The sequence below is a fragment of the Nelumbo lutea genome, chromosome 2 (assembly GCF_056320005.1).
Source record: "Nelumbo lutea isolate HS-2025 chromosome 2, American lotus-T2T, whole genome shotgun sequence".
Taxonomy (NCBI): Eukaryota; Viridiplantae; Streptophyta; class Magnoliopsida; order Proteales; family Nelumbonaceae; genus Nelumbo; species Nelumbo lutea.
In genome coordinates, this window is record NC_142685.1 from 34065105 (window position 1) to 34137193 (window position 72089).

General features: G+C 38.2%; 1 protein-coding gene across 4 annotated transcripts; it reads right to left on the reverse strand.

The window, feature by feature from the left end:
* Nucleotides 1-14369: 14369 nt before the first annotated feature.
* On the reverse strand, nucleotides 14370-60115 carry LOC148869759 (AUGMIN subunit 8-like). 4 transcript variants are annotated; one of them, XM_088972272.1, is made up of 7 exons: nucleotides 59488-60115; nucleotides 56527-57941; nucleotides 52137-52256; nucleotides 50890-51006; nucleotides 50676-50765; nucleotides 21425-21532; nucleotides 14370-14707 (listed from the first exon to the last, which is right to left on the reverse strand). In XM_088972272.1, exons 2-7 carry the CDS (start codon nucleotides 57814-57816, stop codon nucleotides 14624-14626), a joined length of 1809 nt encoding a protein of 602 aa, XP_088828398.1. In that variant the 5' UTR covers nucleotides 57817-57941; nucleotides 59488-60115; the 3' UTR covers nucleotides 14370-14623. The 4 variants fall into 4 exon arrangements, with proteins under 4 accessions (XP_088828398.1, XP_088828400.1, XP_088828399.1 ...); XM_088972274.1 differs by having other exon boundaries at nucleotides 56527-57851; nucleotides 59488-60056; XM_088972273.1 differs by lacking the exon at nucleotides 59488-60115 and adding an exon at nucleotides 58100-58708.
* Nucleotides 60116-72089: the final 11974 nt, after the last annotated feature.

The window sequence follows — 72089 nt, forward strand, 5'->3', positions numbered from 1 at the left end:
CCTAAATCTCTCTCTCCTAAAATACATTCCTCTCCTAAATTATTAACTATATATCATTTTACCCCTACTTGATTCTGTATTTTTTACCCACAAGGCACTACAAATTTTATATTGGGAATATCTCATGCATGATAAGTACAAAAATGTTTCTGATTATGTCATGTAGGTAGGTGCCGGCAGCAAGCACTAAAAGCTCTCTGTGTCTCCTAAATTAGAACCCACCTCTTATCCAAAAATACTCTTAATTTAACATCCACTTCCCAACTCTCCGCCCCCCCCCCCCTTTCTCCCTACCCCTCACCTCTCTTTCTCTTTCTCCCACGCTCTCTCCCTCTATTCTATTAATTATATTTTAATAAATATATGTACCAATCTGATCGGATCAAATTCAAATCAGGGTATATCTAAATCTAATCCAATAATACATATTCAAGATCCAATCAGATTTTATAAATTGTGATTTGAATTTGAATCCATTAAGGATGTCAGGTATTTGAATATGATTGGATCCGATTTGAGTTATGAAAATTTTAATAAATTATTAAAAGAAAAAAATTAAGAGTTAATATAAAGAAAAAAACAAAAAATATAAGTCTTTTTTCAACTATTTTCATCATATATATTAATAAATACATGTTTTTTTATAAAAAAATTACAAAAAATGTAATTTAAACATATTTATATTAAATATATTAATATATACATGTCTTTTTATAAGTAAATATGCTTATAAATATATACATATATATATATAGGTCAGATTAGGTGTGATCCTAGTTTGGGTGGGCCTTTTTTTCTAAACATAACCAATAGTATCGGTTTTTTGAAAACAAGTAACCGAAACCAAATTGAAGACAATCGATTAATCGTTAGTTTTTTGTTTTTTTTTTATTTTCATAATATTATATATAATAAATATAAAATAATCTATTGTAAATAATAAATTATATATTATATTATATATACACATTTATAATATATAATGCAGATATATGTTCATTTGTAATATATAAATAATATAAATTTATATGAAAACTATATAAAATTACATATATATAATATATATAAATATATGTATACCGGTTGGTTTGGTTAATTGCTGGTTTTTTATATTGGTTAACCAAAATTGAATTGATACCTTTGGTTTTTTGAAAATATCGAACTGATTGATTCAGTTAACTGGAATTTTTGGTTCGGTCTCTTCAGTTCAGTTTGGTTTTTCATGATCACCCCTAGATAAAACCGGATAGGATAGGGGGTGATCCGAATTCGAACCAATTTTCAAGCAGATCCAATTATTCAATTTGATCCAAAAATCCAACAGAGGTTTATTCGAATCCGACAAAAATAGAATCGGACCAGATCATATCATGATCCATTTGCATCCCTAATCACATCAATCTATTCCCTCTCTCTCTCTCTCCCTTTCTCTCTTATATTAATTATTATTAATAATTAAGTGTATTGTATCCAAAAATAATTATTGTGTTAAGCAAACCTAATTTACTTAACATAATTTAAATTAGGGCATATTTGAATCAGATCCAATAACACATATCCAAGATCCTATCAGATTTCACAAATGGTGATTTGAATTTGAATCCATTAAGGATGTCAGATATTTGAATATGATTGGATCCAGTTTTAGTTATGAAAATTTTAATAAATTATTAAAAGGAAAATATAAGAGTTTATATAAAGAAAAACAAAAAATATAAGTATTTGTTCAACTATTTGCATCTTATATATTAATAAATACATGTATTTTTATAAAAAAAAATTATAAAAAATGCAATATAAACATATCTATATTAAATATATTAATATATACATGTCTTTTTATAAGTAAATATGTTTGTAAATATATATGTATATATAGGTCAGATTAGGTGTGATCACACTTCGGGTGGGCCTTTTTTTCTAAACAGAACTGGTAGTATCATTTTTTTGAAAACAAGTAACCAAAACCAAACCGAAGATATCACTTAATCGTCAATTTGTTTATTTTCATAATATTATATATAATAAATATAACATATTTTATTATAAATAACAAATAATATATTTATATTATATATATACATTTATAATATGTAATGCATATATATTCATTTGTAGTATATACATAATATAAAATATATATGAAAACTATATATAATATACATATATATAATATATATAAATATATGTATACCGGTTGGTTTGGTTAATTGCCTGTTTTTTATATTGGTTAACCGAAACTGAACTGTTACCTTTGTTTTTTTTTGAAAATACCGAACTGATTGATTCAGTTAACTAGAATTTTTTGTTCGTTCTTTTCAGTCTGGTTTGGTTTTTCATGATCACCCCTAGGTCAAATTGGATCGAATAAGGGGTGATCTGAATCCGACCTGATTATTCGATCTAATCCAAAAATCCAATAGAGGGTTATTCGAATCCGAATCCTTCCCCCTTGTGGTATATTTGTGGCACAACAGAAAAGAGATAGGGTAACCCCAACACTTGATGGTTGCCATATATAATTGAAAACAAAAACTGACCTCCTTAAATGATACACCATTTAACTTTATGCTCTTCTTTTGTACTTCCACCATAATTTTTTTCTAAATAGCAAAGAGAACATCAACTCCATTCATGCGTCTACTTTAACCCATTAAATGAGTCTCAACTTCCTATCTGTTCTTGAGTTTTTTTTTTTTTTCTATTTTCTGAATTATTTGTTTATCTTTGGATAATTGAATGTCTTACTAATGCAGCATGGAGTAGGGGTCCTCCAAATTCCAGATCTGGTGGTAGCGGTGGGATCTGTGGGGGTGAAAGGGGCTCTGGATGATCTAGGATGAAAAATAAGGGTACAAAAACAAATAGATAACTTGCTATTTTCCAAGGAATGATAAAGTAGAAAGAGAGGAAAAATCTTGTTGTTAGGGTAAATACAAAATTTTTATAAGAAGGAATAGGTGATAGAGAGGGGAAAAAAGATTAAAAAAAAATCCTGACAAGAATCAAAATTCACCAAACCAAACTTTATTTGTTAAAGTTATCTCTCCTTTAACTCTAACTATAATGATTATGCGGCTGTTTGGCATCGTTGTCGTTTCCTATAACAATGGTGCCACATCAGCGTCATGTAGAAAAAATGGTGCTCCGAGAAACAACCATCTATTTGGAACCGTTTTTTCCATAGAAAACGGTGCTCCAAGCCACACCTTGGAAATCGGGAAGGCATGGCTTGGAGCAACACCAAATTTGGCATTTCCTAGAGCTACAACTCGTTGCTGCCAACAAGGCAGTGATGTGGCATTGGATAATGGGTAGAAGTGCAGAAAACGTTTCTTGGAGCATTGGTATTGATGAGGGTGGATTCGGCCCTCCAATGATAGTGACAGATGGCCCAGGCACGACCTGGCGGCCTGGCCCAGGCGTGACCTGGCAGCCTGGCCCAGGCGTGACCTGGCAGCCTAGCCCAGGCGTGGCTTGGTGGCCTAGCTCTGGCGTGACCTGGCACAAGTGCTGACCTAGTGACCTGCGAGACGTGATCGCCGACAAATTCGGCATGCATATCCTAACACTCCCACGATCCTTGGAAGTTGGCCCACATACCGAACGATCCTGAGGGTGGTCAACGTGCATGGCGATTGCCTCCGGGAATCTCAAACCACTTAGGCGACCTCTTAGAAATCTAAGATATGGTGCGTGAAGCCCATGCCAAACAATGCCTATATAAAGGCACCAACCCCAATGGCATGATTGGGGCAAGTAAGCATGTTCTAGCTCTCATACTTTGTGATTTTTAGCTCGCAGTTTACTATGAGAGTACTGACTTAAGCATCGGAGTGACTTCGCCAGGTTAGCCACCCCGAGTCCTTTGACATTGATTCCTTGCAGGTCTCTAAAGAACTATGAAGCTCAACAATCAATCCAGCTTGCCACCAGGTAGATTGGCAACTAATAGACAGTTAGGCCCTCTAGTCAGCTCGGCAACTAATAGGCAGCACGACTCTCTGGTCAGCTCGGCACCTAATAGGTAGCTCGACACTCTAGTCAGCTCATCACCTAACCTGCCTAGCTCGGCCTAGTCAGTTCGGCACCTAATCTGCCCCCAGCTCGGCATCCAGGTCCTCATCTAGCAAAAGTTCACTTCGGCCTCTAAGTCATTGGCCACTTGGAAGTAGACCAAATGACAAGGTACTTAGCACAAAAAATTGATACATCACCAAAAATTGATTCATCAATTGGCGCCATCTGTGGGAAACATTACAAAAAGCTAAGTTCTCATCCTCCGAAAGGCTAAGTCCTCTTCTTCTAGAAATCTAAGTTCTCACCTTTTAGAAACTAAACTAAAAGCTCTCACTTTCTAGTTTCCATTTTTTATGAACTCAAAGACTATGCAGGAAGTTGATGGCCAACAAACTAAGCAGCTCTAGCAACTTTATTTCAACTCGGATAAAGCCTCATCAGTCCTCTTCGTGAGGTACCCTATACAAAGATGGGCTCTTCGTGGCTTTCGCGAGAGTAGGCGACCAACGGACTGCATGGACGTCCCTTCCGATCGAGCCTTCCAAGGCTCCCGTGTGAGCTGGTGACCTAAAGTCAGTAGTGTTGCCCCCATAGGTTGAGCTCCTAGTAGCTTCTTGTAGGAGTGGGTAACCGACGTCACTAATGAGGTTGATGCAGTGCAGCCATATCTCTAAGGTGTCGAGTTGATAAAAGACCTCAGCACCACATAAGACCTAGTCGCCTCTTCGACATGGGCAAAATCAAAGATCAATGAGAGTAGACTACGAGTCGCTCCCAGAGCCTAAGGGCTAACGTGCCGAACTGGCAAATACTTCGGCACCACATAAGACCCAGTCACCTCTTCGGCATGGGCAAAATGAAAGGTAAGGAGAGTGAATTGTGAGTCGCTCCTAGAGCCTAAGGAATTGAATCAACGCTTACGAGCTCATTGAATTAGTCATTTCATGCCAAAAGGAGCAATCTACTCCCTTTGCCAAGTTACTTTCAGCTCGGGAGTGGGGGGCAAATGATGAGGGTGGATTTGGCCCTCCAATGATAGTGACACATGGCCTAGGTGCGACCTAGCGCGACCTGGAGGCCTGGCCCAGGCGCAAACTGGTGGCCTGGCCCTGGCACGACCTGGTAGCCTGGCCCTGGCATGACCTGGCGGCCTGGCCCAGGCGTCGAACTGGCGGCCTAGCACAGGCACAAACCGGTAGCCTGGCCCAGGTGCGACCTAGCGGCCTGGCACAAATTTGACATGCATATCCTAACACTTCCACGATCCTTGGAAGTTGGCCTATGTACCAAACGATCAGGAGGGTGGTCAACATGCATGGCGGTTGCCTCCAAGAATCTTGGACCACTTAGGCGACCTCTCGGAAATATCGGATATGGTGCATGAAACCCACACCAAACAATGCTTATATAAAGGCACCAACCCCAATGGCATGAGAGTACTGACTTAAGCATCGGAGCGACATCGCCGGGTTAGCCACCCCGAGTCCTCTGACATTGATTCCTTACAGGTCTCTAAAGAACTACGAAACTCAACAATCAATCCAGCTTGCCACCAGGCAGCTCGGCCCTCTGATCAGCTCGGCAACTAATAGGCAGCTAGGCCCTCTGGTCAGCTCGACAACAAATAGGCAGCTCAGCTCTCTGGTCAGCTTGACACTATAGTCAGCTAGTCGCCTAACCTACCTAGCTCGGCCCAGTCAATTCGGCACCTAATCTGCCCCCAGCTCGGCTTGGTCAGCTCGACATTCAGGTCCTCATCCAGCAAAAGTTCACTTCGGTCTGAGTCATCGGCCACTTGGAAGCAGACCAAATGACGAGGCACTTAGCACAAAAAATTGATTCATCAGGTACCAAACAGAAAAAGTTGCTGTTGCTCTAGGAAACGTCCTACCTGGTAGTAACGATTCCAAACAAAAAAAAAAGGCACCATTTTATGAGAAAACAATGCTACAACTACAACACCTATGCCAAACATATACTATATATATAGACCCAACCTATGAGATCATATGTCCCTTTACGAACTCTAGCTTGGAATAGGAAATTGATCCAATTAAATCAACTTCTAATTGCTTTAAGCCATGTTTGGGAGTGCTTAATAATGAGTGCTTATTTGGGCCATTAACCACTTATTGGTATTTGAGAAATAATCCCAAAATAAGTGCTTATTTTAAAAATAAGGGCTTATTTTTTGAGCCCAAAATTTCAGCTTTTTTTAAGTGCTTATACAGTAAGCACTTATTCAATTTTTTCTTCCAAAATTATCCTAATTTGAATTTTAAAATACCACTTATAAAATTATCCCTAGTTGAATTTTATAAAAGTAATTTTATGAAAGCACTTTTGTAAAAGTAGTTTTATGAAATCACTTTTATAAAAATACTTTTACGAAAGCACTTTTATGAAAGTACTTTTATGAAAGTGTTTTTACAAAAGTACTTTTATGAAATCACTTTTACGGAAGTACTTTTATGAAAGCACTTTATGAAAATACTTTTATGGAAGTACTTTTATGAAAGCACTTTTATAAAAGTATTTTTATGAAATCACTTGTAAAAAAAGCACATTCATAAAAAATACTTTCGTAAAAGTGATTTTGTAAAAATGCTTTCATAGAAATACTTTCTTAAAAGTGCTTTTGTAAAAGTACTTTTATAAAAGTGCTTTTGTAAAAACACTTTCATAAAAGTGCTTTCGTAAAAGTGCTTTCAAAGGATATATTTTGAAAATTTAAATGAAAGTGAAGGACAAAATAGTCACAAATGCTTATTTAAGTGCTTATTAGAGAAAAACACTACCAAATGCCCAATATAAAATAAGTTCTTATTTTAAAAAATATGCACTTGAAAAGGTTGGGTGCCAAATGCAAATAAGTGCTTATTTGAATAACACTTATTTTTAACTTAAGCACTCCCAAATATGGCCTTAAAAGTAAGACAATGACACCTAAGGACTTTTAACTCCTAACTACGCTACTGATATTTTCCTAATCCCACTAAAACTAACCTAATTTAAAGACACAAAAAATTACTAAAACAAGTAATTATAATTAAGGGTGTTAATGGACCAGTTTTGGATTGGACCCGTCCAATCCAAAATCAATTTGGATGGATTGGATGGACCAACAAGACATATTCAATTGGACTAGTCAAGTCCAGGCTTAATGGTCCAAAGTGCATTACCATTAAATTAATGCCAAAATAATCACAAATAGTGCATAAATACATAGGAAATGTATATTTTTATGGTATATATGAAGAAATACATTACAATTATTATATTATGATGCATAAATATCATACAACTTTATTGATAATACATTAATCAAGAGTCCAAGACATATTATATAGCTTTTTACAAATTAATACATATACAACCATTCTTATTTAATTTTTTACTAAAGTCCAAGGCAAACGAAAAAAAAAAAACATATGCAACTTTTAAATTTGAATCATTATGTATTAATTAATTTTTTTTAATTTTTAACATTAACAAAAAATATAAACTAAAAACTTAATTCTCAAATGTTTGGTAAATAATATTTTTATTTTTGTAAACAATAAATATGCCATTATAAAATTTAAATTAAAATATCAATTAATAATTTAAAAAGTATATAATCTTAAAATATATCAAATCTATTAAAACTTCAAAGATAAGTATCATATGTAAATTCATAATTTTTAATTACTAAAATAATTATTCCATTATTAATGTTTTTATTTTTTTATATTATCATTTTTATATAAATGTAGATTCATTTATAGTATATTCTCAAATAATTTGTAATTAATAAATAAATTATTATTTAGTACAAATTAAAATATTAATTAATAATTTATTAAACTTTTAAGATACATATTATGTACAAATTTATAAATTTTAAGTAATGAAATAATTATTTTATAATATTTTATTTTATAAATTTCTTAAGGTTAAAAATCATTTTTTGATATAAATTTGGATTTCATAGATTATTTGTTCTATTAGTTAATAAAATATTAACCTTAAATATTATTCTTTTTAAATTTTGGTTGGGGTTGTTGAATATAATATATGTTATTTATTTGAATTGGTTATGGACATTTAATTGAATAAATGTTAATGTATTTCACTTATTATCATAGAATGAATGTCGGGTTAGTGGTTAATGGTGTGTTTAATTACTATGTGTGGGAGTCTTGGGTTTGAATCACGCCACCCTTTAGTTTTTATAGCACATTTAATTATAGGGCCTCAATACGCCTCCGTATCGTTGAGTATTAGACCAATAATGTGGATACTATACAATATGCCCTGTGGGCATACCTTAATCCTTGATTGTATTTGGTCCATTTGTAATGGACTCACACTGGACTAGATTGGATTGGACCCAAGGTTTAAAGTATCGGTACGTATCAGCCCGTATCGACCGATACATATCGTGTTGGTGGCTTCACCATATGCCCCTCTAGGGGTTGTATTAGGTCAGATACTGGTTCAGAGGGTAAAAATAAATAAATAAAACCTAAAAAAAGTACCAATACAAGCTGATACGCCCTACCAGCATATCGGCCTATACTTTGAACCTTGATTGGACCAAATCCATTCCACTTGGCACCCCTATATATATATATATATATATGTTACCTATAAAAGTGTGAATAAGTTATTGGGCTTTTGGAATTTTTCTACCCTTTCACTTGAATTTGGTTCACCTTCATTGTAATGGCAAAAAATGTAATTAAAATAATACTATTAAATACATTCAATTACCTCTCATTAAGTCTCACATTTAAGTCATTAAATAAATCACATCCTCTCTCATTGAATCCAACATTAATACTTTTGTTTCTCACTATTAAATTCTACTAATAAATCTATACACAATAATTATTAATACAACCAAATTTGATATTTTTAAAATAAACCAAGAAATGAAATCGTATTTTTCCATCTAGGTGGTGGGTAAGTAGTTCAACCATATGAGTCAAATGGATAATTCCATGATGTCATAAATAAATAATAAAAATTTAGAAATACAAAAAATATAAAAATATAGAAAATAAAGAAATTTTGAAAAAAATTGGACACAATTATATTATTATATATTTGTCATACTAAAAAAATAAGTATGATAGGATAGACATAATTTGATTAATTATTGACACTGAATATACAACTTAAAACCAATGGGAAATGAAACAATTTTCCTATCTAGGAGGTAGGTTAGTGGTTCCACCTTTCATCTCAAATGGGTTAACCCGTGATGTATAATTAAAAATAAAATTTTTAAAATACAATAATACACAAAATACAAAAAAAAAAAAACAAAAATTGGGCACATTAATTATAGGGGTGAGCATAATTCGGTTAAAACTGATTTGAAAATTTTGGTTTGTTTTATTTAGGGTTTTGGTTAATTCGGTTTTTAGAATTAGAAATTTGGTTTATCGAATAAACCAAACTTTTGTATATCATATACAATATATAATTTATAATATTTAATACATAATATTATTTACATACTAATGTATAATATAATGAAATTTGCTTCCATAATATATATTATATGTTATATGTTAATAATGTATATAATTTATTAAATTTTGGTTTTAATCAAAATAACTAAAAGTCAAATAAAAAATTTTGGTTATTCAATTATTTGATTTTGATTTGTTTTTTATTTTTTAATTTGGTTTTAAAAAGTTTCAATTTATTTGGTTCGATTTTTAACTGAATAAACCGAATGCTCACCCCTACATCTATAATATTATATCTTAATCATATAAGAAAAAAATAAGTATGATGAACAATAATTTAAGTCATCAAATTAATCATATTCTCTCTCTCTCTCTCTCTCTCTCTCATCCAATCCAACATTTATACCTTTGTTTTCTCATCATTAAATTCCACTAATAAATCAATACATAATAGTTATTAATATAATGAAAATTTATATTTTTAAAATAAACCTAAAAATGAAATCATATTTTTCCATCTAGGTGGTAAGTAAGTAGTTCAACCATTTTGGTCAAATGGATAATTCCATGATGTCATAAGTAAATAATAAAAATATAAAATATAAAAATATAAAAAAATAAAAAACAAAAAATAAAGAATTTTTGAAAGTTTTGGACACATTTCTATTATTATATATTTTTCATTTTTAAAAAATAAGTATGATAAAATAGACATAATTTTATTAATGATGGACACGGAATATAGAACTTAAAACCGATGGGAAATGAAACAATTTTCCAATTAGGAGGTGGATTAGTGGTTCAACCTTTCAGATCAAATGGGTTAACTCATGATGTATAATTAAAAATAAAAATTTTAAAATAGAATAATACAAAAAATACGAAACAACTTTGGGCACATCTATAATATTATATATTAATCATATAAATAAACAATAAGTATGATGAATAATAATTATTTTATTAGTGATATAAATTAAACGCAAAATTTAAAACCAATATAAAAATGAAAGCAATTTCATATTTAGATGGTAGGTTAACAATCTAATCTTCTAGGTCAAATGGGTCAATCTATGATGTCATAGCTAAGAAATAAATATTAAAAAAATATATAGAAACTCAAGGAAAAATATAAGCTTTGTATAAAGCATTTTGATACAATTCTAATGTTATATATTCATAATATTAAATAAAAATAAATATGAAAATAAAAATTACTTTTATTAATGATGAAAATGGAATAAAAGATTTAAAATCAACCAAAAAAGAAAATTGGTTTTTTCCATCCAAGTGGTGGATTAGTGGTTCAATTGTCCATATCAAATGGATCAACACATGATGTTATAATTAAATAATAAAATACACAAAATTATAAAAAAATGTAGATAAATTTGGGTACATTCTATGATATTATATATTCATCATATAAAAAAAGTGTGATAAATGAGAATTATTTTCATTAATGATGGAAATGGGATAAAAATTAGGAAAAATAAAGCATTAATGTTTAGCACATGACTCCACTAACCATGTCAAATAGTTCCATTACTTAATTACCTAGGTCACCGTAGGCAAGTGGCTTAGTGGCAAATGAACCTACAATCTTGAATTGGCTGGTCAGCTAATCAATCTAATAAATTGATTTGATCCCAATATTAAAATCCAATATCAAATAATATATTGAAAGTGCATTTTCTCTTGTTAAATAAATAATTTTTATTATGTCATAAATTAAATAATAAAAAATAAAACTATAGATTTTTTTATAAATTTTATGGAAAATTTTGAACATGTATTAATATTATATATTGTTTATATTAAATAAAAATATATTTGAAAAAAAGAAAATTATTGTTAGTAAAAATAGAAATAGCCAAAATACAAAAAAAAAACAAATTAATGTATTAACCATAGCCCAATTTCCTGGTTAAATAGGTTAGTGGTTCTATTAGTAAGGACCTCATTTGGTTCTTGACCAAGTCAATGGTTTTGTTTTCTTTTTCTGCAATAAACTAATTTAGGTTAAAACATACTAAAAAAATGTGTCCAATTGGCAAACCAATAAATCCAACTCTATGGTTCAAATGCATGTTGAAAATTTTAGTAGAAACTATAAGAACATTTGAAGTTAGGTCTTTAAGTTGAACGACAATATATACACTGCCACGTGCAACATACATGCACTTTTACTAGTTATAATAAATGTTTAAATCTCATACTTGCACGACACTACAACTGCATATCAAATAGTAACTTCTAAACACTAATAAATTTCTAAAAACTTAAAACCCTATTCTTAAGACACATCCATGCTAAAAAATAAAATAAAAGACTGAAGCAATTCTATCATTAATAGCTTATTCACCGAGTCAGGGGCTCAGGATTCCACGCCCCATTGGGGATACTATAATGTGGCCCAGGGTTTAGAAACGTTAATTAACTGGTATGAGCTTGCTAGTCTAGTCATGTAGGCTGCCATTGTTTATCTGTAAAATGAATGTAAAATTTTTCCGACCGAAATATTTTCTCTTACTTTTATCTTCTTACACAGAAAACTTTGTTGTTATCCTTTCTAATTCATTTTGAGGCAAATAATAAAGAAAGCTAAGCTTCTACTGTAAAAGGGGCAACAAATATAGCTCAAATATTTCAGTGCCTGAACAATAAATTCAACAATTATATATTGAAACAAATAGTGCCTTTGAGAATAAGGATCTGAAATGAAAACCTTCCATGTGGTGACTGGTGAATCTAGTGAGCTTGGGGCTAAAAAGCGTCTTAGAGCTTTTCCTATCTAGTCTCACTCTCTATTTTGGGATCTAAATAAGTTGGAAGTTTTCAATGGGGACCAATGGTTTGGGACCTAAAAATCGTGTGTCTCCTCATCCTCTGTCCATGCTTAGTTTCAGCCCAATATAAGCCTTGGCTTTATTTATTTATTTATTTATTTTTGTGGGATGGGCCCAAGCCAAGCAAGCCCAAAAATGTATGTATATGTGCATGTATGTGCTATAATATATTACCATATACATAATAACTTTTTAGATGTATTTTTTTTTTTGCAAACTTGATTATAAAAGGGTCATTTACTAGAACACCCCTTATACTTTGCAACCTATTTACTTAATCGATCTTTCATTAAAAACTATTTGTTTTGCCTTCTTAAAATAGTAAGATGATCACCTAAACTAAGTCAAAAATGTTCAAGGGCATAGACCCATGGTTGTTTATTTCAAAAAGTACCCTAAACTGAGTGGAAAAGGTTCAAGGGCATGAATCCATGATTTTTATTCCAAAATTACCCTTAACACATTTTTGTATAAAGAATAAAATTGACTAAATAGAGAAAAATAGAATGATTGTCTATATTTTACTAGGGGCAAAAATGAAATTTTTGTTTTTAAATTCTTTCGAGTAAATTTATTTAAATGGATGTTAGGGTTAAGACTGCCATTTTCCACTTTCATCTAATAGAAGGCTGATTAAGTGAATCGATTGCAATCTATAAGAGATGTTTTAGAAAAACAAAAATTATAGGGTAGGTTTAAATAAATCTGCAAAACTATAAGGAGTATTCTAGTAAATGACCCATTATAAAATAAAATTAAAATTTTATTTTTTAAAATACATAAATTTAAATATTATTAATTCATATGGGCCAGCCCATGACCAAGCCCAATGTTGGGGCCAGGCCGGGCCTAGGCAGACCTCAAGGACATTAGTGCCCCATAAAAACCCAACCCGGCCCATGATCATCCCAGCACCCTGAACTCTCACCACCCCCGACTCCCTACAGACTAGAAAAATTATTAAGACTGCATTTGTCATTCTTTATTTTAAATACACTTATGAACACTGAACCGTCTGTTACGTATGCAATTGTCGATAGCCCGAGAGGTGATGGCCATGATGCATCTGAGTCGGTTGTCGGTTGACTTAAAATTCTTAAATGCTGGTTTTGTCCTCGAATGTCTGCCTCATCATCATTTATAAGGAACAGAGTAAAGACAAAAACGACAGTTGATCCATTCACAGAAGATGCCAAGAGCTCAAGATCACAAGACGAAAAGAAGTATTTTCTGGGACTACGGGCTAGTCGTTGGAGGTGGAGGACCATAACTTCGCCATGTGCGCTGCCGATGGAGGAAAGGAAGAAGCCAAGGTTCCGTCATGACCCTTTTAAACCTGGACAAAATTAGCTTCGAGTATGACTTCAACTGCTGTAAAATACATTTGGACACGGTACAATGCCAGCTTGGAGACACCCTCGTAGGAAATTTCTTGGATGTTTCTCAACATAACGCCAGAGTAAATTCAGTAAAAACCAATTTGTAAATCAATGATCTGTGGAAATGAAATGAAGTTGTCCACTTCTCCCAATTCCCAAGGCAGAATATCCCCTGATTTTGAAACCAACTGTTGATCAAGCCTATTGGTAATGCAATATCTGGGTTCTGGCCTTCTGGGACCTGATTGAAATCTGAAAATATGAGAAATTGTTCACTCAGAAAAAAAAATTGTAGTGATTACTTTAATGGAAAATTGGAAATTAATCAAATTATTGAAATCAAACTCACTGAGAACCGGACTCCTGGGAATTTCTCAAAATTTTCTCTCTTAAACCAAAGCTTTTCACCGGTTAAAGAGTTAGAAAAAAGGAAGAAAATGTAATGTTAAAAGCAGATGGCAAAATTGCAATGGAAGCAGGAAGCATTGCTCCACGTGCAATGTACCAGAAGACACGGTCTCTTGCCCAAACTTCAATTGTTTTCTACATGCAACAGCGTGGCCTGCTAGCATTTTTCACTATTAAAATACCACAAAATGTGATGGGGCATAATGCTACCCAGAGCTGGACGAACACAGATTTTGTACTTGGCTACTGCATTAGTTTTGTATTTTTTGCTTCATTTTGCATTTCCTTTTCATTTGAGTGATACAAAAATTACACGTGAAGAGAAGAGCACTTACAGCCCTTGGTTGAAGAAGAAAAAATTGAAATGGAATAAAAATAAAAATAAAAATATAAAATTTTCATGACAGTAAAAGATCAATTTACACTCATCTGGAACCAAGTGGGCACATCTCTCTCTCTTCCCAGTACAAGGGGAACCAGAAGTTTTCTTAACCATCCGGAGAGATCACTCATGTTTCCATTCACAAGATTTCCTCCTTGAAGCTTGCCGCAGTTGTATGAGGTGGGTTCTGAGGCTATTCTCCTCTATCTGCTTCAAGCAAAACACGAGTCTGGTTAAAGATTAATTCAAGGCATGATTTTTGTATTGGATTGCATACATATGCATCTACTGAGGTGAAACCTTACCACCAGAGGACAAATGAGAAGAATGAAACAAACTATTTTCTATTGTAACTTTATAGGGCTTATTATTTCAGAACATTCACCAGCTTGCTGATATGATCATTAAGAGTATACCACAATAAAAATATTGAGAAACCAAAACCTCAGGATTGCATTAAAAAGGTAGTCCAATGAGCTGCAAATTTACTACCATGTACCTTCTCTTTTCACTAGCAATGGCAGAACACTTTATTAAGAAAACTGTAGATGTTCAAGACTGCTATCAGTCTTGAGCACTAATAAATTTCAGGTTTGGAGAGGAGAGAAAGTATAGAGGGAAGAGGAGAAAGTGTAGTGAAAGAGCAGTAGAACACAAACTTTGGAAGGAAGGACAGAATCTGAATCATTCTGCCGCCGCCACTTCTATTTAATATTTATAGATTATGCTAGTTACATGAAAGGACACATCTGCCCTTGGTATTTACATAACACATAATAATGTAAAACTGAAAAATAAGTAACTAGAATAATAGCAGCAACTAGAAAGACTAGGTACATTCTACCCTACGGACAGAGTGGGACCACAGCTGTGGGGCCCACATCAGTGTTCTCTACACTCCCCCTCAAGTTGGGAGTAAATGTTTATCATTCCCAACTTGGATAGATCCTCCTCTAGCTTCTTTCTTGATACGGCTTTAGTGAGGATATCTGCTAGTTGCATACTAGATGTGATGTATGGGAGGCAAACTTCTTGAGATGAGACTCTCTCTCGTACAAAATGTTGGTCAACCTCAATGTGTTTGGTTCTATCACGCTGCACTGGATTATGTGCTATGTTAATAGCTGCTTGATTATCACAATACAACATCAAGGGCTTCTCATACTCAATGCCCAACTCCTCAAGTAGAGATCTTAGCCATAGGATTTCAGCCACTCCGTTAGCCATGGACCTGTATTCTGCTTCAGCACTAGACCGAGAGACAACACTTTGTTTCTTCTCCAGGAGATAAGGTTACCTTCCACAAGGGCATAATATCCTGAGGTAGACCTTCTGTCATCAACACTCCCAGCCCAATCAGCATTCGTATAGACCTCCACCTTCATGTGGCTATTGTTCTTGAACAGTATACCCCTACCCGGGCATCTCTTCAAGTAGGCTAAAATTCTTTCTGCCGCAAGAATATGTGTGGTTCTAGGAGAAAGCATGTACTGGCTGACAACACTAACAACATAAGTAATATCTGGCCGAGTGAGGTAGAGATATAGGAGCTTTCCTACCAATCGCTGGAATATAACCTTGTCTTCAAAGAGCTCCCCACTCTCAGCACTAATCCTGTGGTTCTGTTCAATGGGTGTATCTGCAGGCTTGACACCTAACTTTCCAGTTTCTGCCAACAGGTCTAGGACATATTTCCTCTGAGAGATAAAGATCCCCTGTTTGGATCTAGCAACCTCAATACCCAAAAAATACCGGAGTACACCAAGGTCTTTCACCTCAAATTCTTGATGAATGAGCTGTTTAAGGGACTCAATCTCATGGCTATCATTCCCTGTCACCACAATATCATCAACATATACTGCTAGTAGTGTCAAGGAGGACTCTACCCTCTTGATGAATAGAGTATGATCTGACTGGGCCTGTACGTAACCAAACTTCACAAGGGCTAGTCTGAATCTATCGAACCAAACCCTAGGTGACTGCTTCAAACCATACAAAGCCTTGTTGAGCTGGCATACATTCTTACCTATTTCTTTATCATAGAATCCAGGAAGCAAACACATGTAAACCTCTTCCTGCAGGTCTCCATTCAAAAAAGCATTTTTCACGTCCATTTGGTATAAAGGCCAAGTGTGACTTGCTGCAAGGGATAATAGGACCCGAATGGTAGTCATCTTGGCCACCGGAGCAAAGGTCTCCAAATAATCTATGCCATAAGTCTGTGTGAACCCTTTTGCAACTAACCGAGCCTTATACCTCTCAATGGATCCATTTGCATTATGCTTCACCGTAAATACCCATCTGCATCCAACTGGTTTCTTTCCTTTGGGCAGATCAACTACCTCCCAGGTGTTATTTTTCAACAGGGCATCCATCTCAACCTGCATTGCATCTTTCCATTTCGGGACAGATAGGGCTTCTTACACTGTTCTTGGAGTAGAGACATTGGAAATGGAACGAAGGTAGGACCTGTAGGTAGGAGATAGGCAATCATAGGATAAAAACCGGGAGATACTGTGGGCTGTAGATGTGGTACAATGTCGTTTCCCTTTACGGACGGCAATCAGAAGGTCAAGGTCATCTGTAGGAGGTGAAATGGCAACAATAGAGGAAGTCTCTGTGGGCCCTGGGACTGTGATACCTGGACTTGGAGCTGCAGATGAGATTGGAGCTGGCCTGGACTGCTGATGATCGGGATCAACCTGCCTACACCACCTATGATAGACCCTCAACTCCTGATCCCCCTGACCACCCTCACCATTGCAACTTTCCCTCAACTCCTGATCCCTCTGACCGCCCTCACCATTGCAGCTCTCATCACCCAATGGAATAGGTAAAGGAACTGCCCCACTCTCACTGCTCTCCCCCTAAAGACAAGGACTCAAATCCCCACTCTCACTGCTCTCCCCCTAAGGAGAAACCCGAGGATAATAGGGTGTCTCCTCAAAGAAAGTGACATCCATGGAGACAAACTTCCTCCCTGAGACAGGATCATAGCAGCAATAACCCTTTTGATTTAGTGCATAACCAAGGAAGATGCATTTGGAGGCCTTGGGTTCGAACTTGGAGTGATGGGGTCCGAGAAGCTGAACAAAGCAAGTACAACCGAATGTTTTAAGGGGAATAGAAAACTCCTCCTCACTTGGGTATAGAAGGGAAAAAGAAGATCTCATATCAAGGACCCGAGAAGGGACCCGATTAATAAGATATACTGTCGTGAGGATAGCATCACCCGAGAAGCGAATAGGAACATTGGAAATAAACATGAGACTTCTAGCCACTTCCAAAATGTGTCTATTCTTCCTTTCTGCAACTCCATTCTGCTGAGGTGTATGAGGGAAAGAGCTCTGGTGGATAACCCCATGGTTGAGAAGATAAGATGTCAATGGTTTAGCAAAGTATTCCTATGCGTTATCAGATCTGAGAACTTTGATCTTGGCATCAAATTGGGTTAGGATCATTTGGTGAAAGTTTTGGGTCAAGGCAGGTACCTCATCTCGTGAACGCATGAGATAAACCCAAGAAAAACGGGTATGGTCATCAACAAATAACAAGAAATATCTATACCCACCCATGGAAGGAATGTGATAAGGCCCCCAAACATCAGTATGCACAATATAAAAAATATTATTACTCCTTTTATTGTTCAATAAATAAGGCTTTCTATAATGCTTAGCAAACTCACAACTTTCACACTACAACTGAGACAACTCAATAGACTCAAATAAAGCCGGAAACAGACTCTTTAGAGATCGAAAAGACAAATGACCTAATCGGTTATGCCAAAGCATAACCGGACTCACACTCTAAGAAACAAAAGACATCTTCTCTACTGACTCTTCTTGATGGAACCTCTCCCCGAGCAGATAAATCCCATTCGTCTCACGGCTAGTCCCAATCACCTTCTTCGTCTCCAAGTTCTGAAAAACACACCGGTCAGGGAAGAAGGTTACTGAGCAATTCATATGCTTGGTAATACTACTGACTGAAAGAATGTTAGTGTCAAGCTTAGGAACATGCAAAACAGATGACAGGGAGATAGTATCTGATAACTTGATGTCACCCTTCCCAGAAATAGGAACCAGGGAGCCATCAACAATAGATACTTTATCCCTACCAAAAGACAAATGGTAAGTGGTAAACAGTGAAGGCAAGCTAGTCATATGGTCGGATGCACTTGAATCTATTACCCAACAAGGTTCAGTAGTACCTGGAGCTGAGGCATGGTAGGCTGAGGCTCGAGTACCTGAATGTGCGAAGGCAGATGTGGCAGGAGCTGATGGTGAATGTGGTGGCTGAGCTGAATTTTCAACTTCCTTTTCTAACTGTATTAGGGCAGCCCAAACTGCAACTATAGTCTCTAAAGGTGTTCCTCTTGTGCCAAATGAGGATGTTGAATCAGTGTTCACGGCCACACGAGCAGTGCCCTTCTTTCTTCTCAACTTCACAGGAACCAAGTGAGGATGCAGTTTCCAACATGTTTCTTTTGTATGATTGGGTTTCTTACAATGTTCACATACCACATCCTTCTTGTCTTCCTTCCTCCTGTCCTTCTCTGAATCACCTCCTGATTTGGGTGCGACCGCTACAAAGGCTGGTGTGGGGGGCTGAGGTTGCATCATAACTTTCCTTCTGGTCTCTTCACTGTGTACGAATGAGTATGCATGAGAGAGAGTCACACTGTCTCTAGTCAAAATCTGTTGCCGCACAATATCATACTCTAAATTTAGGCCCGCCAGAAACTCAAACACCCGGTTTGTCTCGACTTGCTTTCTATATATCTGTGCATCTTTGGGACTCTCCTACTCAAGAGTCTCTAAGTGATCAATTTCACGCCACAGGGACTGCAAGGTAGAGAAATATACTGAAACCAGTTTCTCTCATTGTTTAAGATTTTTCACTTCACATTTCAATTCATATGCTCTGGCAACATTAAGGGGTTGGGAATAGGTTTCTTTCATCACATCCCATATCTCCTTAGTTGTCTTTGCCCACAAGTAATTGCGGCTAATATGAGGCTGCACAGAATTACACAGCCATGTCATAACCAAGTAGTTTTCTTGGATCCACTTGGTATACATAGGGTCTCCCTTGGGGGGTTCTTTCACATCTCCCAAGAGGTACCCTAATTTACCTCTTCCCCCAGTAGCCATCACGGCTGATTGGGCCCATTCCAAATAGTTTGACCCATCAAACTTTACGGTTGTAATCTGACCACCCGTCTCAGAAACACCACCATAACCGATGTTCCCAAAGCTGCCTTCTGCCTAATTTTTTAACTCCATCTTGGTCAAGTCTCAAAAACAGCACTTGGACTACCAATCACAATAAAAAACAGTGCAGAACCGATCTGTATTCACAGTGTATGTGCACAAAACTAGGATAACTCTGATATGAAACCAACTAGCAAGCACAACAGCAGCTGTCCGTAGGGTTCCCACCCCTTAAGAGAGTTCGAAAACCCCAAAAGACTCTGAAAAAAGCTTGGAAGTAAGTCTGATATGCTTGGCAGAATTAGGGTTTTAACCAGTCCTTAAAGTGCACAGTTCAGTTGCACAATCCAATCAGTACCGTATAGATAGACTTGCAGTAGGGTTAATATGAAACCCTAGAATCTGATCAATGCTAACAACAAACTTGGGGACAGCTCCAGGTAGATCGCAAGGTTCACTTTCTAACCCTAGAGCAGAGAGAAACAAAGCTAAGGCAGTTCGACCCAACAGTAGGGTTTGCTGTAAAACCCTAGAGAATCGAAGGGAGAAAACCCTAGAATGGTTCGACCGCCCTCTCCAGATAGGTCCAATCTATCTTCTCTGATAGAACTTCTCTTAGAAAATAAAGAACTTACAAGGAAAAAGTGTTCGTTGCCTTCCAAGGTTACCCGAACCCTAGTCTTCTCTGATCCTTCCTGACCACCAACACTCTGCAACCATGACAAGCCTTCAATAGCTGCTAGCCCTTCTGGTGATCTCCAAGAATCAGTCTGCGAACTCCACCTTTTTCAGCTTCCAGTCCTAGGAGATTCTCATGTGGTCGGCTGGTACTAGACTCACATGAGAAACCCTAACTTGGCTCTGATACCATGTAGATGTTCAAGACTGCTATTAGTCTTGAGCACTAATAAATTTCAGGTTTGGAGAGGAGAGAAGTATAGAGGGAAGAGGAGAAAGAGTAGTGAGAGAGCAGTAGAACACAAACTTTGGAAGGAAGGACAGAATCTGAATCATTCTGCCGCCGCCACTTCTATTTAATATGTATAGATTATGCTAATTACATGAAAGGATACATCTGCCCTGGGTATTTACATAACACATAATAATGTAAAACTGAAAAATAAGTAAAAACTAGAATAACAGCAGCAACTGGAAAGACTAGGTACATTCTACCCTACGGACAGAGTGGGACCACAGCTGTGGGGCCCACATCAGTGTTCTCTACAAAAACAAAGACTGGAGGTTCAGGTGAAGAAGAGGATTCAAAAGGGAAAAAAACAGTTAATTGTAATACCAGACTTTTCCTCAACAACCATTCTCCCTGCTATTAACAAATCCCCAAAGAAGGTGCATGAGATATTCATGTTTGACAAAAAGGACACCTCCCCAACTAATCTTCAAAAGCTTCTTTTCAGATAAGACATAATCCTTGTATATTTATTCCTATTATAAGTGAGGGTACTTTTTATATATTCATGAGGGGATCTGCCTGGTACATAAGAAATGGGATGTGCCCAATTCAGCGGCAAAGAACAAGTTAATAGCAACAATACTAACTCTTAGCTTCATGCCCAGACAGTCATTCCAAAATTTCAGTTAATTTATTTTCCTCTCTGCATTTTATTTATCTCTCTTCTTGAACGTGCAAATGTGCCACTCGATAGTATATCAATTTTTTGTGTGCGCTGTGCAAGCATATTTCCTTATTTACCTGCATTGCTGCGGTTGAAGCTAATAAATCTTCACACTCATCAAGCACAGCTCTTTCCTGTGCTGCTATATCAGCAAGTTCAGAAACAAAATGGTTTATCCCCTCCACCTATACATAAAAAGAGAATGTTCAATTTTCACTCTCCAGAATAATAATTCATTAAATTGAAGTCTACTTACTAAATACCAATATTCAAAACCCCATAAACACATCTATAAATTTTAAAAGCACTGTTTTATATTGGTATCATTTAAAAAAGAAGTAAATAAATGCCAATTTATTGTAGTTCTTATGAGTGCATGTGAATATGGGAGAAGCACAAGGACCACCAACTAGAGGTGAAGAGAAAAATAAACCTTAAGAAATTTCCGGCCTGACCAAAGAAAGGGACATAACATGCATAACCTTCCTGCCTCACTCATACCCTTTAAAGTAACTACAATATCACAAGAAACAAAGTGGACTAGAAACACCATCATGAGAGAATATTCAGTAGATATTAGTAGCAAATTTTCCTTGTTTTGTAAGTATGGATTCTACTAAATGGACCACGTCTATGGTGGACAACTTGGTAGATTATGATACTGCACGATTCTTGAGGGATGCTTCTACTGATTATTTTCAATTTTTTTCTCCTTGACATATAGTATACATAACTGTAATATAGTTATTTTTCACCTACCAGCTTGCAGAACCCCCAAAATTTTCTCCCTAACCCTTAGAATGCAAGACATCTACATAAGAATAATTAATTCCATCTTTTCCTATGAAATCTCCTTCCATAGCAAAAATGAACTTCTACATGTGTTTTGTGCTCCTTTTTGTGTCTATGATGTTATAATTCATAATATATTGGAATTTTAATAGTCAATACATTTTTTAGACATGCCCTTACTTTCAATGTTTTCTTACATTTCAAAAAATCTACAATAAAATTCTGGTTCAAATCTTTGCAAATGAGAGAGATCAGGTTCAGTTTCAGTTGCTGCATTGGTATAGCTAGAGTAGCAGCAGCCCAGCAGTAATAGGTTCATTCTTTAATGCAGTTGCTTACCTATAAGGATGTAACACCAAATATTCAGCAGCAGAGAAAAATTCTAGAGAGCTATAGCCTCTCCTTTTGCCCATTCCTTTCAGACAGAAAACATGCAGTAGCATGTCTTGAAACTAAAAACCATTGCCACAGTTCTTAGCATGACTTTGGTTTTGTCTATTGATAATTTTCTAGATTCCACCAAGGTAATAAAACTTTGAGAGTGAACATTTTATAAGCAAAAACAACCCTGGTATTATGATACTGGATTTGAGAATAATGGAAGTATTCTTCTCATGCATTCCTATGTCAAAGTTGTTTCCTTCTTGGAAGGTATGGGAATGCTATTGAGTGAATGGAAAAGGAGGCAACAGGCAACCTGTTGGTTTGATGGTTTCCATGCTGAGATGGGTTGGAGGGGTTGATGGAAATGATGGAGCACAGTATTTAAAATATATGTATTATGATGATTTGGTGAAAAATATGGAAAAACCTGGTCTCTATGGTGAGAATTCCTGAGGGGAGAAAGGTCAGCATTGTAGTTGATGATGACACCAATAAAAATATCTTTTTTGTGACCTTGGAGAGAATTGAGTTCGTTGATCCGAGTTAGTCTCTGTTTTTAGATGAGAGCCATGGGTTGCTAGTTTTGGAGATATATTCTCATCTAGAGATTATGTACATGATAGAGATGGGCTTCATAATGGTTGTGGTGATGTGGAGAAAGTGAATCAGAGACTGACAGGGAGGTGGAAGGCTATATGGATTATGGAGAAGGTTATATGGATTATGGAATGGGATAATTCCACCTCTCAAGGTAGATGATTTGAAAAGTGAAATATGGGATCTTTGTTTGCTTGAGGTTGCATTGAATTCAGGTAAGTGTTCAAGATGAGGATATGCTCATAGGTTGGATGCTTCTGATAAGAATGTTACTGCTGGAAGATGTATTTTGGAGAACTGTTATTAAGGATTAGTTTGGGAGGAGTACAAATATAAATATGTACAGTGCAAATACATACAAAATACAAGGTTTTGTACTCTACATATTTGTATTTGTACTCCTTCGAAACTGAGCCTAAGGGTCCATTAGGTTCACAGCCAGAATCGGAATCAGAACCGGAATGGTCTATTCCCATAGTCTATTTGGTTCAGACAGGAATGGGAATGGAAATTGGAATAAGCTGGAATGAGATTTCATTCCCAAGGGAGGGGGAGGGAATGGTAATTCCCTCAAATGGGGGAATGCCATTCCACCAGGAATGGGAATGGGATTCTGATTCTGCCCAACCAAACAGTTGGGTCCATTCCGATTCCGATTCCAGACCCCTATTCCTGTGAACCAAACGGGCCCTAAGTTTCTATAGGAAGGCTGGGGGTTGATTTGGGCTGTAGAAGAAATGTTGGTGAAGGGATTTGTAACAATATTGACATGCTAGGGATAGCTCCTGAGAATGATAGTGTTAAGATGCAAGGGTGTGCTTTAGAAGAATCAATTGGTATTGATAAAGAGAAGTGGCTGACATCCACAGTAAGGTGGTTTAAGGAAGGGGACAACAACTCTAGCTTCTTCCATAGTTATGCCACAGGGAGGTGAAGGAAATATATCATTACTAAATTGAAGGTAGGACAAAGAGAAGTGGTTGACAAGGAAGAAGTATCTGATGCTGTCCTGAGTTATTCTAAAGAGTTGTACTCAGATGGAAGTAGGAGGCTGATATTAAATAGCTAGGAGAGTTCAGTTCTATCAGAAGACAAGAAAGACTGGTTTGAAAGAGAGTTTGAAGAGCAAGAAATCAGGGATGCTGTGTTTAATATGGATGGGGATAGATCTCCTGAGCCAGATGGATTCCCCATGTTCTTTTATCAGCTATGTTGGGACACCATAAAACAATATCTTCTGGAGGTGTTCAAGGGTTACTTTCAATTGGCCATTGTGAACAAAAGTAACAATTCGACCTTCATTAGCCTAATCCCCAAGAAAGAAGGAACCTTAGATTTCAAGGACTTCTGACACATTAGCTTGATAGGGAGTATCTATAAAATTCTGGTGAAAGTCTTGGCAGGAAGATTGAAGAAAGTGGTGGGACTGATTATATCCTCCAACCAATAAGATTTTATTAAGGGAAGGCAAATAATTGATAGCATCTTGATAGCCAATGGAGTATGTTGAATAAAGAAGACAACCAGGAAAGTTGGGTGTGGTAATCAAACTTGACCTGAAAAAAGCTTAAAACATAATTGATTGGGGATGCCTCATGCAAATTTTGGAATCAAAAGGTTTTGGGAGAAGGTGGATGAAATGGATAAAAGGGTGCATTGGCTCTACTTGGTTCTCAGTGAGAGACAAAAGATTACTTTAGTGCAGGTCGAGGACTTAGATAAGGTTGTCCTCTTTCCCCTCTACTATTCACTTTGGTGGTAGATATTCTTAGTCATCTGATTGAGAAAGCAAAGATGTTGAATTTGGTAAAAGATTTTAAAGTGGGGAGGGATGTAATCAACATTTCACATTTACTATCCGCAGATGATATTATCTTGTTCATGGAAGCAGATTTGGAAAATATTTTAATTTTGAAGTGGGTGATTAATTGCTTTGAATTGGTTTCAGTCCTTCAAGTAAATTTCTCCAAAAAGTAGCTTTGTGGGTATAAACATAACTAACTTGATTCTTGGAAAACTTCAAGGAGATCTTGGACTGCAAAGAGGACAAATTCCCTATTTCTTATTTGGAGATGCCTCTTGGTGGGAACCCAAGGAACTCAAGTGTTTGGGACCCAATTGTGGAAAAATGTGAAAAAATGTTGGCCATGTGGAAGAAAAACTATCTAAGGGGGGCAGGCTCACTCTAATTAAAGCTTCTCTTGCTAATTTGCCTATTTACTTCATCTCGGTTTTCCAAATCCCGGTCAAAATAAAAAGCTAAATTGAAAATCTGTAGAGAAACTTTTGTGGGATGGTGGAGGGGAGAAAGGCAGTCATTTAGTAAGTTGGGATCAGTGTGTAAACCAAAGGAAACATGTAGACCTGGACTTGAGCATATTAAGGAAAGGAATATTTCCATCCTTGGAAATGGTTGTGGAGATTTCCTATTGAAAACAGTGCTACACTGCTACTTGGACACCCATCATTAAAAACAAGTACGGAAAGGATGCAAATGGTTGGCATAGCAAGCTCCACTTGAATAGGGTCAAAGCCACCAGTACTTGGAAAGGTATCATATCTACCTACAACTTCATTCCTTTTATTGGATATAGAATGGGTAATGGAAATAGAATCAAATTTTGGACATACACTGGTGGGGTGAGCAAACCTTGGCAACCTCTTTTCCTAAAATTTTCAGCCTTTCCCAATCCCAAGATGTCACCACCATTTCTTCTTGTCTTCCTACCTCCCCCTTGAAACAAACTGGAACCTTGACCTTAGAACCTCTGAGAGATGTGGAACTAGGTGAAATTGTTGATCTTCTGCATAGCCTTAGAGAGGTTTATATTTCCCCTCTCTTCCTTGACCACATCTAGAAACTTACCTTGTCAGTATGTTCTCTACAAAATCCTTCTCCCGGGCTCTTATCTCAGGTCACCTCAGCTCTAGATTCCCCTTTGAAAAGATCTGGTACCCTCTATCCCTCCCAGATTCTCTTTCTTTGTGTGGAAGTGTGCCTAAAGAGAATTAATACTTGTAATCTCCTTTAGAAAAAACATAGATGCAGACTACATATTTCCCTTCATGTGTGTGCTCTTTGCCTCTGGGAAAGTGAATTTGCTGATCATCTTCTCTTGCATTGTAAAATAACAAGAAGAATTTGGAGTCATTTTCTGGTTCTGGCAGGTTACAGTTGAGTTACCGGTTACCCCTGAACATATTCTAGAGTTTTTGTGGCAATGGCATGGCAAAGGACTTGGTAGGAGGGGCAAAATTTACTGGATAAAAGTAGCACATGCTGTAATGTGGGGAGTTTGGGAAGAAAGAAATAACTGCATCATTGTAAACAAATATAAATCCTATGAAGGGCTCATCTCTTGTATTACCCACCTTTGTAAGTTGTAACTTGTGGGCTGTTAAACTCTGAGGTGTTCAGGGGTTTCTCTGTTAATGATCCATACAGAAATGTGACAGAGATTTTACACTTTTCTCCAAGGACTTTACTTCCTTTCCATTCCAGAGATTTCAACCCTATTACTTTAGTGACCAGCATTTACAAAAATCATTACAAAAGTTGTCACAGAGAATTAAGAAGGTCCTTCCCTCTATTATCTCCCAGCTCCAAGTGGCCTTTGTTCATTAGAGGCAAATTATAGATCAGATCCTTATAGCAAATGAATGTGTGGAGCAGAGAAGAAAGGGGACGAAAATGTTGTGATTAAGTTGGACTTAGAGAAGGCTTATGACCTTGTAGATTGGGAGTTCTTGATTGAAGTTATGAAGAAAAGTGGTTTTGGGGAGAGATGGTCCAAATGGTTCAGAGGTTGTTTACAAAGTTGTCATTATTCAATGATTGTGAATGGAACTGTTGAGGATTTCTTTGGAGTCAAAAGGGGTTTGAGGCAAGGTGACCCATTATCCCCTTTTCTTTTTACTCTCATGGCAGATGTGTTGAACAGGCTTATTTTAAGAGTAGAAAGATTACAGTTATTTGAGGGGTGGAGTGTGGGTAGAGATAGAATGACAGTAACCCGCTTGCAGTTTTTTTTTTTTTTTGATAATTATAACCCACTTGCAGTTTGCAAATGACATCATTATCTTTTGTGATGGTAAGAACAAACAATGGTTCGAGAACCTAAGATTGGTGGTGAAATTATTTGAAAACCTCTTTAATCTGAAGGTCAATTGGGGGAAGAGCATGGTTGCAAGGCTTAATTTAGAGGAGTTGAGGGTGTGTGTATAGTGATTGGCCATTTAAGTACTTAGGGCTCCCCTAAGGTGTTAACCCTAAAACCAATAGGTTTTGGAACCCTGCTTTGGATAAAGTAGAGAAGAGGTTGGCAACTTTGAAAAGAAATTACATCTCTCTTGGGGGTAGGCTGACATGATAAAGTCCACATTAGCCAATCATCCTGTGTTTTACATATCTGTTTTTAGAATGCCACAAGCAATTGTTAGGAGAATTGAGAAGATGATGAGGGATTTCCTTTGGGAACTTGGAGAGGGAAAGAAGGATCGTTTGATTAGATAGGAGTCAGTGAGTAGAAGGAAAGTGGATGGGGGATTGGGAATTGGCACTATTGGTAAGAAAAACTTAGCCTTGTTTGGGAGTATTCATGGGCTCTCTGAGAATGGATGGGATGCTAGTATTCTGCACAGAGCTACTCTTGCTTCTCCATGGAAGACTATCCATAGTATTCTCTCTTTGTTTCTGTCTCATGTCAGGTTTGACCTTTCCTTGGGTAATAAGATTAAATTTTGGGAAGATCTCTGGCTTGGAGAGCCCCCTTTAAAGATGCGTTTCCTACTGTCTATGCTCTCTATGATCGAAAAAATAAGCCCATATCTGAGTTTGTTACTCGTTCAACTTCCCTCCGGTTTGATTGGAACTTGGGTTTTAGGAGAAACCTAAGAGAATTTGAGTTTCTTCCTGCTTCTAGTCTTCTGAGTTTGCTGGAAGGGGTGGCTCTTGATAATCTATTGGGAATAAACATCTTTGGATTCCCAACTCTACTGGAAGCTTTTCTTGTGATTGCTTTTTTTTATGTGTTGCTTAGGGATTCTCCCCTTTGGGGTCCTTTCCGGTGAAGGAAGTATGGGGTGCTCCTATTCCTCCCAAAGTTAGTGCTTTCTGTTGGGAAGTCTTTTGTGGTAGCACTAACATTTGTGACTTGTTGAAAAAAAGAGACCCAACTGGTTTTGTTTTGGAATGGTAGAATACTGATATGTTTCATTCTATTGCCAATGGGCATATTTATACAGTAAGTTGCTGCAATAAATAGAAAGAAAGAAAAATAAAAAGAAAAGAAAATAGAAAGAAGAAAAAATAGAAAGAAGAGAAAATAGAAAGTACAAAAATAGAAAGAAAGAAATAGAAAGAAAAAAACTTTCTAAATCAATCCTTCCACAATCCTAGGAATATATACAATTCTATTTTCAGATCTGAACCAGTAACCCCACGTTTTCCAACACTCCCCCTCAAGCTGGTGAATAGAGATCCTCCATTCCCAGTTTGGCTATAATTCTCCGAAAGCCTATACTATTGAACCCTTTAGTAAGTACATCGGCCAGTTGTCCTGTTGTGGACACATAGGGAGTGCAAATCAACTTGCTGTCCAGTTTCTCTTTTATAAAGTGTCGGTCAATTTCGATGTGCTTCGTCCTATCATGTTGAACAGGATTGTGAGCAATATTGATGGCTGACTTGTTATCACAATATAGTTTCATAGGCTCTTCTCGTGGAATCTTCATGTCTTCTAAAATTATCTTCAACCAGAGTAATTCACACTCCTTGTGCCATAGCCCTGAATTCTGCCTCTGCACTTGACCGAGCCACTACATTTTGCTTCTTACTCCTCCAAGTGACTAAGTTTCCTCCTAAGAAGGTACAGTAACCGGAAGTGGATCGTCTATCTATTGGAGATCCTGCATAATCGGCATCTGTATATACTTCAAGAGTCAGTCCTCCATTTCTTCTGAATAAAATTCCTTTTCCTGGATTGGCTTTCAAATAGTGCAGAATTCGATGAGCAGCCTGCAGATGAACTTCTTTAGGATTATGCATAAACTGACTTATTACACTTACAGCATATGCAATATCCGGTCGTGTATGTGCAAGATAAATGAGTTTTCCAACTAGTCTTTGGAACATCTCCTTGTCTACACTTGCATTCTCGTTGGCTTCTCCAAGTTTATGATTGGGATCTATAGGTGTGGAAGCTAGTTTACATGCCATATTTCCTGTTTCTCTCAAAAGATCAATAGCATACTTTTGTTGAGAGATAAATATGCCTTGTTTAGAATGTGCAACTTCAATTCCGAGAAAATACTTTAGTCTTCCCAAGTCTTTTATCTCAAATTCTCTGGCAAGGCAGTTTTTCAATGCTTCCTTCTCCTTTTTATCATTCCCAGTAACGATTATATCATCCACATAGACTAATAGTGCAGTAACTCTCCCTGAGGTTGTGTGTTTGATAAACAATGTGTGGTCACATTGACTTTGCTTGTAACCTATACTCAGCATTACCTTCGTAAACCTTCCAAACTATGCTCTCGAAGATTGTTTGAGACTGTATAGTGCTTTCTTCAACTGACAAACTTTGTTCCCTTTAATGCCTTCTCCAAAACCCGGTGGAATGTCCATGTATATCTCTTCTTCTAGATCACCATGGAGAAACGCATTTTTTACATCAAACTGTTGCAAATCCCAATTATAGTTAGCAGCCAACGACAGTAACACCCTTACTGTATTCATTTTAGCTACTGGGGCAAAAGTCTCCTGATAATCTACCCCATAAGTCTGTGTATATCCCTTGGCTACCAGGCGTGCTTTGTACCTTTCTAATGACCCATCAGATTTGTACTTAATTGTGAACACCCATTTATAACCTACCGTCTTCTTGTTTCTTGGTAGATCCACAACTTCCCATGTGTTGTTTTTTTCTAATGCCTCCATTTCCACTCTCATGGCTTTTCTCCACTCCTTATTAGAAAGTGCATCGGCTAGAGTATTAGGAATTGGAATGGTGTTAAGGCTGGCTAGAAAACTTTTATGGGATTTAGAGAATCTTTGGAATGATACATATTTGGCTAAAGGGTACAATGGGCGTTTGGTACATTCTCTGGTTCCTTTTCACAGTGCAATAGGTAGGTCATACTCATACTCAGACTGTGAAGGTGTAGGTTCAGGTTCTGAGCATCCCTCAATTCTAGGATTAGGAGTTGAATCTTGGACTTGCACAGGTTGAGGATCTGGATTTTTCCTCCTAGAGTAAGCCTGCATATATCTCACATTATCATGCACATCATTAGTGGGGTTAACAGTGTCCGAATTTGGTACAATAGTCGGGTTGTTTGACTCTTGTTGAGACCCGGGAATGTGGGGCTCAGAGGAATGTGACTTAGAGGGATGTGATTCTTGACGATTGATTGTTTGTGAAGAGGGTAATACATCTAGGGAGAGTAGATCCGTGGCCTTATCTTCCATTAATGAGGGCTCCCCCTGAAGATAAGATTGAGTGAAAAAAGATTTTCCTTCCTCAAATGTGACATCGATGGAGGTGTAGAATTTTCTGGTGGCTGGATGATAACATTTATAACCTTTCTGAGTTGGGGAATATCCCAAGAAGACACACATGATTGCTCGTGGGTTTAATTTTCCCTTATTATGGACATGAACAAAGGCAGTGCAGCCAAAAATTCTTGGTGTGAGATTATTTGAGGCTTGAATATTAGGGTAAAATTGAGAAAGGACTTGTATTGGGCTTCGGTTGTCAAGAACTTTAGATGGTAATCTATTTATGGTGTAGGCAGCAATAAGGACAACTTTCCCCCAATATTGTTTTTGCACCTAATTTTGAAAGAGAAAGGCTCGGGTGGTTTGCAAAAGATGGCCATTTTATCTCTCAGCTACCCCATTCTGTTGGGGAGTGTTAACACAGGAGGATTCATGCACAATGCCTTCTTTCTGAAAAAATGGGGACAATTTCTGATTAAAATAATCTGTAGCATTATCAGATCGAAACCTTTTAATTCTCACACCAAACCGAGTTTGGACCATGCCATGAAAGTTGGGAAGAATCGTACCCACATCAGATTTAGACTTAAGAAGAAAAATCCATGTGACCCTAGTGCAATCATCAATAAAGGTGACGAACCATCTGGAACCAGTAATGTTGGGAATTTGAGAAGGGCCCCATATATCCGAATGAATCAAATAAAAAGGAGTTGAAGATCTTTTATTGCTGATTGGGAAAGAAACCCTTTTGTGCTTAGCAAGTTCACAAACATCACAATGAAAGGTTTCAACATCAATTCCTTTAAACAAGGAAGGAAGCATTGTTTTTAAAATAGGAAATGAAGGATGACCAAAACGGAAATGATGACGCCAAATTAAATCTTTATTGGAGGTAGATAAGAATGACTCATGTGTGACATGCATAACAGTGTGAGATGATTTGCTGGTTGCTTCAAGGCAGTAGAGTCCATCTCTTTCCTTAGCAAGTCCAATCTTCTTACCCGAAACTTGGTCCTGAAATACACAGTAAGAAGGGAAGAACACAACATTGCAGTTCACATCCTGGGTGAGTTTATGTATAGAGATAAGGCTAGTGGACAACTTAGGAACATGAAGCACATTTTTAAGTAATAGGGATGGAGTAATTTGAATATTCCCAATCCCTGTCACTGTGGTGAAAGAACCATCAGCAACAGAATTTTTTCTATTACTAGGATAGGTGAGAAAATGTAGTGAAGAGGGTGTCATGTGGTCAATAGCTCCAGAATCAAGAATCCATGGAAAAACACTAGCCGAGGCATGTAATCCTAGAGATAAAGACTCACCTGAGAGAGCAAGAGAGGTAGAACCACTTCCTGGTTTCAAGGATTTCAGGAAGCACCTTAGCCTTTCAAATTCTTCATCATTAAATGGTTCCTGACTTGAGTGTTCTTCTTGCAGGGTTGTGGAGACATTATGGGCCTATTGAACTCCTTTTGAAACTCCTCAATTTCCCCATTCCTTGCTGGATGTGGGAGGTTTCCCATGAAGTTTCCAGCACCAATCTTTCATGTGTCTGGGCTTCTTGCAATAGGTGCACAGAGGTTATCGTTAAAGTCACAGATGGTTGCGTCACGAGCCAAGTTGTGATTGTTCTCACCCTTTGAACCACTGTAACTTCCTCCCCTTGCCACTATGGCTGAGCCTTCGGGATCTTTAGGCTCAAGCATGATTTCACGAAGGCTTTCCTCAGCTCTAACAAGGGCTATGACTTCATTCAATGGAGGCACTTCTTCTTTGCCAAGAATTTGTATTCGGACCTGATCAAATTCAGCATTCAGTCTGACCAAAAAATCATACACCCTATCTCTTTGAATAAAATTCTTCAAGATCACAGCATCATCTGCGCACTTTGTCTCAAGAACCCGATAATGATCAAGCTCATGCCATAAATTTTGCAGCAGATTTGCATACTCTGTAACACTTCTGCTCCCTTGTTTGGCCGCCACAGTCTTCACTTTGACCTCATAGACACGAGCAGCGTCATGGGCTTTGGAACAGGTTTGTCGTACAACATCCCAAATAGCCTTTGCAGAGGGAAGAAACATACAAGTATTATTGATCTCGGGTGTCATTGAACTCCACAACCATGACATAATCATGGAGTCCTCTTCATCCCAAGCATCAAAATTTGGCTCGCCCAACCTTGGTCCTGTTCCAAGGAGGTGACTAGTTTTCCTTTTCCCTTCAAATAGGTACGCACTAGTTGTGACCACTTCAAGTAATTCTATCCATTCAGTCTATATGTTGCCTGAATATTCTGCAAATCACCAGTGTGAGGATGAGAATTTGTTGCTCCTTCATCGGTTTGGACGGGACCACTTGTTGCAGTCATGTCGGACATTGTTAATGGAGGAAAAATAAGGCCAGCAGGAAAGGTGAATAAAGGAACACTTCTGGTTACAGATCAGCATTGAAGGCCAGAAGAGAAAAACACAAAAAACTGGCAATGAAGGCCGAAAAAATCTCAAGGTTGACAAACCTAGAGCTCTGATACCATGTTTTGGAATGGTAGAATACTGATATGTTTCATTCTATTGCCAATGGGCATATTCATACAGTAAGTTGCTGCAATAAATAGAAAGAAAGAAAAATAGAAAAAAAAAAGAAAATGGAAAGAAGAAAAAATAGAAAATAGAAAGTACAAAAATGGAAAGAAAAAACTTTCTAAATCAATCATTCCACAATCCTAGGAATATATACAATTCTATTTTCAGATCTGAACCAGTAACCCCACGTTTTCCAACAGGTTTTTATCTCCTAATTGATGCATCATGTGCAAATTGAATGGTGGGACTGCATTCTACCTATTAACCTCTTGTCCTTTGGCTTCTTGTATTTGGAATTGGTTCCTTGCTCTTTTTGGTTGCAGGTGGGATCCTCCTGCCAGCTTGGATAGATTGTTTGATATTTAGTGGTTTGATGCCCAAAGAAAAGAGATAAAATAAAGTGGAAATGCACAAGAGCTGCAATAATATGGACACTGTAGGAGGAAAGAAATGCAAGAATATTCAAGGAGAAAGAAAGAAGTAAGGAGGCCTGTTTTTCTGGAAGTATCTCCTTGGAGGAAGCAGCTAAAAAAGATGTAGAGATAGGCAAAAGCTTGGGTTTGTTTTTCTGGGGTGGTGAGGAAGTTGCTAGGAAAGCCTTTGAAGAGTTTGAGAGGAAGAAAAGGGAAGAAACTCTTAAGAAAAAGGAAAACAGAGGTGGGATGAAGATGTCGATGGTCAAGAGGAGGTGTTTGAAGGGGAAGATTAGGGCCTTGGTTCTGCTAGGTTTGCTGATTCTAGTGTTGCAGTCGTATCAGTTGTGAAGCTGTCTGGTGTTTTGATCCTAGAGGTGTGTTCATGACTTCATTCCTTTGTGTCTTCAAGTCTTGTAGTTGGTGGAGGTTCTAAGTCAGTAGTCATGTTTTCTCTTAGGAGGTGATTATCACCTTCCTTGTGTATTCTTCTTTTTTTATTAATGAAAATTTTATTTTACTTTTCAAAAAAAGGAGGCCTAATTGAAACTATTACTCTAAGAGTTTCACACCGGGTGAGGACCTTGGAGTTGTTTTCTAACACCACACTTGATGATATTGTTAAAAAGTGGAGGCGTAGTTGCAGCTTCCTCTTCTAGAAAGACAAGAGCAGTGTTTTAAAATGTGGAGGTGTGACGCGAGGCGTTCCACTACCTAGAGGCGTGAGGCGTAATACAGAACGCAAGAGGCGTAAGCCTCCCGAACACAAGGAGGTGTAAGCCTCCTTGAGAAGAGGGGGGTTATGAGGAGGATGAAAAGGAAGGGGGATCTCATTTTTTCTTTATTTTTAATAAAAATCTTTTATATTAAGAAGAATAAAGATGCATAACAGTAGTTCAAACGCCCCCCAGCCGAAGGGGCAGGGGGAAAACCATTTTCTTTTCCCTTATCTTTTCTTCCCTTCCCTTACTTTTCTTTTCTTTCCTTTTCTCTTTTTTTCTTCTCTTTCCTTTCCTTTCCTTTCCCTTTCTTTTCTTTTCTTTCCCTTTCCTTTCCTTCGCTTTTTTTCTGTATTTTCATATCAGATGTGCATGAGGCGCAAGAGGCGTAGGCCTCTAGCAAGCCTCGTGAGAAAAGCGCAAGAGGCGTATGCCTCAGAGGTGTCAGCGCCTCTGGCATACGCCTCAAGGCGTTTTGGGTGCGCTTTGCCTGGAGGCACGCCTCCAGAAATACGCCTCCCACGCCTTTTAAAATACTGGACAAGAGTTGCAAAAGAATGGTCACCTCCAAATAGAGGGTAGTGGAAGCTGAATTTTGATGGTAGTAGTATAGGTAACTCGGGGCCTTCTGGGATTAGAGATGCAACAAGGGTTGAGAGAGAAGCATCCTAGCAATAGACTTGGGTCCCATAGGAGAAGGGGATTTAGTAAGGGCTGAGATAATGGCAACAACTTTTGGGGCACAAAAAATCAAGAAGATGGGAGCTGAAAGACAGATTATTGAAGGCAACTCCAAGGTGCTTGTCAGTTGCTTTTGGAGGAGGCATAGGCTGCATGGTGCTTCAGAAATGAAATCAGAAAATTTAAATGGTTCACAAAATATTTGTAGATTGTGATTCATTCGGTACAAAGGTCAGCTAATAGCTTGGTAGATGGATTAGCAAAACAGGGAGTTAATAGACAACAAATGTTTTGGGCTTTGATGTAACTGTTTGGGGGTGGGTTATCTGAGCTATAATTACTTCTCTCTGTTTCTAACCACAACCTCTCGTTGTACTCTGTAGTCGTATGAGACTACTGACAGCCCAAGCTGTGGTGTATAATCAATGGGAAATTAAGAGGATGAGAGGAGAGAATGAGAGGAGAAAGGGAAAAGAAGAGAAGAATATTTTGAAGGAAGGATTTCAGAAAAGAAGAGGATGCTTAATCTGCCGCCCCCTCTTTCTATTTATATTTATTCTGAAGTAAGGATAAGACTACTTACATGGCAAAATTAAAATCCTAACAAAAGACAACAATTAAAGTCCTAATAAAAGACTAACAACTAATTGTGGACTGACACTTAAATAAATAGTAGTTGTATACGAGTACAATAGAAAGAGGTGGGGACCCCATCAGTGGTTTCTACACTCCCCCTCAAGTTGGGAATAGATGTTTGTCATTCCCAATTTGCATAGATCTGCTTCTAACTTCTCTGAAACTGCCTTGGTGAGAAGATCAACAAGCTGCATGTTGGAGCTGATAAATGGAAGACAAACTTCTTGAGATGCAACCCTTTCCCTTATAAAATATCGATCGACTTCAATGTGCTTGGTTTTGTCATGTTGTACCGAGTTATGAGCTATATTAATAGCAGCCTGATTATCACAATACAACATTAGAGGTTTCTCATAAGTAATACCCAATTCATCAAACAGTGATTTCAACCATAGTATTTCAACCACACCATTTGCCATGGACCTATATTCAGCTTCAGCACTGGAACGAGAAACAACATTTTGTTTCTTACTCCTCCAAGAAACAAGGTTACCTCCTACAAAGGCGCAATATCCGGAGGTAGACCTTCTATCATCAACACAACCGGCACAATCTGCATCTGTGTAAACTTCTATTTTCATGTGATTATTATCCTTAAATAGTACACCTCTGTGTAGACACCTCTTTAATATGCCAATATCCTCTCAACAACAAGTAGGTGGGTAGTTTTGGGGTGCATATACTGACTAACAACATTGACTGCATAGCTGATGTCTGGTCGTGTAAGACGAAGATATAGTAGTTTACCAACTAATCTTTGGAACATAGCTTTATCTTCAAGAGGCTCTCCACCTTCTGCACTAATCTTGTGATTCTGTTCAATATGTGTATTAGCTGGCTTAACACACTTCTTCTTCCAAGTCTCCATTGAGGAAGGCATTTTTAACATCCATTTGGAACAAGGGCCAAGAGTAACTGGTTGCAAGAGATAATAACACTCTGATAGTGGTCATTTTTGCAACTGGTGCAAAAGTCTCCAAGTAATCTATACCATAAGTCTGAATAAATCCCTTTGCAACTAACCGGGCCTTATATCTTTCAATGGAACCATCAGCATTATGTTTCACAGTAAACACCCATCTACATCCAACTGGTTTCTTCCCTTTGGATTGATCAACTAGCTCCCAGGTATTGTTTCTCAGAAGGGCATCCATTTCTACCTTCATTGCATCTTTCCACTTAGGAATGGTCAAGGCTTCCTGTACTGTTCTGGGAATGGGAATATTAACAATTGATGTAAGAAAGGACTTGTAAGAGGGAGACAGGTGATCATAGGACAAGAATTGTGAGATACAATGGGTTGTGGATGAGGTGCGACGGCGTTTGCCTTTACGGACTGCAATTGGAAGGTTAAGGTCATTCAATGGAAGTAAGGGCTAAAAAGATGGAGAAGGCTCAACAACAGAAGGCTCATCTGTAATGGGAGCTGGAAGAGATGTAGTACCTGGATCTGGATCTTTAGAAGGAATTGGAGATGGCCTGGACTGTTGATGACCGAAATCAACCTGCCTCCATCGTCTGTGATAAACTCTCAAATCCTGACATTTTTGACAACCCTCCCCATTACACCCCTCTTCACTCAATAGAACAGGTAAAAGAACTTCTGATGTGTTAACCCCAACCGTACTACTCTCCCCTTGAGAAGAAACCCTAGAGTAATAAGGTACATCCTCAAAGAAAGTAACATCCATGGATACAAATCTCTTTCCTGAAGCAGGTTCGTAGCAGCAGTATCCCCTTTGAGTTTGTGCATAACCAAGGAAAATACATTTTGAGGCTTTAGGGTCAAATTTGGAACAGTGACGGCCAAGAGTTTGCACAAAGCAGGTACAACCAAAGGTTTTAAGAGGGACAAAAAACAACTCTTTATCAGGATATAAAAGAGTGAATGGGGGTTTCATGTCAAGAACCCGTGAAGGAATTCGGTTGATGAGATACACAACTGTGAGAATGGCATCTCGCCAGAAATGTATAGGCACAATGGAGTTGAATATGATACTTCTAGCTACTTCCAATATGTGCCTATTCTTTCTCTCAGCCACCCCATTCTACTGAGGGGTATGAGGGCAGGTACTTTGATGGATAATCCCATGTCAAGAAAATAAGAAGCTAGTGATGTTTTTAAAGTATTCTTAGCATTATTGGATCTAAAAATTTTGATTTTTACCCCAAACTGGGTTAAAATCATCTGATGAAAGGTTTGGGTTAGGGTAAGGACCTCATCTCGAGAACGCATCAAGTAGACCCAAGAAAACCGGGTGTAGTCATCAACAAACAGCAAGAAGTATCTGTACCCCCCCCTAACAGTGATGTGATATGGTCCCCAAACATCAGTATGCACAATGTCAAAAGGAACACTACTTCTCTTATTACTTAATGAATAGGTTGTTCTACAATGCTTTGCAAGCTCACAACTTTCACACTTTAAACTAGACATTTGGATAGATTCAAATAAACTAGGAAACAAGCTTTTCAAAGACCTAAAGGATAAATGACCCAATCGGTTATGCCAAAGCATGACTTGACCAATAGACTGAGAAACAAAAGACCTTTTAACTTCACTACCGTCCCACTGTGAACTTCCTCCAAGCAGATAAATTCCACTTGTCTCACGGCCAGTCCCAATCACCTTCCTTGTCTCCAAGTCCTAAAAAACACATTGATCAAGAAAAAAGGTTATTGAGTGTTACAGAATAGGAAGTAAATACTAGGGAGATATGATTTACCTTGATTGTAGGACTGATTTGTAGGATATGATTTACCTTGACTATAGGGCTGATTTGTAGGAGATATGATTTACCTTGATTGTAGGACTGATTTGTAGGAATTTGATTAGTCTTCTTTCCTAACATAGAATTTGTAACTTGTATATATACATATGAGATTGATGAATACATATGAGATTGTAGGACTGATTTGTAGGTATCAGAGCATCTAGTCTCTGTCGAACCTTTCGTTTTTGTCCTAAGTAAACAGTAGGTAGAGGAAAATTTTTGGGTGTTTTGGGTCACCTCCTTGGAGCAATTCTTTTACTCTCACTGCCCATCCAGGAAAAAGCGTCACCCGCTAATCGGAGGTTCTGCAAAGTCCGGCAGTCAGCAGCCATGCGCATGCGTCTCACGCGTCGCCTGAAGATTCTGCCACAGTCACACGCACTGGCACGCCGAGGCGCGGCTATCACCGGAAATTTTTCGGTCATTGTCTTTTGGCTCGCCTCGTCCTATATAGCACATATTTGTGCTTTGTTACGTGCATATCCATTCTGGTGTTTTCAACAGGTGTGCTCCGTTGATTTTCGGTGTTCAAAATATTCTGTTTATTTAAATTTTGAGATTATGGCAGACAAGAAATCAGCAGTTATGTCGGATGTTGTTCCAGTAATGTCAAAAATAACTGAGCATAAGCTTAATGGCTCTAATTATCTGGATTGGAGTAAAACTGTTCAACTATATTTGCCGAGTATTGCTATGGATAACCATTTGACTAATGACCCTCCTAATGATGACTCGAGAAAGACTTGGTTGAGGGAGGATGCTCGTTTGTTCTTGCAGATACGCAACTCCATTGAAAGTGAGGTGGTTGGTTGGGTCACTCACTGTGGATTTGTTAAGGAATTAATGAACTATCTAGAATTCTTGTACTCCGGAAAGGGGAATATTTTCCACACTTATGATGTGTGTAAAGCCTTTTAAAGGGCAGACAAAGGCGATAGATCTCTTACAAGCTATTTCATGGATTTCAAGAAAACATATGAAGAACTTAATATGTTGTTTCCGTTTAGTACTGATGTGACTGTTCAACAAGCTCAGCGAGAAAAGATGGCTGTTATGAGTTTTTTAGCTGGCCTCCCTTCTGAATTTGAGACTGCTAAATCTCAAATTCTTTCCAGTTCAGAGATCTCTTCTCTACAAGATGCTTTTAGTAGGGTCCTTCGTATAGAAAGTTCTCCACCTATTCAGCCTAGTAGTGCCCTTGTCAACCACAATAATACATCTGAATCAGGGAGACAACAATACAAGAGTGGTAGTGGTAGAAGATCTAGCAATTATGACAGGTCAAGTAACTATGATAAGAATACTAATACTTGTGGACAGGAGTCAGGAGAGAGAGTGTGTCATTACTGTCATAAGCCAAGACATATGAAGCGGGATTGTAGGAAGTTGCAGAATAAGAAAACTCAGTCTGCCCATATTACATCCACCACGGATACTTCTGAGAAGTCTTATGATATCTGCAGATGAATATGCCAAATTTGCTCAGTACCAAGAATCATTGAAACCTCAATCTACTCCTGTTACTGCCATCGTCGAGTCAGGTAAACCCAATACATGTCTTGTTTCCTCATCTTCAAAATGGGTCATTGATTCTGGAGCTACAGATCATATGACAGGTAATTCAAGTCTGTTTTCTACCTTTCGGTCACATAAATCTACCTCTCCTGTTACTTTAGCAAATGGGTCAACATCTTGTGTTATTGGGTCTGGCACAATTAGTCCAACACCATCACTTCCTTTGTCATCTGTTCTTAGTTTACCTCAGTTATCATTTAATTTAATTTCTGTTAGCAAACTCACTCGTACCCTTAATTGTTGTGTCTCATTTTTTCCTGATTATTGTTTATTTCAGGATCTTACGACGAAGAAGATTATTGGTAAGGGACATGAGTCTGGAGGTCTCTACATCCTTGATACACAAGTTCCAAGATCCATAGCCTGTTCTGGAGTTGTAACCCCTTTTGAAGCACATTGTCGGTTGGGCCACCCCTCTCTCCATGTGTTAAAGCAAATTTGTCCTCAATTTCAAAGTTTGTCTTCATTAAATTGCGAGTCTTGTCAGTTTGTTAAACACCATCGTCTTAGTTCGAGTCCTAGAGTCAATAAACGAGCTAGTGCTCCTTTTGAGTTAGTCCATTCAGATGTTTGGGGTCCGTGTCTAGTTGATTCCAAAACTGGGTTTAAGTATTTCGTTACCTTTGTTGATGATTACTCTCGTATGACATGGTTCTATTTAATGAAAAATTGTTCTGAGGTGTTTTCTCATTTTTCTGCTTTCTGTGCTGAAGTTAAAACTCAATTTAATGTTTCAGTACAAATATTGAGAAGTGATAATGCTAATGAGTACTTGTCAGAATCCTTTCAAACTTACATGCTTCAGCATGGCATTCTTCATCAAACTTCTTGTGTAGATACACCATCTCAAAATGGGGTTGCTGAACGGAAAAATAGACACCTTGAAACTGCAAGAGCTTTGTTATTTCAAATGAAGGTTCCTAAATCTTTCTGGGCTGATGCAGTTTCCACCACATGTTTTTTTATTAACCGTATGTCTTTGTCTGTCCTTCAGGGTAAGACTCCTTATCATGTTTTGTTTCCAAATAAAACATTGTTTCCTATTGAGCCTAGGGTATTTGGGTATACATGCTTTGTTCGGGATGTTCATCCTCAAGTTACCAAACTAGATCCAAAATCTTTGAAGTGTGTTTTTCTTAGGTATTCTCGTGTTCAAAAGGGGTATAGATGTGATTGTCCTACTCTTCACAGATATCTTGTGTCAGTTGATGTTAATTTTCTAGAAGATACACCTTTCTTTCCATCTACTCCTCATCCAAGTCAGGGGGAGGATGATGATTTGTTAATCTATACTGTCACATCATCTGTTTCACATCCTATTGAATCTGCTCCTGCTAGGCCTAAGCCACCTACAGTACAGGTTTATTCTCGGCGACCAACCCCTCCGGATCCATGTCCTGGACTAGCTCCTTCGTTGTCGGATCCAGTCTCAATTGATCCGATTCCTTCATCATCAGAACCAATCTCTAATGATGATCTTCCTATTGCTCTTCGTAAAGGTAAGCGTAAGTGTACTTTCCAGTATCTTCATTTGTGTCTTATAATCATTTGTCATCCTCTTCCCATTCTCTTATTGCATCTCTTGATTCTATCTTTGTTCCTAAGACTATTAAAGAAGCCCTTTCTCACCCTGGATGGCGTAATGCTATGATTGAGGAGATGAATGCTTTAGAGGACAATGGTACTTGGACCTTGGTAAATTTACCTACAGATAAGAAGGCTATTGAGTGTAAATGGGTGTTTACAGTTAAAGTCAATCCTGATGGGTCCATTGCTCGATTGAAAGCCTATCTTGTTGCTAAAGGATATGCTCAGACTTATGGAGTGGATTATTCTGAGATCTTTTCTCTTGTTGCTAAACTTACTTCTGTCAGGTTGTTTATTTCTATGGCAGCTACTTATAATTGGCCCCTTCATCAGTTAGGCATCAAGAATGCTTTTCTTCATGGGGATCTTTAGGAGAAAGTTTATATGGAGCAACCGCCTGGCTTTGTTGCTCAAGGGGAGTATAGGAAAGTTTGCTATCTTCATAAGTCTCTGTATGGGTTGAAGCAGAGTCCTCGCGCCTGGTTTGGAAAGTTTAGTCAGGCAGTCGAGAATTTTGGTATGAAGAAAAGTAAGTCTGATCATTTTGTTTTCTTCAAGCACTCTACTGACGGCATCATTTTGTTAGTTGTGTATGTGGATGATATTGTCATTATTGGGAGTGATACTACAGGGATTTCATCCCTTAAATCCTTTCTCCACACTCAGTTTCATACCAAAGATTTGGGAATGTTGAAATACTTCTTGGGTGTTGAGGTAACAAGAAGCAAGAAGGGAATATTCTTATCTCAAAGGAAATATGTACTTGACTTGTTGTCTAAGACGGGAAAGTTGGGAGCTAAGCTATGTAGCACTCCAATGGTTCCTAACTTGCAACTCACAAAAGATGGTAAATTATTTGAAGATCCTGAGAGATATAGAAGATTGGTTGGAAAGTTGAATTATCTTACTGTAACTCGTCTAGATATTGCGTATTCAGTTAGTGTAGTGAGTCAGTACATGTCCTCTCCAATAGTTAATCATTGGACAGCTGTAGAACAATTTTGTGCTACTTAAAATGAGCACCTGGGCGAGGAATTTTGTATGGCAATCATGTTCATGCTAGAATTGAATGTTTTTCAGATGCTGATTGGGTAGGATCCAAGGAAGATCGAAGGTCTACTTCAGGCTATTGTGCATTTGTTGGAGGAAATCTAGTTTCATGAAAAAGCAAGAAGCAAAATGTTGTCTCACGTTTGAGTGCAGAATCGGAATATAGAGCTATGGCCAAGTCTGTATGTGAAATAATGTGGATATATCAGCTTCTGACTGAAGTAGGTCTTAAAACTTCAGTACCAGATAAGTTATGGTGTGATAACCAAGCTGCTCTTCACATTGCATCTAATCCTGTTTTTCTTGAACGAACTAAGCATATCGAGATCGATTGCCATTTCGTTTGTGAAAAGATTCAGAAGGTTTGATTTCCACAGGTTATGTGAAAACAGGAGAACAACTGGGAGATATCTTCACGAAGACTCTTAATGGGGTCTAGGTTGATTATCCTTGTAACAAGCTGGGCATGATTAATATCTACGCTCCAACTTGAGGGGGAGTGTTACAGAATAGGAAGTAAATACTAGGGAGATATGATTTACCTTGACTGATTTGTGGGATATGATTTACCTTGATTGTAGGACTGATTTGTAGGAGATATGACTTACCTTGATTGTAGGACTGATTTGTAGGAGATATGACTTACCTTGATTGTAGGACTGATTTGTAGGATATGATTTACCTTGATTGTAGGACTGATTTGTAGGAATTTGATTAGTCTTCTTTCCTAACATAGAATTTGCAACTTGTATATATACATATGAGATTGATGAATACATATAAAAAAAAATCTTCTTCTTCCTTTGTTTACTCTTGCATTACATTGAGAAATTCTGGTTTTTAGTAATGCTACTTACTGAAAGTAAATTGGTGCTAAGTTTAGGAACATGCAAAACAGAAGACAAGGAAATGGCACTAGAGGATAAGTGATAGGTAGTAAATAGTGAAGGCAAACTAGTCATATGATCATATGCACCTGAGTCTATTACCCAACAATGTTCAGTGTTACTTGGAGCTGAAGCATGATAAGCTGAGGCCCGTGTACCTGAATGAGCAAATGCTGAGGTAGGAAGAGCTGAAGTTGTGACTGGCTGAGATGATGATGCTGAATTACCAACCTCCTTTTCCAACTGAGTCAAGGCAGCTCGGACAACAGCTAGAGTGTCTAGTAGTGCTGCTCTTGTGCCTGATGAGTTGCACAATCAATAGTAACAGCTATATTAGCATTCCCCTTTTTGTTCCTGAGTTTTGCAAGAACTAGATGAGGATGTAGCCTCCAACAAGTTTCTTTGGTATGCTTAGGTTTCTTATAATGTTCACATATTAGGTCCTTGTCTTCCTTCTTCATATCTCTCTCCTTATCCCCCCCAAACTTGGGTTTAGTTGCTGCCAAGGCTGATTCAAGTGGCGAATGCTGTAACATAACTTTCCTTCTACCTTCTTCACTGTGCACTAGAGAGTAAGCTTGTGATAGAGTCACATTGTCTCTTGTTAGAAGTTGTTGTCTCAAAATGTCATACTCAGAATTCAGGACCAGCTAGAAACTCAAATACCCTATTGGTTTCAACCTGCTTTCTGTAGGTCTGTGCATCCTTCTGGCTTTCCCACTCAATTGTTTCTAAGTGATCAATCTCATGCCACAAGGATTTCAAGGTGAAAAAATAAACCGAGACTGGCTTCTCTCCTTGCTTAAGGTTATTCACCTTACATTTTAACTCATAGGACCTAGCAACATTGAGGGGTTGGGAGTAGGTTTCTTTCATGATATCCCAAATTTCTTTAGTTGTTTTTGCCCATAAATAATTTTGGCTGATATGTGGTTGCATGAAGTTACACAGCCATGTCATAACCAAATAGCTCTCCTGAACCCATTTGGTATATATTTGGTCCGCCTTTGCTAGTTCCTTGACATCTTCCAGTAAATAACTTAGCTTTCCTCTACCCCCAATAGTCATCATGGATGATTGGGCCCACTCTAGGTAGTTTGACCCATCAAATTTTAGAGTGGTAATCTGAAAACTGTTCTCAGGTGTGCTACCAGCACCACCAGCCCCTAAATAGTTTCCCCCTTGGCTCTTAAACTCCATTCTTTGTCAAGAAAAGATTAACAAATGCCTTTTGTATCACTGAGACTGGGTAATTACACCCAAAATTTACTATAAGCCGAACCTACTTTATCCTTCTAGGTCAACAATCCACCCAAAAAAGATAACCTTCCAAGTACAACTTAGAGTGCAGGGCTGAGAGTGCAAGGCTGAAATTAACTGCATCCCTAGAATTGGCGACAGTCAAGAAACTATAATCTTGAACCTAGAACCAGTCAAAGGTCAAGAAACAAGCCAAGAACACAACCAGTTCAGCTGCACCTCTTAAAGTAACCAAAAAAAAACTAATCTTTTAATGTATCAAGAACAGTTCAGGAGGAGAAAACTTTCAGTCGAACCTTTGAAATAACCAGAAAAGGTAATCCTTTTAATATAAAAGATTGACTTACTTCAGCAAAACTCTGGCCGCAACCTTCAAAGATAAGTCTGAACCCTAATCTTGAGGGTTCTTCCTTCTGACTTTCTGGCCACAACCTTCAAAAACAAGTCTGAACCCTAATCTTGAGGGTTCTTCCTTATGACTCTTCCTGATTGCTGGTCATCCTCTGATGCTTCACCAACAATCTCCAAGACTCAGCCGATGATCCTTTTTTTGCTGGAAATTTTCCAACCCTAGGAAATTCTTATGCAATCAGCCATGTCAGACTATCATAAGATTTCCTAAGTTGGCTCTGATACCATGTAGTCGTATGAGACTACAGACAACCCAAGTTGTGGTGTATAAACAATGGGAAATTAAGAGGATGGGAGGAGAGAATGAGAGGAGAAAGAGAAAAGAAGAGAAGAAGATTTCGAAGGATTTCAGAAAAGAAGAGGATGCTTAATCTGTCGCCCCCCTCTTTCTATTTATATTAATTCTGAAGGATAAGACTGCTTACATGGCATAAATAAAATTCTAATAAAAAATAACAATTGAAGTCCTAATAAAAGACTAACTAATTGTGGACTGACACTTAAATAACTGGTAGTTGAATACGAGTACAATAGAAAGAGGTGGGGACCACATCAGTGGTTTCTACATACTCCTTAGTCTCCTTTATCTAATTATGTCATGAATGAAATCTTCATTTGTGTTGCTGATAAAAAAAAGGACTTTACTTCCTTTGAGGGTCCCTATCTTTAGAGTGGAAGGGGTAATGAGATTAAATTTTGATGGTAGTAGTGTGTATGTGTGTGTGATGCATTTGAAGAAGCAGAACCAAATATTGGTTCATATCCCTATTTTTTATTGTTTAGAAGGGCTTTGTGGAGCTAGCAGCGGTACAAGGCATACAGCTGACTAGTCAACATGGAGTGGAAAACTTGATAGTTGAGGGGGACTCCAAGCAGTGATTTAAAAGGCGCGCCTAGGCGCACAGGCAAGGCACATTTCAGGGTATGCACCTCACCTAGGTCCTAGGCACAGCCCTTTCAAAAGGCGCATGCCTGGTGCGCCTTGCGCCTCAGCTCAGGTGTGCGCCTTTTGAAAATTTGATGCTTTTTTGCTTTTTTTGAACATAGCGGCTGGGCTGGGGGCTCCGCCCCCGGATCCCCATGCCATGCCCAATTTGGTAATGTTGTTCATTCATTCATCATAATAAAATGTCTTCTTAAAATGCAATTAAAACTATAAAATCATTATTTTTTTTTGTGTGAAAACTAAGAATTTAAGACCTAACATGGACTTGTTTGGGCTTGCCTCAAGGGGCGTGGCACACAGGCGGCTTGTAGAATCAGGAATGTAACATGTTTTACTTCACATTAGCTACTTGAAGTAATGCAATTGAGTGAAAAAAGAGATTAGAGGTTTTGCATGCTTGAAAATGTTTTATATGTTTGATTTTATTTTTAAATTCTTATTTGAATATGCTTTACATCTTATGTTTATGTATTTTAATTTTAGATAATAGGTTTTTAAAACATTATTTTAAAATTTAGTTTATATTTTTTATTAATATTTTTTTGCATTTTTTTAATTTTTTGGCATTTTTTAATTTTTAGCTTTTTTTGTATTTTTGTGCCTTGCTTCAAAAAGGCACGTGCCTCGCCTTGCGCCTCAGGCACAAATTGGCCCCTACGCTTTTAAAACACTGACTCCAAGGTAGTAGTGGGCTGGCTGACAAATCCAGAAACTTGTTAGGGTTATAGGGATGTTTTAAAGAAAGCTAATTGGCTGACAAGAAACATGACAGTTAGGATTCAATGGGTTAGCAGATCGGAAAATGTAATGGCTGATTCTATGGCTAAACAAGGGGTATCAAGGGCAGTGATTTAAAAGGCACACCTGAGGAGCACCTAGGCACAGCAGCGCCTCACCTAGGTCCTAGGCACAGCCCTTTCGAAAGGTGCACGCCTAGTGCGCCTAGGCATGCACATTTTGAAAATTTGACGCTTTCTTTGCTTTTTTTGAACCTAGCGGCTAGGTCAGGGGCTCCACCCCCGGACCCCCATGCCACGCCCCTTGAGGCAAGCCCAAACAAGCTTCGAGAACCCCCAATTTACTAATATTGTTCATTCATTCATCCTAAGAAAATATCTTCTTAGAAAGCAATTAAAATTATAAAATCATTATTTTTTATATGAGAATTAAGAATTTAAGACCCTAACGTGGACTTGTTTGGGCTTGCCTCGAGGGGCGTGGCACAAAGGCAGCTCGTGGAATCAAGAATGTAATATGTTTTACATCACATTAGCTACTTGAAGTAATGCAATTGAGGAAAAAAAAGAGGTGTAGGTTTTACATGCTTGAAAATGCTTTATATGTTTGATTTTATTTTTAAATTCTCATTTGAATATGCTTTACATATTAAGTTTATGTATTTTAATTTTAGATAATGAGCCTTTTAAAACATTTATTTTAAAAATTAAATTTATATTTTTCTTAATATTATGTTTAATTTTTTTTATTTTTTAATCTTTTTTTATTTTTTTGGCATTTTTTTAATTTCCTGACTTTTTTATTTTTTTAACTTTTTTTTTGTATTTTTGTGCCTTGCTTCAAAAAGGTGCATGCCTCGCCTTGCCCCTTGCACCTCGAGCGCAAATTGGCCCCTGTGCCTTTTTTGCACCTTGCACTTTTAAAACACTAATCAAGGGGAGATCTGTTTTGTGATACCTTATAATTGTAATTCAGGCTTGTGTGTGTTTATGTGCATATTGTTCAGTCCTAGGGGGAGGTAACACCTCGTGCATCCTCTTAGGCTGACTGTACATTCTTTCATTGTTTAATAAAATTGCATTCATTTATAAAAAAAAAGTAAAAAATAAAAGACAAATAATACTTACCCAACTAAAAAAAAGGGCTTTGTGGAGCTGGTCCTCGTAAGAAATTTAAGAGAATATATGCAAGAGGACTTGTGAAAGCTGTGGAGCACTTGGTCAATGACCAGACTGTTTTGCATGGTGTCTCACTTTGAATATTGATGCTGGAGGTGAATGTTTGGATATTGAAAGCACATTAAACTTGGGGATGGTGGTGATAATGAACATGATATGGCGGTGGGAGTAAATCTTTAGGTTTGTTTTCCCCCAGAGGGGAGAAATTTGTTAGGAAACTTTCAAAGAGCTAGAAAAGAAGTATGGATTACCTGCAAAGGAAAGGAAGAAAGACAAATTGATCCCTGATGAGAACGAAGCAATTACAAGAAATAGTGCTGTGCAAGTTAGTAGGAAACTATCTGAAGTGGAGGGGAATGGCTTTAAGGAGGGTGATGAGATGGGAGCAGATCAAATATTTGAAAAGAATGTGGTTTTATAGTTAGAAAGGATCAATAACAACACTAAGATGTTGATGGTGCCTGAGAATATTCCTATTGCAGTAAGAAGGTTTAGAAGGCAGAAATATAATTGGACTGTTCAGATTTCAGAAGTTTTTGCCAGATTGAAAAGTGGCTTATTTGGGGTCAGTCCCATCAAGAGAGTAAAGAAAACAAAGAGAGTTATCAAGAGAAGTAAAGAGACTCATGTTTCAGATGCTGGAGAGGCTGTGTGATTGTACAAGATAATGATACAATTTTAAGAAACTTTACTCAGGTCTTGAGGTTAGGTATTGGTAGGGCAGGTCGATAGGTAGCTGGAGTTAAGGGTTTGAGTCTTATTCATAGTTGTCAAGGCAACGCCTAGGTGACAGGGCACCCATGGAGGCTCGCCTAATTGCCAAGCAGTTTTGTAAGTTGTGTTATAAAATGCTTTTATATTTTTATATTTTTTGAGACTATAATTATAAAATAAACATTATTAAACTAGAATATTCATTTTGTGTGTTTATATACTAATTTCTTATAACAAAATTAGGGATTCAGCCCCTATATTTTTTGAATTTTCTTTTCTTTCTTCTTTTTTTTCTCATGAATATGTTGATTTTCTATTCTTCAACATTAATTTTATACTTATCTTATGAAAATTACGGATAATTATTAAGGGAATATGGTTATGGGACTTCAGGGGACTACCGTAGGATATATGTTTTTTATTTTAAAAAATCCATCGCCTAGGAAACTAGGAGACAAGGCCCCCCCTGTATGTTGGGGGCGCCTTGTCTTATTGATGTCTGTATGTTGGGGGCCTGATGTAGTCAGGATAGGGTGATGTGTTGTTCATTTACAGGCCTTGGGATTTAATCTTTGTTGGTTAGAGGAGATTGGGTTTGATGTTTTCTTTTCTTTCTTTTATGGGTTATTCCTTATCACCTTTATTGTAATATTTGTCTACTTTTTCTTAATAAATTTTCTTTTTTTTTTACTACCAAAAAATGGCATCTCTTAGAAAATAAAAAAATAATGCATGCCCCTCGGCAGACTTTTTGGAAGTTTTGATTAGAGATTGTGTAAAACATGGGGATGGTAAGGTGCTGGAAATGGGGGAGGAGAAGTAAGTTGGAGAAGATTTTGTTTAATTTGATAAGGTTGTTAGGAAGGATAGGAAAACACATATTGATAAGGTGTTTGATAAAGAAGTAGAGTTGGGCAAGAAATTGGTTGTTCTTCATAGGAGGTGAGAAAAGTACCAGAAAATTTATGGAATTAGAAGAATGAAAAACATTAATTCCATATGTGCATAATCTAACATGTAATACATTAAGTAGGCTGAGGAGAAAATTATATGAATTATGAAGGTAGAGGGGATAGAAAGGTGGAGGTTCAGGAAGAGGTGAAGGGGGTGACTTAAAAGGGTGAGGGTGAGGAGCTGATGGTTGATTGGAAATAACAATTGTTGTTTGGTACTACTTTCTGAAGACTTTTAAGAGAGGTCTAGGACTCATGAGGCTTTTCTTCCTAGTGTTTTTTGTTTGAGAAGTATGTCTCTAGATGTGGGAACTGGTAGAGGATTGGGTGTTTATGGGTTTGTTAGATTTTCATTTTAGTTTTATTGGTTTAGTTGGGCATAGTTGATGATTCTGCAAGGGACAAGGTGGGTATTGTTTATTTTTGTGTTTCTTGGTGATATTACTTAGGGTTGTATTCGTTTTCATTTTTCTTTTAATAAATTTTTATTTACTATCAGAAAAATGAAAATGAATACCAAAATGTAAATTGAAAGCGAAAGTACATATCTTAAAATCAAATATGTCATTGTGCATATATACCATGAAATGTAACTTTATCATTCCTACTTTACTAGAACTAGAGAAATGTTTATCATCAAATATTCAGTTCTCCAAAACAATACCTTCCAGTTCAACAAAAATTTCTCACAAGCATGAAGATTATGAGAAATTGATAATAAATTGAGAAGTCCACTGGAAGATAATTTCTAATGAAATTCAATTAATATTGCCAATGAGAGCACCAATTTCAATGGGTAGAGGAGATTAAAATATTAATATAAAAACAAATAGAAAACAAAGGATGTAAGTTGAACATACAAGTAAACAGGGAAAACAAAAAAAGCTACATAGATTAATTATGACTACATTATATTGGTGAACAACAAGAAAAAATATCAATCTCACCCTTGACAATAATGAGCAGATGGAAGAACCCATTGCCTGTATCACATCAACTGCCGAACAAATAGCATCCTTCACAGTCTGAATATCTCCCTGTAAATGTATAATACCAGTAAAGGTTCCAACTATTTCCCATTATAGAAATTGTCCTTATTAAATATACAATTCATTTTTACTAAATTTAGTTATTAAAAAACATTTAATATATAATGCATACCCTTGCTCCTCCAGTAACTGGAAGACGGAGAGTGCTAGCCTCTAAAGCTTCAATAGCTCCAGATAAAGAACTAAGATGATCACTTTCCAACAAAGCCCAATCCTCAAGGTAAGCCAACTGAATCAATCATTATTACATCAAATGTAAGAATATGACATTGGTGAAGCAAATAAGCAACTAAAATAAGCAAACTTTGGTGTTCAAAATAAAGAAAGATAACAATTAAGTAAAAAATATAAACCACTAGCCTATAGATTACTATGTCACAAAATCAGACTAACAAAACCAGTTTCACAAAAAGAAAACTGTGGGAGTTCAAAATAAAGTTGCAAGATCAAAGAATGGGTGCTGAATTGGGCGCATTCCATTTTTGCTAAGCAGGGCACATCCCCCAGTTAAAAGGCCAAAAACACCCTAATGATAATAATGAAAGTACATGCTTGTAGGTATTTATTTCATTCAAGCAAAGTACATTAGGAAAATCATGAATGTGCCTCATTTATCAAAAAAGTGTCCCTATCAGCACCAACAGAATGGACAAATTTATTTTCAAATCGGTCAAATATTTCTATTATGTATTCCAGAAAATTCTTCTTGCTATAAATGCTAGAATGGTAGACTATTTGGGCATCCTCTATCTATCATGGATTGACCTAAAGATTGATGGATGAATTTTAGGTAAAAGGGCCTTTTATGATTGATGAAGTTTCCAAGGCCAGACTTATCAAAATGAAAATAAAAGTTTTATGTTTGGATGAGTTTCTAAGAGCCAGAAAAAAGGGAAGCCAGTACCATTATAATACTTCCCTTTCCTAGTCTGCCTTTCACTTATATACTCCACTTTTCTCCTTGCTTCTGTTTTTTTCTTTTACATTTTTCATAATATTTTCTTGTTAGTTATGTGAAGAATAAATATATCAACACCAATATAGAATCAAGTGTACATTTATCATATATATATATATATATATTAGAGAGAGAGAGAGAGAAAGAGGGAGAGAAACAGATGTATTAGTAAATGGTAATATCATTTAGGAGGTAGGATTCTATCAGTTAGGGGTAGAACAGTAGGGGTTACTAGATCCAGGTTTACTTTGTTCTTTTCAATGCTATTTGTCTTTTTAAACATCACCATCTAAGAAAAGTTAGCACAAAGAACATGATGGCTAACCTGTGGATCCAGTGGCACAAAATTCATATTTCTCTTTGCTTATATTTATGCTTTACTAGCTAAGTAGAGACCTTACTTGTTCGTTCAGAACTGATTTCAATTTCAGCTCTTGCCTCAACTGTTGGAGCTTGATCCTTTTTGTGGTGACAGAATCCCATAAATCTGAAGTATTGATCCACACATTGAACAAAGTTCTCTGCACAGAAAATTAAAAGAAAAAAAAAATTGTGAAGAGGCAAATATTATGTTATAGAATGTCAGGTAGATCCAAAATCCTTGACCACCATAAGAGTACATGAATGCAGACAATAAATAGCTATTGATTTTACCCAAAAGACATTAAGACTAGAATGCATGATCATGAACTCTACCTTGAATGCTCAGTATTCAAGTATTAGAATATACTTTCTGAAAAGGTTTGCTTGATGTCATATTCCAGCTTTGCATATGATTAGTATAGCAAGAATAGGAAAAATGTAATTAGAAAAAGCCTTCATTAACTTGTTCAGTTAAAAAGCATACAAGTCATAGTATGGAACAAATTTATATCATTTTTACAACCATATGAAACTTAGTGAATATATAGTTCTAATAAATAACAATAGAATAGCATAACATGATTCATGTAGCCTACTAATCAAAAAAAAAAAAAAAAAACATGATTCATGTAGCCAACCCCATATAGTCAGGATAAGACTTTGATGATGATGATGATGATGATGATGATGATGATGATGACAGTTGTAATAAATAAAAAGAATAGAATCTTGTATACATGAAGAAACATTTAAAAATCACACCTCTGATACCCATGGAGGGACTTGGAGAGATGACATTAAGGTCAAGAGGAAACATAAAAAATATGACCTGTGGAATAAAATGAAAAGTTGGTCTGGACTAATAGTGAAGCCAAGCACCAAGAACCAGTATGCCTTCCCCTAGGAAGATCTAATTATCTAAACTCCTTATAGAATACATAAATATCGTTTAGATGTCTTATTGTAATAATGAGAATGAAAGAAGAGTGAAAGAAGAAGAGACATTAAGTATAACAATACCAGACACTTGTCTCTCTCTAATGAGAAACTCTTTATATAACATGAAAACCATCCAAAATTAAAAGAAACACCCCAATGGGGCTGATATTACATTAAAGTCCCTAGCTATATGTTTTCTTTCTAAAATTACCTTGTACAAACTGAATGCTTGCAAAGAAACAGTGTAATATTGGTAGCAAGTAGCAACATGACCAACTGATCTTCTAGGGCTTCTCTCAAAAAAACGACTTGAAGATTCCAACATGGTGACTACTAGCTTTTATACCATGCCTACAGGGACAAATCAGCTTGATTGCACTCATGCTGGCACTTTCAGTTCTTACCCATTGCAAAACAACTCTTCAATTGGATATTTGAATTGAGTTACTAACAATATTCATGGGATCCATACTTTCTTTGGAATCAATCCCAAAAGATGCAATAGAGCTCTAAAAGCTATTAAATATCCATACTACTAATTGTATATCCACCAGACAATAAATCAAGAATTCTTATCCCCACAGTAATGTAAGGGTAACTCCAATATAAGTTGGGTTTAAAATAAAGAGAGAAGTAGTAGGCACTTGCTTCCTACTTCAGAGAAAATCCCCATCAATTCTTAGCTTTGTAGAAATGTGAAGTGAGCAAACAATGGCAAACTCTCACTAAGAAAACAATCTCCAATGACCATGATCAATATTGAAATAATAAATCTTTGATTTTTCTTGGGATTTTTGAATCTCTAGGATAGCTTCCTAGGCATCAACAAACATCTGGAAATTTCTCTTATGATCCTCTGAAAATCAAACAATTCAAGAACAACACAACCCATAGCACATAATTAGGGGCTGTTTGGCAAGTCTTTCTAGGTAGATCTTTCAACAGCCACATAGATGAGAAAATGCACTGAGCTTTGTGGTTATTGTCTGTAAAGACCAAGGCTGTTTGGTAACCATTACTGGGCTCTTAAAAACAGCTCGGGAGGCATTTTTCAGTGCGGAAAGACCAAAAGCTTCATTTGAAGCATTCCAATTTTCAGCTTTTTTGGTCTTTCCATGCACTCGTTTTCAAGTCTTTTGGTCTATGTGATACCAAACGAGAAAAGACCATTTCTTTTGTCTTTTGAGCTTCCCACAGACTGAAAGATGTGCCAAACACCGCCTTAGTATTTTTAGGAAAATAAAAGTACTATTTATAGAAAAGGTTGGGTTACAAACTTACAATTTATGCTAATTCCTCATAATTACTATTTATAGTAAAATTACGGCTTACTATTTACAATAAAATCAGACCTGATAACAAGTATAACAAGAGGGAGCTGATATTAGGAGTATGTAGATTGAACTAACAAGATGGCAGGAATCCAAAAACACAAAACAAAAAACAGAAAACTGAATAAAATATGAACAAGAATTGCAGTGGAGGAAAGAAAAGATTTTCAACATAAGAAATTTAACTAACAGATCTAAATTTGATTAACAGATTTGAACACTATCATCATCACCATCATAATCATAATCACCGGCCTTCTTGTTAACTTTGATACCATCTTGTTGTTAATAATGAGAAAGAAAAAAGAAGAGAGAAGAGAAGAGAAAACTTTGAGTCTAACAATACCACTCACCCATTCTGTCTCTCTAATGGAAGACCCTGTATGCAATACTAAAATTCCCTGACTAGATGTTTTCTTCCTAAAATAGCCTTCCTCATAAGATCATAAATCTATCTTCAGAGTTTGTATTAGGATTTTGGCATAGGTCACCATTAGGCAGGTCTCATTCACAAGAAACTCTTATGGACTTGTATAAAATGACAAGCAGTTACCAAACTCTGAAGTCATATTTGGTACGATTTTTTTTTTACATGAATAAACCATAAAAATCCCTGTTTGTTGATTGACTTTACTATTTTTTAATTTTCCCACCACATCATCTGACATTTAACCTATGATACAAGGGTACCTATACATGGCAGCATATCAGTGACATGATACAAACCCAATACAACACCAGATACTGCATTGAGACTTTTAGATATATTATATAGCATGAACACTTTCAACAAAATCCATAAAATAAAATGATATTTTTTAACAAATCGTACTATAAAAATCAAATGTAATTAAATTTGATGAGACATAAGTCTTAAAAATGACACTTATCTTCAAAAACTAGATATAAAAAAAAAGTACATATCTTATGGCATACCATATCTGTGCCTGGGATTTTAGTAAATGGAGAGTTGTATCCCCATTTCCCATATCCATGTCCATGCTGGTAATGTATCTAGGCATCATAGCATTTAACACCTTCAAAGGTATTTATGTGCCTCAATAGTTAAAATTTTAGAACCTTGTAATATAATATTACATAGAATATTGCAAGTATTATTAATTTCCTAGTGCAAAATAAAAGATCAGATGCACTTCAAGATCAACAAGGTCCAATATCAGGGTGTTATAGAACCCACCTGCAAATATTTGTCAGTGCTTTGCTACCCAAATACCTTCATGCCATACTGAAAGGCAAAAGAAAAGCATACTAAAGCAGGTCTCTTGTGGAGTATACGGGGTAAGTGGAATGCTAGAATATTTGAAAATAAGGAATAGAAAATGCAATCCTTGATTAACCTCATTATGGTAAGAACCACCCATGGGTTAGGATTAGTGAAGAATTCAAGGGGGTCACCATGGATGACCACTTGAGAGGTTGGTAGGCTATGGCAGGTTTTAAACAACGGAGGCAGCAAAGAATTATTGAATGGAGAGTCTCTAAAGCAGGTAAAAAGAACTTAAATTTTGATGGGTGCAGTCTAAGTAACCTAGAAGCTTCAGGTATTGGAGGAGCAATAAGAGATGATAGGGGGCAATATTTTTCCCAAGTTTCTTGGAGTCAACTGGCTTTGGGAACTCCTTGAAGGTAGAACTTCTTGCTCTAATTAAAGACTCAAAACTTTCCTAAAAGTGGGTTGGATAGATTTACTCGTCAAAGAGGATTGCCGAGTGGTCATTGGCTTGTTAAAGTTAGGGAAGGAGGTACCATGACACATTTTTTTGGTCAGAGAGCTAGAACCTGAGTTGAAAGCCTGAAAACCACATTCAGAAGGGCATCTAGAACAGCTAACAGTCTAGCTGATCAACAAGACAGAACAGGAGTTGTCAGGGATAATCTTGTATAGGGAATGCCTGGATCAGGGTCTGATTTGCATTTATAGTTTGGCTATCCAGAATTCTGATAGTTCATGCATTTTTGATGTAGCAATAAAATTTCCCCTTTACTGTTACTTATCGGAAAAAAGAACAAGTAAAGGAAAAGGTAAGTCAGCTAAATGCAATCAATCCATGTCCACAACATTGAATGGTAAGAAACGACAACCTGACATTTCTATAAGTGCACACATACTTCTTTGCATGCCATATAAGAGCCCTACCTCAGCTGTAACTCTCTGGACAGACAATGCAGTATCTGCTCTAGCATTGGTATACCGCCATTGCAAGTATCTATTGTATTGTAGCCGCAGCTGATGAGCTTCTTCTATGTGGTTCATTGCTTTCTTTCCTTTTCTAACATCAGTGATAAAGCTGAGAACAGAAGCCGAGTTGCTGGATCGATTTGTCAATGAGCTTATTGAAGGATTAGATGACCTTGTCCAGGATGGGCTGACCCCTCTAGGAGTTGACAAGGCTTTACTTGGTGATGGCAGACGCTGACATCTACTGGTGCGAGTTGTTGACAAAGTTCTTTCTGATGAACCCAAAGAAACCCCAACACTTGAAGGAACAGACTTGTGAATTCCAGAGAGTCTCAATGAACTGTCATCACCTATATCCCTCTCAAACTTCACTCTCCCACTATCATCAAATGTTATTTGCTTTGCTACGTCACAAGCAGTTTTTTGTAGCCGTTTGCCCAAACCATCATGTGTTGATGGCCTCCCCACTGGAGAAACCCTTCTTACTGGAAGTGGAAAAGAAGCTCTTCTGCTACTCCTGTCAGTAAGATCCACACTTCTTGTCAAGACATTAGGAGATAACTTCCCACCTGTTGCGCTAGGCCATCTATGATGATCTATCACTCGAGCATATGAATTATCAACAGGCTTTGAATTCTCTGACTGATCAGAGGCGTTCTTCCCTCTAAGGGGATTCCTTTTCTTCTCAGGTGTTGCCTTGCGCTGAACAGCAGGTGATTCAGCCTGCTTATATGCCACATTGGATGAAGGCTTTAAGGTGTGATCAGAAGCGTGGCTAACTGGTTTTTCTCTCTTAGTAATGGGAAGGGAGAAAGTGTCTGACTGGAAAGAAACACAAAGACTCCGCATTGTTGAGGGCCACAAGCCCTCTGGTGTCCTGCCGCTCATCCTCCTGGAAGAGGTGTTTGTTTCTGCAGACGTATCTTTGACTGGCGTTGAAGGCCTTGGTGGGGAAGGTGGTGTGGAAGGGCGCCTCCGGCCAACCGATTGAGCTCGCTTGGGGAGCGAAGGGGATGATGTAGAAACAGTCCGTGTGACGTTAGGCGATGGACACCGCCTACGAACATCCGGTGTGGAGCGGGAAGGCGATGTGATCCCAGCCTTGTACCTAGATGTAACTTCCCTCGTTTTAGGCCTTCCATTGGCTGCATTGTTCTTCTCGGATGGAACAAGCGGTGGCCTTGTAGTCTCCTCTACTATCCCCTTCTGTGGTGCCTGCTCTGCTTCATAAACATCCATCCACACCATCAAAGTCAGACCGCATTGATATGTTCTTCATTTATCTGTAGGCACACATGACAGATTTTCATGCTCCCCATTTAAAGAAATGGCACCGAACCCTTAAAAAGAAGATCCCTCTCTGTGCAAAAAATCTGAACAAATATACACAACCAAAAGAGAGGAATTACAGAGAAGAAAAAGAAAAAATAAATAAATAAAAAGGAACTGCACATACAGAGAAAATTTAAAAAAAAAAATCTTTAAGGACACCCAGATCTGGTTAAAAATGACACTCAGCAATGCAACTCACCACTGTAAATGGGTTTTCTTCTCTGCTCATTAGGAGCCCAAATCCAAGCAGATCAGGCCATGAGAATTTAGTGAGTCCGGAGACATCTGTCGTTCTAAATTGCAGAAAATAGCGGAATGGGCTAAACATGTATCAAATGGTCATCACTCGATTCATAACAAACAATGAAATCATGGGAGAGGCCGTTGGATAGCAAGAAGCAGCAAGGGTTAGACCTTAGGCCTCGGATTCACTGGGGAAAGGAGATGTATGAAAAGAAGCGATTGGTACGTATGATAAGAGAATTCTTTTCCCTCTCCTTTTATCCCCCTCACGGGAATGCCATAGTCAGTCGGGCTGGAAGTGGGTGCACACCTTCTGGTCTGCTTCTTCAACTCCTTTTCAGGAAAGGAATTGAAAGACAATGAAATGAACGGAGAAAGTTCTCTCTCTCTATAAGTGTAATAGTAATGGTGGCGACGACCAGGGTAAAGATGTAAGAAAATCCGAGAGCAGAGAAATGGTTTTTATCTTGGGATCAGGCCTACTCGAGGAGAAATAGCAGATGGTTTTTGCTTCTGCTTTTAACCGTTTTTCGTGGGTAATACCGAGCTCGTGACCTGAAACCACAAAATGCATTTATGGAGCTCCTTGTTTGTTTGCATTTTCCAGATTTTCGTTTATGGAGCTTTTTTGTTCGGATTTGAAGATTTAGCAGAAGCAGATTCTCTGAGTTTTTTCTAGGGTTATGGAACAGGGTAACAGACATGGATGTCCACGTGTAATGGAGATCATTGTCCATCCCCATGAATTTACAGTAAAAGCATTAACAAGTAAAGCCTTTTTTTATCAAACAAACAAGGCCCTTTCTAAAGAATATAAGCAAACAATTTTGATCTCTTATACTGCTTCTAGAGAGTTTTTAATCGTTCGGTTTTGCTCATTCAATTACTTTATATTTGGGAACGATAATCTTTTGTTTTTAGTAAACGAGACGGATAGATAGAAAAAATAGGATTAGTTTAAGACGAGTTATCGATTTACGTGAACGATTCGTTGTTAAGTGTGTATTTAATTGGTTAATGTTCCTTATTTTCAGGATTTAAAATATCATTTATAAGTAAATCACGTAATTTCGAATTAACTATTAGCGTGAGAAACTTATTTTTTATACATAACTATTAGCCTGAGAAACTTTAATAAATAAGAGGTTTGACATAGCCAGCAATTCGATTGAATCCTGAATGCATTCAGAAAATTTTTATGGATTCATTAAAAAACAGAGAGATTTCTTAATAACTCCACAAGAAGAAGGAAAGAAAAATAGAAAGACCATTATATTATATATTATATAAATCATCATAAACCCTAAAAACCAAAATAAAGTCCAATGCAAATAATGAACTGACCTCTGAAATCCACACCAGATCATACTTCTCTCAAAAGCAACTATATGTGTATATCAACCAGAACGAATCCAGATTCTCAGACTCAAACTTGTCAAAACTAGCAACCTTCTGAACCCTAATTCAAAATTCCAACAACTTCTCAACCTGTAATTCCCTCCGAAAACAACACCTCGGTAATCCAGATCACGGTTTCCAAAATCTCGAGTCAAAAGACAGCGTTTTGAAGTCCAGTCCAGTTTCCACACAACCTCAAAACTCCAACCAAAACACCCCCCTTGGTTCAATCTGTCTATCCAAAGAACTCCAGATTTCCCAGCAACGAAGATCCAAGTTCAGATACTCCAGATTTCGATCCGAGGACGGCGACCACTTGCTGGACGACTATCAAGCGACAAAGTTTCCGGCAAGAAAGCGGCTGGGTTTCTCCAAGAGTCCAAACCACGCGAGAACTGAAGAATCGAATCTGGAAGAAGAAGAAAATGTAAGAAAGGAACAGATTTCAGTTAGGAAGGACGTTGGAAGGAGTCTGTAACGGACGTTGTTTTCGCGCCACCCACTTGTTCATGGTTCCGGTTTTTTCTCGTAAAGGAGATTATTTCTACGCTAAGACATTTGTTTACATTAATATGACGATATTACCCTTGTAAATATGTCTAGTGACTTTAATCCTACTTTTGACTATATTAACCCATTGACTATCCAGTAAGGGCAAAAAAATTATTCGGATCTGGAAATGGACCCACAAAATGCTGGATCGGTATAGGATCCACCGAACCATATTCAGTCAAATTTCAACATGTGGGTCGGGTTTCACTGCTTTTTGCATTTGCAGTTTTGCACCGTATAAGAAAATGGGTCTTTCATTTTATCCAAACCCGGTAAAAATCACACCATTGTGGGCCCCACTTTCAGCATTTAATACGGGTTTGGGAGGAATGAATTTATGATTCACAGCATCGGGGAGGGCCCACAGGAAATGAGGAGATGGATTTGGGTGTGGGGTGTGGGGGACCTTACCCATAAATAAATGTTTTCTCCTTCAAAGGGTAAAGTGCGTTTTTAGGGTTTAGACAAAAATGGATAAAGATTTGAAGTTGTACTCCATCATTTCTCTGCTATGCAGTTCAGGCAAATTAGGGTAAGAATCTTGCTTTTGATCATGGGCAATTTTACTTTTACAGTCAAAAGGGAGCATGCATTTACTTTTACTCTTCTCTCTTTTCATGATTGAGGCCAATGGATTTCATCCAAAGTGGCAAAAAAATTAGTTATTTAACAAAAAATTAAGCCAGGGAAGGGATAGTATATGCCTGAATGGTCAAGGTTGGGATCCTTTTCTTTACATGTGAAAGTTGAGTTCTCATCTAAGAGATGTGGGTTATGTGGGTTTATTTATTTGAAAGGGATTGAAGATATAATCAATGTATTGTATTAGTGATAAGGGAAATTCAATGTTTTTGGTAAACAGTGAAATTTGGTAAGAAAGTGAGATATTATAAGTTGAATGTGGTAGAAGGGCTAGAGGTAGACCGAAAATGACATGGGTGAAAGTGGAAGCAATAAGATTAAACAAAATGGAATGGTGAAATAAGATTCATATGGTCGATTGACTTGATTCTATATAGTTTGGACATAGCTTAAATGATGATGATGATGATGATGATGATGCTAATGATAAGTGAATTTCAATAAAAAATAATTTAAACATTTTATAATTCAATAAAAGACATGATACTAAAGGGAACATATTGACAGAATAGTGAAACAGGGTGGGTTCATGTAGTGGAGGATCCCATATGAATGGGATAAGACTTAAACGATGATGATGATGATTATGATAAGTGAAATTCAATAAGAAATATATTGATTACTAGTGTTAATCAGATCCAACAAACAATAAAATGGGATTTTATTAGTAGGTCTTTATTATAATAGAAAGAGGGAATTGATGGGAGGTAAAAGGCCCTCTCACCTTGGTGTCTATATCACTATATGGACCCATAACTCTTTCGGTTCATTTTTTTGGTTATAGTCTATTAGCCTGTCACTAAATTTCTATTCAAATCTTATGTGCATTGCATCGGTTCTCACAATAACATATTCTCCAAACAAAGATGATAACATACCTGTAAATACCCAATCAAGCAATTGAGTCTTCTCAATACCTCGCTCAGTATGGAAGCCAAATTACTTGGAGAACTAAAACCCAATTCTTGCTGTCTTTGATTTTCAGTTGGTGTGAGGTCTTGCTATATAGATCCTTGGTCTATTTCATTGCATCCCTTTCTTTGTAGTTTGAAGTCCTATGATATGTGAATTTGAAAATAATACAAATTTTTGCAATTATGTAACTGGAAAATTGGCTTTTCACACAAGTCATTTATAGAAAAAAAAATGTAGACAACCCAAATAAAACTAGTATTGTGGCATCATCTTGGACGTTGGATAATATAGACTATGTTGAAAAAGTTGCTGACAGTACTGGTGCCAAATAAAAATAGTATTGTTTTCTCATAAAATTGCCTATGTGATAGTACCAGTTTTAAATAAAAATAAACACCGTTTTCTCTACAACTCCACATGCCCAACACCATTTTTATCAAAAAATGGTGTAATGCTCCCAACACCGATGCGAAACACCTACCTAGTATCTCATCAAACATAATTTGATGGTTTTCTTTGTGGGGCCTGGTTTGCAACACTAAAAGTCACTGTGTAAAATCCCTCCCTAACAAGAATCTATTGGTAAGTAAATTTTTTGACTTTCTCAATGTTTAGAGATGTCAACAAGTCAACAAGTCAGGATTAAGGATCAGTATAGTTCCGCCTCAACCCTAACCTGACCCAGTTAGATGAAAAGGTAGTTCCAAACCCAACCTGCCCCAAAAACATATAATACACCTATATTCAGCCTAATAATGAAAGAGCAAAAGTGAAAACTCTTATAAAATAAGATTCTAATAAATATGTGATTTGATTTTTCTTATCTACACCGGAAACAAGACAAATATTCACTTTTTATATAGTATAAATATTTAAATTAGATAAGTGCGGGCTTAACCCGATCCATTGGTATATCTACTGTCTCCTTCCCAAGCGGTTTGGATCACTTTTGCGTGAATATCATAACATGCATGTAACCAATCAGGATTATTCTCCCTCTACTTTGCCTCATTGGTTGTATCATCCCTCCCCATGGCTGAAATAGAAAATCCCACCCAGAGGGCTCAAAGTACCCAGTTTAAGAAACATCTTCTTATGTCAATTATAAAACAAATTTATATGGCACAAAAATACATTTGTTCGGTACTCATACAAAAGCACTTCAAGCTGTAAATGTTGCACAATAAGCTCTATAAAGTTGCACCCTTATGTTTCCAAAGTCATTGTGTTATCATTATTGAAAATTGTGTTTTCAAACCTTAGAATTGTTCTAATTTAATTTATCGTTCTTTATATATAGGGAACCAAGATTAAAGAAAAGGATTTCAATTCAAGATATATGAATTCTCACGAACAAGGATAGAATACTTTAGTAATTTATGAGAATTTTATGGGTGAACAAGGAAAAATATTGACCCAAAAAACACAAAAAAGTATTTAACAAAACAAAGCAAACACAAAAAAAAAAAAAGAAAATCAGGTATTGCACGGAATTAGAGTTCTATGTTTGGAACTTAGAACACGACCAAGTGCGTTTCTTGGTCTACCACCCTATATAGACCTAAGAGTCGTGCAAGAACTTCCTACAGAAACAAACATAACTATTTGGTCAAATCAAAGTTATATACCAATTCACACGCAATTCTTTCTTAGTTTACTAAACAAAGTAGGTAATCGGCTTATCCAGATATCCTTCCCAACTTTTTTGAACGGGCTGAGCACTTGGAATGTGGAGATCAGATTGAATCTCAAGTAGGGAATCTTGTAGTCATAGCCCAACTCATCCACAAGGCCACAATCTTAATATGTTCGAGGTTCTAGTCAATATTCAAAGTAGTATCACAACATATCGGTGCCTATTGTATAGGTTCGAAGCCATCAAATACTACTTACAACATGTATCATTCGTAGAGATGTCTTGGTTCAAATTTTGAAATTTAAAAGGCTTTGAGCCATGTTTGGTCGTATTTATTTATTAAATAAGCACTTATTAATAAGTGCTTATTCTAAACAAGCACTCATAAGTATTTAGTGAAAAAGTGCTTATTTCACATAGAGATGGTATAGGTATTGTCAAAAATTACATGGTGGACAAAGATAGGCTAGGAAGAAATAATCACTTATGTTGCTACCAAATATGGAGCCGAGTGCAACAATTGTATTTCTAGTGTCTGAGGTTGACGGGTCCAACCTATTGAGACAAAAAAGACGTTAGAGGCCTCAAGAGTTGTCCCAGGGGCGAAGACTCCAACGGTCAAATTAGTCGAGGGATATGAGGGGTCGGACCAAGCTAGGAAACTTAAAGCTTAAGTGTCTGTGTCTTTACCTCAATGTTGGAGCCCTTTTTATAGTCGGAGTTGCCTTAGAAGATGAGCAGTTGGGAGTGGTTGATAGAAGTTCATGATGGACAGCCAGGACACATCCGGCTGACACCACGTGTCAAGATCAGCAAGTCGGCCAAATATTCCTACATCACTTGCCCCCCAGCTCGAGGCTGTAGTGGTTGAGGTCGGTTGGCAAGTTGTGTAGAGGCCTCGTCTTCGGCCAAAGACAGTATGGTGAATTCATGTGGAGGCATTGGCCTCAACTGCAAAGCACTCCTCAACGGTTGTGTGGCAACTGCTCCTCTGTTCATCCTTCGTGTCAGTAAAGGATCATTCTAGGCCGAGGGTGTATGACCATGGCTCATATTGGCATAGGCTATCCATGTGCATTGCCCGTGCCCCATACAGGCGCTAACATCATCCGTCGTAGGTCCGTACACAGGACGGGCACCAAGGTTGACTAATTGAGGTTGTGCACGAGATGGTACAGGGGTCTGGTTCAACATGTCCTTGAGTGGGAGTCAACAAGTGAATTGGCCCCATCTCTTGGCATTGTTTCATCTCCCAAGGTCAATGCCACATGGAGCCCATCGGCTTGGGTTGTCAGGTCGGCCGATCCGCATCCGTTGGATCAACTGAATCTGAGCCATACATTTTTCTTTAAATAGGGAGGCTAGTTTAGTGAGATTTCACCATTTGCTTGAAACCTTTAGTCTTGGAGCTACTGAGGACAAATTGGCTTTCCACAACCAGTTCCTTAAACTTTCATTCGCTAACATCTTTAGATAAAGAACTACTGTCTTCAACATGTCGGCCTCAAATTTTGGTTGTAAAGCTTACAACTTTCCCAATTAGAGTACTCCCAGTAGCACTCCTTGTAATGATGGGAGCCATAGTAGTGACTTCGAGAGCTCTTCTCGGACATCCAACGTCCAGGTGTTGAGGGAGAGGGTCATATCTCGTAGAGCCGAGCATAACCAACATAGTGCAAACTATGCCAATGAGAGTACTAGTTCCACGCGGCCAAGTGCCAATGCCACAAGAAATGTTCTTGTGCTTCCTAAAGTGGTAGATGTGGAATAGGCCACCGAAGAACCTACGGCCGAGGAGCGGGCCGAGGCTGAGCGCCAAGGGGTGATGCTGGAGCGTTATCCCCACTCTAACCTAAATAGCATTCTTGGCAAGGAGAAAGTTAGGGATTTGGCCAAGAAGTACTACATTCCATGATAGGTCATGGCTTACTCTTAAAGGGGAGGTGCGCATCCACGAGCATTACCTTCACTTTGGATTGTGGTTTCCCCTGCACCCCTAATTCCTGAGATTTTGAACCACTATTAGCTCACCCTTAGCCAGCTCGCTCCCAATGTCGTTAGATGATAGTGGTTGTGTTGGTAAAAATGGAGGATAACATGAAAGCCATGCTGCTAGTGGAGGCAGCCGTGAAGTTTCAAAAGGGCCTGGCCGAGAGGACGCTACGAAGCCAAAATGAGGAGAACCCACCTCGGCTGAGGGGCGGCGCTGAGGCCAGAAGGTGAAAGTAGTTAAGCAAAAGCAGTCGATCGACGATGTCCGTGAGCCACGGGCTCTAAAAAAGGTCTCGGTGAAGGATCGCTAGGCCGAGAGCATTCCTAGAGGATCACGACCGGTGGCTCCTTGTTCTTCGGACCCCCTAAAGTACGAGTTGTTGTCACAGTGTTGGATGTTCTGCCTAGTTTGGAACGTCAGGGAGAGGGACAGGCTGAGTAATATAGGTGTTATTTGTCAACTGGTGGTCAGCACGATTCCCTCAAGGGATTGCCAGTCCCAGACCCAACTTTCCACCCAGGACGTCCAAGACACACTGCGTCGAGGTAGGAAGAGATCTTGTTTTCTTGGTGATGTTACTCTCTCCCTTAGTTAAAATTTTCCACCTAATGTGAAGCTATTCTTCTTTCGCAGGTGGCTTCTTGTAGAGTGGGCCTCTGCAACAAAGTGGAGGTCTTGGTACAACAGTTGCACCAATCGCAAGAAGAGACCGGCCGTCTAAGGCGCCAATTGGCCAAGAGACTACTAATGGGAAGGCTCATGAGGATTACAAGCGCTGGAAGAAACTTAAGGCCAATGTAGCGACGAAGAAGGATCAAATGACGTTTGCAAAGTCCACGCTAGAGTCCATGGAGCAGAGGCTTCAAGAGACATCTTCTTGGGCTGTGAAGGATTATAAGGCATCGGAGGAGCACAAGAAGAACTTGGCCAAGTCCGCCTCCACAACCTACTTGGAGGGCTATAAGGACTGCAAAGTCCATGTATTGAAGTTTGTCAGTTAGATCCCTTCGGTGAGAACCAATGGAAGGTCAATTTGGTGGACATGACCGAAGCTCAAGGCAGAGATCACCAGACCATCAAGCAGGATGCAACGATCGAAGAGAATGCTAAGGTCAAGGTTCAAACTAGGGATGCCCAATGAAAATATTTGTCTAGGGTCGAGATCCCTTTTATCAATGATTATTCCATGCACTTGTTCTACTCTTTCTCCTTTTTTTTTTGTAAGGGGTCAACGCCTCCCCCATGAGAGGCCTTTTCTTATAACAACACTTGAGTTAATGGAACTTAAGTTTATTGTCAATAGATGCTCTTCTTCTCTTTCTTCTTTTGTGTGAGGGACCGATGCCTCCCCCCGAAAATACATTTTTGTAAAGAAACTTACAATTCTTAATAAAATATCTCTTTTTTGCAAAAATGATCTTTACTTAGTCCTTCATGAGGATGTTCCACCTTAGAATCTTTTAGGCCGATGCTGACATCATAAGTTGTTGGACAGTAGTTGTCGAGGTCTCGAAACTTCTTGCCTTAGAGAAGGAAGAGGAAGGCGTTTGCCTTAATGGAGAAGTGCTAACTACTTAGTGTGCCATTCATCGTATTTTTATTTAGTGAGCGGCCGACATCGACTCTTTGGCCTTAACAAAGACTCTCTCCTCTTAGGGTCTTTGAGGTCGAGGCCAGAGTCGTAGGCCACTTCTCAATAGTTGCTAAGGTCCCGGGGGTTCTAGCCTTAGCTAAAAAGGTTAAAAGGCAACTAGGCATATGACTTACAAAGTGTTGTATGCCTTGGGCCAACGCTTGGTCCGGGCATATAACCTTAAGGAAGGTTGTATGCTATGGTCGGTCGACTGAGGGTGCCAATGTCTGGTCTGAGCGTATAACCTTAAGGAAGGTTGTATGTTGCGGTCAGTCGGCCGAGGGGTCCTGACAACTAAAGGGGACGAGAATGCTTACACAAAGAAAGATTCAATCGAAATGGGAGGAACTTGCACTTTTTATTCACAAATTTCCACTAAGGTATTTACATTTCTATTTATAGTATATTCAAAGATTTTCATAATTTCAGGTACGAGGCACTGGTCTTCCACCCATATATTCTAACCAAAAGGTGTTGGGTCCTACTACTTACTTGCTTTTGTAGGGCCCTTCCCAAATTGGGCCAAACTTTCTAACACTGAGCTCAAGAACCATGACCTTTTTGAGGATGAGGCCACATTCTTTGAAGTGATGCTCCCTAACTCGAGAGTTATATTATCTTAAAACTCTTTGTTGGTAGGCCGCGGCCCTGATTTAGGTTTGTTCTTGGACACCTTCCAACATGTCAAGGTTGTTTCTTAATTCTTCACTATTCTCAGCTTCTTGGTATGCCTCAGTTTGAATTGTTGATTAGTCAATCTTTGTTGGGATGACAACCTCTGTCCTACATGTCAAGTTGAAGGGAGTTTCACTTGTGGCAATCCAAGGTATCATTCAGTACACCCATAGAATGTTTTACAACTCTTTTGCCCATAGAATGTTGTACAACTCGTCCTCCCAAAGTCCTTTGGCTCTGTCTAACCTTGCTTTCAACCATTTAGGATCATCATATTGGTGACCTCATCTATCCCACTAGTTTGAGGGTAACCAACCGAAGTGTATTGCTAACTTATTCCTAGGCTTGCACACCATTCTTTGAATTTGGAGTTGTCGAACTATTGGTTGTTTTTGGTGACAAGCATGTATTGGATGTTGAATCAATAAATGATATTCTTTTAGAAGAAGCTCTAAATTATCTTAGCCGTGATGGTTACCAAGGCCTCAACTTTGACCCATTTAGTGAAGTAATCTACTTCCACGACAAGATGTCTCCTATTCTCCGTGGCCAGGGGAAAGGTCCAAGGAGGTTCATTCTCCACTTTGTAAAGGGCCAAGGGTTGTTGAGGGTCGAGAAGGTTGTCACAGGCTGATGAAGGATGTTGGCATTGGTTGCACTTCTATACCAACTCAATAGTGTCCTTTTGGATGGTCGACCAAAAATATCATTGCCTGAGTGCTTTCTTTGCTAGGGCCTTGCCTCTAGATGATTGTCATAGATGCCCTCATGAATTTCTCTTAGCACACTTGCCATCCTCTCGATAAAGGCATTTGAGATAGGGTAGGGTGAAGGATCTTCTGTACAGTTTGCCTTCAAGTATGGTGTACTGTGCTAACTGTCGTCGAATTCTCCTTGCCTCATTTTTGTTTGATGGTAGCTACTCATGTTGCAAGTAAGTAAGAATGGGTTCCATCCAGCAAGGTTCAGCTTGGACGAGATACACCTACCTCTCTTCGATGCTAGGATGTGTTATGTTCTCGATGTGTACAATGCAAACAGGGGCCGATCCTAAATAGCTTGCAATTTTTTATACGGTGTCAGCTCGTGTATTCTCAGCCTGGGGACTTGGTGCAGAGCTAAGTGTTGGAAGTGAATAGTTAAGTCTTGGACTTTGCCCAAGTATTTAGCCATATTTGGCTCCCTAGCCTCATACTCTTCATTCATCTAGCTCACAACTAATTGTGAGTCATTGAAGACCTCAATGTGCTTGGCTATGAGGTCTTTTGTAAGCTAGAGGCCGGCGAGCAAGGCCTCATACTCAGCTTCATTGTTGGAAGCAAGGAAACCGATCCACAATGCATACTCCAGTTCATTACCATCTGGGGTGAGAAGTATGAGCCCGGATCCACTTCCTTTGGCATTAGAGGATCCATCTACAAATAAGGTCTAAGTCAACCGAGGCTCCTCCTCATTCTTAGGGGATTGGTTGTGGCCATGGTTGAAGGTGCATTCAACCAAGAATTCTACCAATGCTTATGTCTTTATTGCAAGCCTCGGTTGATAATGTAGGTCAAACTCTAGCAACTCGATAGCCCACTTGGTTAGTCGGCTTGAGGTCTTAGGCTTCAAGAGCACTGACTTGAAGGGCTGATTGGTCAACATTGAGATGTTGTGGGCTTGAAAGTAAGGCCTCAACTTTTTCGCTAAGACCACTAGCACAAAGGCTATTTTCTCTACTTCTGGGTATCTGGTCTCAGCCTTATGGAGGACCTTGCTAACGTAATATATTGGCCTATAGATTCCCTCATCCTCCTGAACCAGCACTATGTTTATTGCCTCATCCCTAGCCGAGAGGTACAAAATTAAGGTTTCTCTCGGGATGGGCCGCATGAGCAGTGGTGGCGATGCGAGGTAGGACTTTAGTTCTTCAAAGGCTTCCTAGCAATCTTCTGTCATTGAATTTCCATCAACTTCTTGATGGCTCAGAAGAAGGGTATGCATCATTTGATCAACTTGGACATGAATTGGCTGAGGGTTGCGATCTGGCCGGTGAGCCTCTAGGTTTTTTTTAATTGATTGAGGGGGCTCCATGTCCATTATGGCTTGTATTTTCTCAAAGTTGGCCTCTATGCCTTGTTGGTGACTACAAAACCTAGGAATTTTTCTCGAGGTGACCCTAAAGGCGCATTTAGTGGGGTTCAACTTCATGTTGTATTTCTTCAGTATCCTAAATGTCTTGCCGAGGTCCAAGGTGTGCTAGCTAGGCCTAAAACTCTTCACAACCATGTCGTCAGCGTAGGCCTCGATGTTCCTCCCCATGTATTCTTTGAAAATCTTGTCCACCAGTCTTTGGTAAGTGGCCCTGAAGTTCTTTAGTCCAACAGGCATCACCTTGTAGTAGCAGGTGCCGTGCTTGGTGATGAATGAGGTCTTCTCTTCATCGCCGGTAGACCTGATCATGGGTCGGGCTTTTACTCTTCATAAATAGGATTTTGTTAGGCCCGAGCTCGAAGCCTAACCTAACAGAAGAACGGATTCACCGCTGATGACTGTGTTCATCGGTGCTAAGTTCGCGTCTGAAAGAGAGAGAGAGAGAGAAAGGACTCATCGCCGTTGCTAGTGCCAGTGTTCGCTGCCTCACTAGTGCCTGAGTTCGCGTATGAGATTCTGAGAGAGAAGAAGTAAGAAAAGGAACAAGAGAGAGAGAGAGAGGACTCACCGCCGCCTCGCCGGTGCCTGAGTTTGCATCTGAGATTTGAGAGAGAAGAAGTGAGAACTGAGAAGAGGAATGAGAGAGAGGACTCACGTCGGATTGCCAGAATTTACTGGTTGCATCGATGAGTGTTCGGGTTTTGTGTTTACTTGAGAGTGTGAGGTTGTGGGTCACTGTGAAAACTGAGAAGAGGTTCGGGTAACTGGCTTAGACAAGAAAGAGATGAATGAGAAGAGGGGTTAGGATATTAGGGTTTTTTTGTTTAACCTATAGGTTAGGCTGGGCTTTTTTAACAAATCCTGAACCTAGCCCGCAACATAGTCGAGCTCAAGATTTTAGGCCCGAAGTCAAGCCCGCAACCTCAAGTGTGTGTTCAAGCCCGTCTGGAGGTCGGGCTGGCTTGTCGGGCTACCTAGCCCATATGCCTGGTATTGACCCCAACCTTATAACTCACAAACTTAATACTGACCCTGTAGTCAGACCCATTAGATAGAAGAAATGCAACTTAGCCCCAAAACGCTGGATGGCGGTTGATGAGGAGGTCGAAAAGCTCATCGCAGCAGACTTCATAAGGGAAGTTTATTACCCGAGTTGGGTAGCCAACCCAGTTTTGGTAAAAAAGACAAACGACAAGTGGTGCATGTGCATCGACTACACCAACCTGAACCGAGCTTGCCTGAAAGATTGCTTCCCTCTCCCCAGAATTGACTGCCTAGTGGATGCCACCTCGGGACATGAGTTGCTAAGCTTCTTGGATGCCTACTCGGGCTACAACCAAATTAGGATGGACCAGTCCAACGAGGAAAAAACCACCTTCATAACCGAGTTCGGCCTGTACTACTACAAGGTCATGCCCTTCGGACTGAAGAATGTTGGGGCGGCCTTCCAAAGACTCGTGAATAAGTTGTTTCAACCTTTAATTAGCACGAAGATAGAATGTTATGTAGACGACATGGTCGTCAAGACACAATTTTCGCATGAATTAATACAAGACTTACATTTTGTTTCCAAATTCTGTGTCAATTTAGCATGAAACTAAACCCAAACAAGTGTGTCTTCGGAGTTACCTCGGGTAAGTTCCTAGGGTACATCGTCAACCGGTGCGGCATTGAGGCCAACCCGGACAAGATAGAGGCCATCCTAGATATGAGACCACCCTGAAAGGTAAAAGAGGTTCAGAGGCTAAATGGCCACATAGCCACTCTGAGCCGCTTCATGTCCAAGTCGGCAGACCATTGCCTACCTTTCTTTATAGCAATTAAAGGCAAAGGGTTCGAATAAACCTGAGACTGCCAGCTCGCGTTCGACGAGCTAAAGAACTACCTCGCTAGTGTGCCAGTCTTAACCAGGCCCGAGGAGGGTGAGGTCTTAGAACTGTACCTCTCGGCAAGCGACGAGGTGGTTAGTTCGGTACTAATAAAAGAAGTAGATCGGGTCCAACGACCCATCTATTATGTTAGTAAAATTTTGCAGGGAGCAGAGACGAAATACCCGCAAATAGAAAAACTGGCATACGCACTGATAATTGCAACTCGGAAACTCCGCCCATATTTCCAGGCTCACACTGTCATCGTCTTGACTGACAAACCTCTGAGGCAAATCTTACTCAAACTCGAGGTTTCCGGTCGGCTGACAAAGTGGGTCATCGAGCTCAGCGAGTACGACCTTCAGTATAAGCCACGAACTACTATTAAGGCCCAAGCCTTAGCAGATTTCATCATCGAGTGCACGTTCAACCCCCAAGTTCCTAGGCCGGTTGAGCCCAAGATCCCCAGTTCGGGTGAGCTCGGAGATCTCAAGCCAATAG

Excerpts from the sequence above, each read along its gene's own strand:
- LOC148869759 (XM_088972272.1), bottom strand. The coding sequence starts at position 57,816 with ATGGTGTGGATGGATGTTTATGAAGCAGAGCAGGCACCACAGAAGGGG. Across the intron at positions 52,257-56,526 it reads TCCAGAGAGTTACAGCTGAG|AGAACTTTGTTCAATGTGTG; the intron begins GTAGGGCTCTTA and ends TTTTCTGTGCAG. Across the intron at positions 50,766-50,889 it reads CAGTTACTGGAGGAGCAAGG|GGAGATATTCAGACTGTGAA; the intron begins GTATGCATTATA and ends ATACATTTACAG.